Source organism: Camelus bactrianus, chromosome X, assembly GCF_048773025.1.
Source record: "Camelus bactrianus isolate YW-2024 breed Bactrian camel chromosome X, ASM4877302v1, whole genome shotgun sequence".
Classification (NCBI taxonomy): Eukaryota; Metazoa; Chordata; class Mammalia; order Artiodactyla; family Camelidae; genus Camelus; species Camelus bactrianus.
The window spans coordinates 37,538,850-37,610,938 of NC_133575.1; the positions used below are offsets into that span (position 1 = coordinate 37,538,850).

At 41.6% G+C, this 72,089-nt stretch overlaps 3 protein-coding genes and 1 pseudogene across 4 annotated transcripts in view; 2 read left to right on the plus strand and 2 right to left on the minus strand.

Moving 5' to 3' along the window:
• Positions 1-19,728: 19,728 nt before the first annotated feature.
• ZNF630 (zinc finger protein 630) lies at positions 19,729-26,593 on the minus strand. Its single transcript, XM_074359583.1, is given in 8 exon segments — positions 19,729-20,454; positions 20,456-20,918; positions 20,920-21,250; positions 21,253-21,321; positions 21,324-21,785; positions 21,984-22,079; positions 22,340-22,465; positions 26,575-26,593. Coding segments are annotated over 8 exon segments (1,869 nt in total). The 3' UTR covers positions 19,729-20,151.
• Positions 26,594-39,109: 12,516 nt separating this feature from the next.
• LOC105079431 (retinol dehydrogenase 12 pseudogene) lies at positions 39,110-39,849 on the plus strand (annotated as a pseudogene).
• A 5,528-nt stretch (positions 39,850-45,377) lies between these two features.
• LOC105079432 (putative protein SSX6) lies at positions 45,378-52,212 on the plus strand. Of its 2 annotated transcripts, none has more exons than XM_074359240.1 (7): positions 45,378-45,530; positions 45,962-46,076; positions 46,416-46,511; positions 48,049-48,095; positions 49,967-50,078; positions 50,794-50,898; positions 51,351-52,212. In XM_074359240.1, exons 1-6 carry the CDS (start codon positions 45,462-45,464, stop codon positions 50,892-50,894), a joined length of 540 nt encoding a protein of 179 aa, XP_074215341.1. In that variant the 5' UTR covers positions 45,378-45,461; the 3' UTR covers positions 50,895-50,898; positions 51,351-52,212. The 2 variants fall into 2 exon arrangements, with proteins under 2 accessions (XP_074215341.1, XP_010966472.2); XM_010968170.3 differs by having other exon boundaries at positions 48,046-48,095; positions 51,351-52,211.
• A 16,088-nt stretch (positions 52,213-68,300) lies between these two features.
• Positions 68,301-72,089, minus strand: part of SLC38A5 (solute carrier family 38 member 5) — an 8,251-nt gene continuing 4,462 nt past the window's right edge. The window contains exons 11-16 of the mRNA XM_010968104.3: positions 71,814-71,893; positions 70,843-70,943; positions 70,492-70,607; positions 69,436-69,580; positions 69,239-69,342; positions 68,301-68,755 (exon numbers count right to left, since the gene is read on the minus strand). Coding sequence (XP_010966406.2) covers positions 68,654-68,755; positions 69,239-69,342; positions 69,436-69,580; positions 70,492-70,607; positions 70,843-70,943; positions 71,814-71,893 — 648 coding nt within the window. The 3' untranslated portion in view covers positions 68,301-68,653. The remainder of the gene's footprint in view (positions 68,756-69,238; positions 69,343-69,435; positions 69,581-70,491; positions 70,608-70,842; positions 70,944-71,813; positions 71,894-72,089) is intronic.

The window sequence follows — 72,089 nt, forward strand, 5'->3', positions numbered from 1 at the left end:
ATCACCTCGACTTTCTTCTTTCCTACCTGATGTAGTGGTCCTCGGACCAGGGCTACCATGGCAGGTGCCAGAAGCAGGGATGACCCCTAAATGAGAGGTCTGTAACTGTATCTTGAAACTTTTATGCCAGAATTCCTAAGGACCTAATGGGATGGATTGTGTGCTCACCTGTTATACAGCTAGGTCAAAGATGGTCTTTGTGTTTTGGCGCCTAGGTTGTTTATTTCTTCACTGCAGGCTGAGGCGCAATAGCTCAAAAGCCAGCTGGTGCCAAACTAAATGTTTACACATCCGATTATTTTATAAATAGCCCAAACAAGCAGATTTTTCACCACCTAGAGCCTACCTGTTTTGCATACCCCATGAAACCTCACCCTACATCTGTGGGCAATCACTAAGATAAGCCCTAGGCTATGAAAGACCCAAGTTGCTGCTGCCCTTCAGAGCTCTCTGACCCAGAGACTCCCCACTTCGCTGCTGAACGACATCACCTAGATGCATAAGCTCCGTCTCTTAACTCCCTAGCCCCCAACAGTTCCTTTGCCCTCCTCCCCTTCTTAGTAGCAACCCTTGACCATAGCCTCTGTACGGGCTCTTGCTGGGAGACACTTCTGCCTGCAAACCCAATACAGCTTGTGTGCGCTACTGCCACCTTGTGGTCATACATTTTTTCTGGATTAACCCCCAAATACCTCAAACCCCTACAAGTGGCCATAAGGAGAAGGGGAGAATTTCTGGAGATGGTTAGGAAATAGATGTGGGGACCACCTAGTCAGCAGGATAATCAATCAACAAAAATCCTGGATGGCCTCAGATGATTGGGATTCAACATTTGGAATGTCATTGCAACGGTTTGGCATGGCATTGCTCTGTGCTATATCACACTCTATATTTTGGGGAGTATCCCCCTGTGCTTCAATAGCCTGGTCAAATGATAACATTGGTATTTGAGTGAACACATGTCACCAGAACTGATTCTGGGGGGGGGGGGAGGTCAGAGGGGTTGATTTGCATGGAATAGGATGTCAGCCTGCCCACCCGGATACCCGTTCAGTAGGTGGTGGACATTGTAAGACCTGTGGGCCTGAACAAAAAAGGGGAGGTAGGGGGCAGGGTACAGCTCAGTGGTAGAGCGTGTGCTTAGCATGCACAATGTCCTGGGTTCAATCCACAGTACCTCCATTAAAAAAAATTTAAAAATTAATAAATAAATAAACCTAATTACCCCCCAAAAATAAAAAGGGGAGCAGTGCACACCTCTGGGCTGAGGGAGGTTTATCCCTGACCCCATAATGGGCTATAATGGGAGGAGCTCCCTGACACTGGCCAGTGATTTGGAGGTACTCTGAGATGAGAGGATATCCTTGCGGCTGCGGACCATAATGGCAGCTAAACAAGCCTATAAGATAGAGGCATCAGGCCAAGGTTAGTCCCCTAAGTGCAGCTGAGGGAAGCACCTCTGCAAACAGCTAGCCTGACTGATGCTGTTCAGATGGCATCATTCTAGCCCCTCCCTGTAGGGGTATCTGGACCCCAACTCTTGGGCTGAGATGGCTAAAGCATTACTTAATAAGTGACAGAAACAAGGAAGTCATCTTCCTGCTCATCCCAGGACTCCTAAACAGGGGGCCATCCTATTGAACACCAGAGGCCTGTGAGAACTTTCTCTGGGCGGCTTCTCAGCAGGACATAGCCTGGAGAGGAGATAGGAGCTGATGCTCCCAGGAAGACCAGACGGAAGGAAGGGCCCTGGAGAAGAGGACTAGCGCCCTCTAGAGGCCCAGGCAGCATGATGCCAGCATGGCCTGCAGAGTAATAAAGACAGAAGAGACAGGAGGGGACAGTCAGGAAGGAGGGAGCAGTTCTCTCTCAGGGGGAGGAAACACTTTTCCTGAGGCCCAGTCCCTCCTTAAGGACAGATCCCAGAAACCAAATGAAAAAGGGGCTTCCTGAGTATATAGAATGTATCAGGCAGAGAGTGAGTTCCACCTAACAGGGGCTGGAATTCAACAACTGGCTGCCACAATACGGGATGGAAAAGTGGGTCCCTGCTAAAAGGGAGGGGGTCCCTGCACAATTAGTGAGGAAGGTGGGAAGGGCCTCCAGAGGCGGTTTTGGACCCCAGTCCACATATACCTTGTTGATGTGGATTTTTATGGCTTTGGAGGGCCACGCACCCCACATGAGGCCTCATGACCACCTGCGCAGACTGTCAACGGAAAATACCAGGTGAGGCCAAAGATCTCCTCCATCAGCTAGGGATGCTGGAGTGGGCTTATCAGGTAACAGATGGTGTGCAGCAGGATGACTGGGCATGTGCGGGGAGGCTGAATAGAGTCCTGAGTCCACAGGGTTGTTGCTCAGAGGGGCTCCGGACAAAGGTGAGTCCTGTTTATCGGCAATGATGCTTAACACTAAAACAGTTCAAAAGCCACAGTTGCCCTGGATTTCATGGAAAGTCAGGAAAGACAAACTCAGAACCAAATGTTTAGGCCACCTGGCTTTAATCAAAATCACTATCAAGAGTGAAGCCACCACCCCTCCCCATTCCTAAGCCAAACAAACCTACAGCCTGGCCTCTGCTTAAGCGTGAACCCTGAGAAAACAAAAGTTATATATTAGTCAGAATTCTCCAGTGAAGCAGAAGCAATAGGATGTACGTATACAAAGAGGTTTGTTATAAGGAATTGGCTCACAGGTTTTTCCTGGCAAGTCCCAAGGTCTACAGTCCTCAAGCTGGAGCCCCAGGAGAGCCCATGGTGTAGTTCCAGTCCAAAGACTTGCTGGCTTGAGGCTTAGGAAGAGCCAGTGTTTCAGTTTGAGTCCAAAAGCAGGAAAATACCAAAGTCCCAGCTCAAAGCTGTCAGGCAGGAAGAAATTCCCTCTTACTCCTCGGGAGGGTTGCCTTTCTGTTCTATTCAGGCCTTCAACTGGTTGGGTGAGACCCACTGACACTGGGGAGGGTGATCTTTATTCAGCCCACCAACTCAAATGTTAATCTCATCCAGAACCTCGCAGACACACGCAGCATAATGTTTGACGAGTGCGAGTGTCTTGGCACTCATGGCCCAGTCAAGTTGACACAAACTTAACCATCACAGGTTGTCTTGAACCCTAAGGGACAAGAGGGTCCCGAATTGGATGTTCTCTGATAAATCAGTGGAGTAATAGTACTACTTACTAGGGTTAGATTACAAGCTGCAGCAGGCTTCCCCTTCAGAGGCAGCCTCATCTTTGGAACCTGCCTCTGATCCCTGCCAGTGGCCACGACAGCCCCCACACAGGGATCCAGCAGCCACAGAAGTGGGGCCCCATCTGGAAGACAATTGCCCTTGTATCACATTAACTGTAGTTTGGGCTCCAAAACATAAACACACTGGCGGGCTCTGTTGGACATACTATATATAGAATAAACAACAAGGTCCTACTGTATAGCAACAAGGAACTGTATTCAATATCTTGTAATAGCCTATAATGAAAAAGAATATGAAAAGGCATATATGTATGTATATGGATGACTGAAACATGATGCTGTACACCAGAAATTGACGCAACATTGTCGACTGACTATACTTCAATAATTTAAAAATAAGTAATTTTTAAAAATTCACAACAAATGAAGAGACCACCAATAGAGATGCTGTGACCTCTGCTGGTGGATTCATCCACATTGGAACAACCCAACTACTAGTTGGACATGGCAGCCCTGACATGCTGCCCACAGCAAAGGAACATCTACCTGGTACTGTCACCTTTCCCTTCTCCCTCATAGAAAATCCCAAGTCTTGGCAGCCACTTCCTCCTTGATCCCTATGGGCGCTTACCATGGACCACCAACTCTGGGACCATACTCAGCGTGCTTCTGCTCCTCACCCAGTGTAAGCTAAGCCAACCACTCACCACTCTCTGGAGAGAGAGGTGTTCTCATCTGCTGCCCACGTACTCCACTAAATCACCATAGAACAATCTTGGACCGGCTCCCAATACCCAGGAGGTGGAACTAATTACCCCTGGGCCAGGTAACACCATTTGGACAGTATCCAAGGGACAATCAGAACTCCTCCTGCTGCCCACAGATGACCTCTGACTTTCACCCCTACTCTGTTGCTGTGGCCCTTCCATACCTGAGAAGTTCCTACCTACACCAGTGTTGACAAGATCTGGAAACATGTTCCATGCACAACACAGAAAGACACACAATATGGGTCAGAATGGGATGACAGGGAGTACATTGTTGGCTATTCAGATCAGTCAGTCCTACTAACACAACCACAGACGCCAACACTGAGGCTAGCACTCCTCCTCCTCCTCCTCCTTCTCCTCTTCCCCCCTCCGCTTCCTCCCATCTCTACTACTAACAGCAACACCCATTCTAGCTAAGCCAGATTCTAAGATACAGCTTGTGACTCACAGGTGCCTTCTAACCCTGCAGATCAACTTTTACTTCAAATATGCGGCCAATCATGGGCTGAACCTATAACCAACTGAGTTGGATCAGATACTGAGTATGAGGTGGATAACAGGCATGTGTGCTTGGCTGTAACATCATAAGCTTCTATTAACACCGCCTGGAATTGCACTAAGCCACACAACTTGCCTTCACAGGAACAAAGATTACAGGCAACAGAGGGAGCCTTGGTGGGCCTGTAATGGAATCCCTTGTAAAGGGTTTCCCTTCCCCTCATCTCACACTGGAAACTGGGTTTGACTCAAACTTTCAGCAGATTTTTACTCAGCAGCAGAACCCCTCAAGGACTTGCCCTCACCAGCCACACTAGCCACAATTCTTCAACGCCACAAACAATCTTTCAGGTCACTAATTGAATGGGGAGGGGGCAGCAGGAATAGCGTATGTGCAGGACACCACGCAGCAATGAAAGAAACACAGACAGCCATGTCCTAGGAGTTACCCACACAAATTAAATAAATTGCCCAAGGGCTAGAACACTTGGCTGTATCTCCCCATACTTTAGCAGCCATGATGTTAATAGCATAGCCCTAGATTACCTATTTCTGGGTCCTTACTAACACATCTTGTGGCAGGTTGGTTGTCAAAGAAAAACAAATCAAGACTTAGGAAGGAGAAATTTTTTTGTCCCCAAAGGATTATTATAAGGGAGGGAAAGGGACCATTGCAATGGGAGGATGTGGTGGTTGCAATAGGAAGGATGCTGTGACCATAAGTATGCAAGAGTTTCACAATCAAGCAGAAAAAGGCTTTTCTTTTATAGGGCACAGAGGAGGCGAACAGAGATAAGCAGAATCTTTGGAGGGGAAGTTGGACAAGCAAGGGGAAATGACCAGTGGGGTTTGACAGGAAGGTGTCCAACTGTTGCCAGTTGATTCCCTGGTGAAACTGAGAAGACAGGCAAATTTCTCTTTTTTGTTGTTTTTGTTGGGGCTTGAGGGCAAGCAGAGTTCGGGAACCTATAGGAAGAGAGAAGCCTGACTCATGTTTGGTCAAGACAAAGCAGACAGTAAGTAATAGGCAATTATGAACACTTACTCCTCCCTGTTGTGTAAGTCAGACAAAAATCTGTCCTTAAACACTATTAGGGATGGAATAAGAGCCTTTGGGAAGTTGAGTTAGGTCCAAATAGTTCTTGAAGGACTGATGACTGTATCATGTGTTGATTCTGCTGTCAGGCTGACAGCTGTTGGAGGGTCTTAGAGATTAGGCATTTAATAAGAGATATACCTAGGAATAAAATAAAATAATAGTTATTAAAGGTCAAGTAAGGGAGTAAAACCAAGATTTGAGGTTTAGAGAGAGCTGGTTGAGAAGATTCCTAGATATCGAGTCTGAAGGGTATTCAGATAGTGGAGTGAGGATGACAGTGGCAATCTGAAGAATGTCCTGGAATTTCTGAATATTTTTGGCAATGGCATAGACATCAGAGAGGTTTTGGGAAACACATGCACAGCAGTGGCTTCTGACCATTGCACAAGTCCCCCCTTGAGAAGCTAGGATTGTGTCCAATGCCAGGCAATTATGAAGGACCACTCATCGGAGTTCTGTAGTTCTCTGGTAATGATGTTGGTGGTTTTCGTAAGATCATCCACAGTCATGGTTATTTCCTGTAGCAGAGTATGGAAGATGCAGGTGGTCCAGTGAGCTTCTGAGTGGCCCACACAGCAGCAGCTCTAGGCATGCAGGTTGCCCACACATGACTTGCTGCAACAGGATTTTTATATTTACTCCCAGTCTCTTAGCCTCTTGTTCAAAGGCTTCTTGAGAACCTGATGAGACAGGAAGGCCACAGCCTCCTCCCAGGGCTTGGATTCTGCCTAGCCTTGTAGTTGTAACATGTTTTGGTGATTTTTTGGCTCATCTAGAGTCTGGAAAGCTTAAATCAGAGGTAATAAAGTAGTTAGGGTGAGAAAAGGCGGCAGTCTTCTTAAGCATAGGCTGCCCTTTTTGAAAAGTATTGAGATTGAAGGAGATTTCTTTTGAAGTCTATGGAGAAAAGCTACTAAAGGGACCCTGAGTGATAGCACAAAGGATGCCCTTAAATCTGAGGTGGCATAGGAATTTAAGGGAAGCTGGAGGCTTCCAAAGAGAAGGGAGAACATAACCAGCAATCTAAAGTAGGGTTGTGAAACTGTTCTGTGAGTTGAGTGAAGGAATGCCATAGATTCTGGGTCTTTGCAGGGATGGCAGAATTGTAAAGGGGAGAATAGCTCGGGTGAAGAGGAAGAGGAGATACTACAAATGAAGGCTCGTTATGGAAAGCTGCAGTTGTAATGAGGGGAGTTATGTGGATAGCAAAGACGATGCTGGAGGGACTAGAGAAAAAGGATGACACTGCACAAAAGGACAGTTTTTTTTAATGGTGAGAATCAGAAGAATGCAAGAGCATCCTTCAGGGTCTTGTTTTGGCATCTTGAGCAGACATTGACCACCTCATGATGCCATCTACTTGGTCTGAAGTTCTTGGGAAAGCAGTCTACCTTGTGGCAACGTCTGCTTCTGGGGGCTCTTGAGAGACTCTGGGTTTAGAGTCTGCAGTTAGGATGGACTTCATTTAGAGGAGACTTTAATATCTTTTCAGCTGAGAAGTACCAATCCAGGATTTGCTCCCTGGGGTTTGGCAGTAGTGTTAATGATGTAAAGAGGATGATGCAAGGGCCCTTTTAACAGGGTTCAAGATTAGTTTTCTGGTGATGTTGCCTTCAGAGAACTAAGTCTCCAGCTTCCAGGTTCTATAGTGGTTGGCATGGGAGAACTGGGGGGAAAGCAGCTTCAACCTGCTGAAGATAAGTTTGGGAATAATTAATAAATGTCTTGCCATATTTCAGAATATCTGAGTTGACCAAGTTAGGGTCTTGAAGAGCCCAAACAGAATAGAGAATGCTATGGGCCAGTCAGTTATTTTTATATGGGGACAGTGGGTATGACCCAGCAGAAAAGGACCAGAGGGCAATCAGAGATAAGGATAAAACCTTTAGGCCATAGGAGATTGAGTTCTTCCATCCATTTAGCAAGCTTTCATTTTAATAGTCCATTAGCTCCATCATTCCAGATGAGTGGGGATGATAAAGACCATGTAATTTTTGTGATAAAGGAAGATGTCGTTGGATTTCTTGGATGACTCTACTGGTGAAATGGGTCCCTCAGTCACTTGAAAGAATCAGTGGAATTCTCCATGTGTGGAACACTTGTCCCGATAAAAGTTTAGTAACCATAGTGGCAGCAGCCCTTTTACAAGGGAAAGTTTTAAGCCAGAGAGAAAACATATATATGATAGTAAGAACATATTTATTTTATAACCATGAGACTTAGGAGCTGAAGAGAAGGTCCTAAGCATCTATATATTAATAGAACTCTATAGGTAAGTGATGTAAATTTCCAGTTGGAATTTACAATCCCCAGTTAGCCTAGAATATACTGGATTTTGAAAAGTAAAATTGTGACCAAGTTAACATTTTTTAAATAATTGAAATTATGACTGGTAAAATTATATTGTTGCTGCCTAATATAAGATAAAACAGCATGAGAACTCTAATAAATAGAAAGATATCATGGACGGTGAGTGCACTGACAAATCTCTAGGAGCTTTATATAATTTTTGAAATATTTATATCAATAACATTTTACCCAGACAACTTTAATCTAGGGAAGGCTAAGTATTTTTTTGATAACACTCCCCCATGCAACTTATATAGTAATTTATATAATATTAAATAAATCTAATTATTTTTAGCACCTCTTTTTCAAGATGAAAGAACAAATCCTTTGTGATTGTTCAGTGGCCCTGTGGGAAATCTCAAAGTCAGTTTTAGGTATAAAAGGTATCAACCAGTATTAGTTATTGGGAAGGCAAAATGTCAAAGGTTGTCAGAATATTTGAACAATTTGGTAATGCCATCTGAAGGCAGGAAAATATCACACACATAACATACATACATACATAAACATGCAGACAGATACAAAGATTTTACAGCTTTTAGTCTAAAATTTTAGTCGAGTCAGGCATAAACACAGAAATACAAAGCTCCCTGGTTTATTTAACAGAGTTGGCCCTTGTCTTTGCCCCACTTTATATTTTTATCAGGATTATTCTGACAGATGGAACAAATTGAAGTTATCTGTTCAATATGAGGGCTTAAAGTCTCCCACCATCTTCCTTGACCTAATGTGTAATCTTATGGAGGCCGTGGAATAAATATGGGGTGAGGGACCAAAGAGACACCCAGCAGCTATCTGAGTGTCTCCAAAGACATCTGAGTGGATAAAATAGCCAGTCTGTTTCCAGTTAGATTTTTTCAGCCTCATGTGGTTGTTTCTGGGTTCCCTGAACCCTTCAAGAGTCTCCCAATAAATTCAGGAGGCCTAAAGCTCTAGTGAGTACAGGAAATTGAGGGGCTGGAGTGGGAAGAGAAAGATCGGCCAGGGGTGTTGAAGGGGGACAGATCAAAGGATTTAAGGGGTGAAGAGCATAGGTAGTAAATGGAGGAAGAAGGAAAAAGAAGTGGAAGTGATGGGAAGGGACAGGTGCCAGATGGTCCGTTTGGGAAGGCCTCAAGTTTCCCAAAGAGATCATTGAAGTTCCAAAATTCCTTTGATAAATTTCTGCTGTTTGTGAGACTATTAAACTAAATAAGTGCAGTAATGGCAAAGCATGTAGTAAGCAGGGAAGAAGAGAAGGAGAGACGCCTGACAGAATGAGTTACCCATGGGATTAGCAGATAGTTAAACTGAGATTGGAGAGCTCAAGGACCCCTTCATGCAGTCTTCAGGGCAGAGAGCCAAGGTAGCCCCCATGCATAATTTCTGGGGTGAATAGCCAAGTGAACCCCCAAGTGCAATCTTCAGAGATTGAGGAGCTAAGGAAAGTCCCACACCAAATCCATGGGTTTGGGAAGCTGAGGAAATTCCCATGCACAATCCCCAGTTTAGGGGAGCCAAGGGGAAACAGAAGAGGCCTTACAGAGGGGCAAAGAAACATCTCTTTGCCAGAAAGAAAAGTAACCCCTTACTACCATGCTACAAAAATGTCCAGAGTACTGGACTAAATTAGAAGGTGTTACTCACCATCATAGATCCCTATTTTTCCAACCAGAAAAGGACACAAAGGGTCCAAGAAACCAGCATAAATACCTGGGTGAAGACAGCAGGATCTGACAGTTAATACAGCTCTATTACCTATTGGTCAAAGTAGCCCACTAATTCTGTACCATGTAACACTACCCGTATGAATGGGAATGGACTGAGGGAAGATGCATTGCTAGATTGGTATTGCTGTTGGCAATCTGTACTGGCACAGCAGCTGATTTTAATATCCCTTCCAAAAGAGGAAACGTTTGGGTTAAAATCAATGACAAACAGAGACAAGGACAAATGGTAACTGAGGGGAAAGGAACAAATAAATGGTTTATGCAATGAGTGAAATTCAATATGACACTGGTGCCGTGAGAAAGGCTCAGAGCAAAAGAATGATATTGTCTCTTAGTACAATTATACCAGATGCTTGAAAAGGTGAAGCCATGTTTGCCGAGACCACCCCTATTTTGGAAACTATCAAGGTCAGAAGGAAGCCTGCAAACTGAGTGGCATCACTCTGGGTTACATTTTGGTCATACCATATGATGATGACCTGGACTAGCTGTTGATGACTGAATGGAACTCAACATGCCAGTATCTTTTGCTTCTTGTTTTTCAGGATACGTCTACTATAAAGTATATCCCTTGAGAAGGAGTATCTGGGAACTACTCCCTACTGGGCCATCAGATTGTGTAGTCTACAGCTTTCAGCAAATTGATTTCTATGTCACTATAAACCTTGATGATAGAATGCTTAGAAAGGTCCCTGGTTATAATGGACAAAATATAACAGCAGCATGCCTGACATGGCAGTGTGTTGTACACAGGTATATATCGTCCTTGTTTTTGTAGATAGAAAGCTATTAAACAAAGTAAAAAAAAAAAAAAAAGGATTTCAGATGGGATTAAAGCAGTAGGCATCACATGGTGAGTCCAAATTCTTTGGAGGACAGCCCCACCCTGAGATGAGGAAGGCTATGAGAGGCTATATGGTGTACTCCAACTAGATTACATCTAGATGTGCCTACCACTCATCTAACTCTAGTGGGGTATGAAACATGTATCCTAACTGCACTCAGGCCATTAGTACACGATGATAACAGCATGCATGGTGAATTAAACAACACTGGCCCACAAGACTGAAAAAGGCTTTAGGGGAGAAAAGTACTAGTGTAGGTGTCATGAGGCAAGTTAAATTCGTTTTTAATGAGGAGCAGCATTCAGAAGAAAAAGATTTATTATCCAGAATAAGCAGACTAGAGAGATTCTCTTCCAGGAAGAAGGCAAAGGATGAGAGTTAGCACTCTAACGAATTAGATCAGGCAGACTCAACAAATAATACTGGATGATGTTAGGATCCAGCATGGAGAAGTGCTTGAACTCTAACCCAACAGGACCACTTAACTGTTTTAATACAGATGGAGGCTGAAATGGTCATGGGGCAATAGCCCTCCACCCAGCTGCTGAGGTTCAATGGACAGACCTATGGAAATCTTATGGACCTCCAAGCCTACGGAAGGTCTCTGGGGATCCCTGTAACCTGTGTCAATGTAATATGACTACCATTGCCCCAGGAATAGATTGGAATGAGATATATCCTGTAGTATAGTTAGCAGAGACAGGAACCTATCCCTGAATACCAACTGTGTCCTCTGAGTAAGAGGGAGGTGGATCCTGCTATATCACAGAATACAAAGCAGCATATGATCCCATACAAAGGAAATCAGTCCCAGTCCCATGAATTGAAATAGGATGACTAGTTTTGTCCCCAAATGACTTGGAGCTCAGAAATGACCGAGTTATGGCAAATTGTAATGATGCCTGTCTAGAGTAATATCTGGTATATGGGCAAGAGCTGATTCTGTTGACAAGGGCTAGCAAATACCTCTGTAACTCTTACTGACTTGGAACAAACTGCACCCTGACCATACTGTGATATGGTGCAACACTGGCACTATTGGTAAGATAGTGTCACTATTGGTAGGATTACAACTGCCTTATGTAAGTAACTCATGTAATAGTACTGATATATATTGATGATCAAATGTATTGGGAGATTGAGTTAAAGCCTCTTCAGGATGGAAGACTGATGAAGAATAGCTAGCTTGAAGAAAAACTGGATTTAGCTTGCCATCAGCTAATTTCTATGCTAAATGTTGTACAGGTTTATTATAAGGTACAAATACTAAATCAAGAAGATAAATGAGTAATCAAATTAGTACAAAAGTACGATGGATTTATAGGATAGATTAGTTGTTTCTTAAAATCCACCCCTACCCCATGATGGCTCCTCCAAATGTTAGGAATAGTCATACTGATACTCCTCCTCTACCTAGTATATGCTCTGTTAAATACTACACTGAATGTGCATGCCCAGACATAGATGACCATTTTGCTGTAAGAGACCCTAGGCCAAGGGCCAGGGGGATGGACTATGCAGTAGTGGTTAATTCAGTAGGGCCTGGGCTGCCCAAACCCCGTACATTCCAAATGTCTTCAGTACTTGACCAGTTCCTGGGAGATAATCTCTGAGCTCTTGGAATATCTTGTCTGAGAAGAGTGTCTTTGTATATCTGAGATCTTGGTTCATGCCAGATCATTTATGCTAACAATGTGATTCATGTGAAAGCCTGTTTTTGTATGCTTGGAGCTTTAGGCTACACTGTATTAGTTTGACTCTCAGGAGCTGGAGACTGAGTAGCTAAGGTGAGTCATGTGGACATTCCATGCCTACATGACTGCCCCTCCAACAAAAACCCTGAGCATCAAGCCTCAGGTGAGCTTCCCTGGTTGGCTGTATTTCTTATACGTTTTCACACATCATTGCTGGGAAAATTAAGTGTTAGGTAGGTGATTCTACTCTGAGACAATAACTGGGGGCTTGCTCCTGGTTTCTCCTGGGCTCTTCCCTATGAACCTCTTTTCTTTGCTGTTTTCAACCTGTATCTTTTGCTATAATAAACTATAACCATGAGTATAACAGCTTTTCTGAATTCTGTGAGTTCTTCTAGCAAATCATCCAATATGATCGTGGTCTTGAGGGCCCCCAACACAGTATTCCCCACTTGTTGTTCCACACAACAAAATGGTAAAGGGCAAATAATTGGGGGAAAAACAGGATTAAAGAAATTTAGAGAGAATAAAGAGATGAATAGCTCATATGTCCTTACTTCTATATAAAGTGCACATTTGTGAACTTCCTGGCAGCCACAGTAAAAAGGGGAAGCATGATAAGCTACATGATTTAAATTCTCTGTACAGAGAAAACAAATCAGTTCCTAAGAAAGTAAAGATTCCAGGAACTTAGGCCTGTGAAATTTTATTGTTGGTTCTTTCTAAAGATCAGTGATTTTCAGCTCAGGATTCTCCTAGTAAGACTGTGTTTTGTTAAAAAAAAAAAAGTTTCTCACAAAAGCTTACAGGGTAGACGGTAGCCTTTCTGGGTTTTCCGTGGCTTCTTTGCTGTCATCTCTGTGAGTTCATGCCCCAACTCAAGACAGGTTCCTCCTCCTATGGTCTTTCACTAGACAAGTATTCTTATTTTTCTCCCTACAAACATAATCAATACATGGAGCAAAAAATGTAAGCAATATAAATAGGTAAACATTGAGAAAGGAAAAGCCTCTGTAAAATGAAAATGAAAATGAAAATCGTCCATAATATACTGCCTTACCCCCAACCCAGCATAACCACAGTTATCTGGTCTGAATAAAATCTAGCCAGATTTGTTTAATACACATACAATATACATACATAATATGAGTTTTAAGCCACAATGTTTGTGGTAGATTCTTACAGTAGCAATAGAAAACGCATACACCAACTACTTCTTTACTGTATTAATTTGGAAATTGTATACTCTTTCCATTATCTTAGTGGTTACCCTATAAATTTTAACATGCATTTTAACTTAGTAAAGTCTAAACTTAGTCAATATATTTCTTATTAGCTGTCATCTCCACCTTTTATTTCTATCTTGCTCGTATCCCCATGATTTATTATTCTGGATTCTTATAGTTAGTGTTCATCTAGATTTACCAACATATTTATCACTTTTTTGCTCATCATTCTGGCATCTCTGACTGTTCACTTGGGAACAGTTTCTTTCTGTTTGAGATATATCTTTTAGAATTTCCTTTAGTGAGGGCAAGTTCCCTAAATGTTGATCTGTTTGAAAATGTCTTTATTTTCACCTTGCCCTTGAAAGATTTTTATAAATATATAATTGGGTATATGATCGCATATTGAAAGTTGTTTTCCTTCAACATATTGAAGATATAAATCCACTGTCTTCTGTCTTCTGACTATTGATGCTCTTCAGAAGTCACTTTAGAGTCTAATTGTCACTGTAGACTGATCTCTTATCAATTTTGGAAAACTCTCAGCTATTACCTTTTTAGGAACGGATTTTTAGGGGGGAGGTAATTACATTTACGTATTTATTTATTTTTTAGAGGAGGTACTGGGGATTGAACTCAGGACCTCATGCATGCTAAGCATGCGCTCTACCACTTGAGCTACACCCTCCCTCCTAGCTATTACCTTTTTAAATACTGCCATTGTTCCATTTTCTCTGTCACCTTCTACTATAATTCTGCTTAAGATGTATGCTAGACCTGCTTATTCTATCACCCTACCTTTCAACCTCTTTGGAATTTCCATGACCTTGGCTTTTGGCTCTACATTCTCAATTATCTCTCAGATTAGTCTTCTAGTCTATGAATTCTATCTTAAGCCAAGTCTCATCTGCTGTTAAACTCAGTTATTAAGTATTTATTAACAATTTTTATATTTTTCATTCCTAGAAGTTCTGATAGAGTCTTTTTAAAATCTGCTTTGTCATTTTAGATTCTCCTGCTCTTTACTTATATGTTCCATCCCTCTGTTATGGGTTGAATTGTTTCCCCACAAAATTTGTATGTTGAAGTCCTAACCCCCAGTACCTCAGAACGTGATATTATTTGGAGATAGGGACTTTACAGAAGTAATCAAGTTACATAAGATCACTAGGTTGAGCCTAATCCAATATGACTAGTGTTTATATAAAAACAGGAAATTTGGACACAGAAACATGCAGAGAGGGAAGACAATGTGAAGGACACAGGGAGAAGATAGCCATCTACAAGCCAAGGAGAGAGCTCTGGAAAGAGCCTTTCCTGACAGTCCTTCAGAAGGAACCAATCTTGCAAACAACTTGATTTTGGACTTCCAGCCTCCAGAACTGTGAGACAATAAATTTCTTTTGTTTAATCCACCCAGTCTGTGGTACTTTCTTATGGCGGCCCTAGTAAACTAATATACCTTCTTTTGTTACTTTAATTAGTTATTTTATAGTCTATGTCTGATCATATTAATATAGGAAATGTTATGGGTTTGATTCTGTTTGTTGTTTCTTATGGCTCTTGCTAGTAGTGTCTTGTTTGCTTGTGTGTTCTGTGATTTTTTTCCACTGTGAGCTGTTACATCTTGGAATTTTATTTGTGGGCCAAAAGGTGGCTTACACCAGAGTGGATTTATATTCACTTCTTTTTTTTAAACATTTTTTATTGATTTATAATCATTTTACAATGTTGTGTCAAATTCCAGTGTTCAGCACAATTTTTCAGTCATTCATGGACATATACACACTCATTGGCACATTTTTTTCTCTGTGAGTTATCATAACATTTTGTGTATATTTCCCTGTGCTATACAGTGTAATCTTGTTTATCTATTCTACAATTTTGAAATCCCAGGCTATCCCTTCCCACCCTCCACCCCCCTGGTAACCACAAGTCTGTATTCTCTGTCTGTGAGTCTATTTCTGTCCTGTATTTACACTTTCTTTTTGTTTGTTTGTTTGTTTTTGTTTTTGTTTTTTAGATTCCACATATGAGCGATCTCATATGGTATTTTTCTTTCTCTTTCTGGCTTACTTCACTTAGAATGACATTCTCCAGGAGCATCCATGTTGCTGCAAATGGCATTATGTTGTTGGTTTTTATGGCTGAGTAGTATTCCATTGTATAAATATACCACCACTTCTTTATCCAGTCACCTGTTGATGGACATTTAGGCTGTTTCCATGTTTTGGCTATTGTAAACAGTCCTGCTATGAACATTGGGGTGCAGGTGTCATCCTGAAGTAGATTTCCTTCTGGATACAAGCCCAGGAGTGGGATTCCTGGGTCATATGGTAAGTCTATTCCTAGTCTTTTGAGGAATCTCCACACTGTTTTCCATAGTGGCTGCACCAAACTGCATTCCCACCAGCAGTGTAGGAGGGTTCCCCTTTCTCCACAGCCTCTCCAGCATTTGTCATTTGTGGATTTTTGAATGACGGCCATTCTGACTGGTGTGAGGTGATACCTCATTGTAGTTTTGATTTGCATTTCTCTGATAATTAGTGATATTGAGCATTTTTTCATGTGCTTTTTGATCATTTGTATGTCTTCCTTGGAGAATTGCTTGTTTAGGTCTTCTGCCCATTTTTGGATTGGGTTGTTTATTTTTTTCTTATTGAGTCGTATGAGCTGCTTATATATTCTGGAGATGAAGCCTTTGTTGGTTTCACTTGCAAAAATTTTCTCCCATTCCATAGGTTTTCTTCTTGTTTTACTTCTGGTTTCCTTTGCTGTGCAGAAGCTTGTAAGTTTCATTAGGTCCCATTTGTTTATTCTTGCTTTTATTTCTTCTAGGAGAAAATTTTTGAGATGTATGTCAGATAATGTTTTGCCTATGTTTTCCTCTAGGAGGTTTATTGTATCTTGTCTTATGTTTAAGTCTTTAATCCATTTTGAGTTGATTTTTGTATATGGTGTAAGGGAGTGTTCTAGCTTCATTGTTTTACATGCTGCTGTCCAGTTTTCCCAACACCATTTGCTGAAGAGACTGTCTTTATTCCATTGTATATTCTTGTCTCCTTTGTCGAAGATGAGTTGACCAAAAGTTTGTGGGTTCATTTCTGGGCTCTCTATTCTGTTCCATTGGTCTATATGTCTGTTTTGGTACCAATACCATGCTGTCTTGATGACTGTAGCTCTATAGTATTGTCTGAAGTCTGGGAGAGTTATTCCTCCAGCCTCTTTCTTTCTCTTCAGTAATGCTTTGGCAATTCTAGGTCTTTGATGGTTCCATATAAGTTTTATTATGATTTGTTCTAGTTCTGTGAAATATGTCCTGGGTAATTGGATAGGGATTGCATTAAATCTGTAGATTGCCTTGGGCAGTGTGACCATTTTAACAATATTGATTCTTCCAATCCAAGAGCATGGAATATCTTTCCATTTTTTAAAGTCTACTTTAATTTCCTTCATCAATGGTTTATAGTTTTCTGTGTATAATTCTTTCACCTCCTTGGTTAGATTTATTCCCAGGTATTTTATTACTTTGGGTGCTATTTTAAAGGGGATTGTTTCTTTACTTTCTTTTTCTGTTGATTTATCGTTAGTGTAAAGAAATGCAACTGATTTTTGAACGTTAATCTTGTAACCTGCTACCTTGCTGAATTCTTCAATCAGCTCTAGTAGCTTTTGTGTGGACCTTTTAGGGTTTTCTATATATAGTAACATGTCATCAGCATATAATGACACTTTTACCTCTTCTTTTCCAATTTGGATCCCTTTTATTTCTTTCTCTTGCCTGACTGCTGTGGCTAGGACTTCCAGGACTATGTTGAATAGGAGTGGTGATTATATTCACTTCTTTCAGGCACCTGGGTCACAAGAATCTGGGACCATTTAAGGTAAATCCTTGAGGTATTTTTGAAACACATTGGGGATGTGATTTCAGGCTGCATGATGGCAGGTATGCCTCTGCCTCAGGGCCTTTACACTTCCTATTCCCTCTGCCTGGCATACTGTTCTTCAAACACACTTTCACTTTCTTCATCTCTGCTTAAATGGCACCCTATCATTGAGGCCTTCCCTACTCACCCTACATCCCACACGCCACTCTCTGTTTCCTTACCCTGCTTTATTTTATCTACAGCACTTAAGCATTTATCAACAGAGGAAACAGCTATATAACTATATTTATATATACAATATATGTTATATATAGCATCATATATAACATTTTATACATTATATTTATCATATTCTATCTATCTATCTATCTCCTATCCTCCAGTGACCAGTACGTAAGTGTTGTGGGTGAAAGTAAAGCAACAAAACAGACAAAAACGTCCCCGCCTTCATGGAGAGATGGATAATAAAAAGTTACATATATTGCATTAATGTTTTTTATTTTATTTTTATTATAATCAAAATACCTACATAATATATAGTAGTATTATATGTAATATATACTTTTTTAGTATCCATCACTCCATGAAGGCAGGGATTTTTTTGTCTGCTTTATTCACTGCAGAATCCTCAAAATTGTGCCTGCCGTGTACTATTTGTTGAATAAAGATTTGCTGAATATGAAGAATTGTCTATCCACACTCTGGGACATTTTTAGGAAATTCCCCACTCTTGCTGTGTCACTGACTCCACAGGAGGCCAGACCCCAGAAGCTTGACTACAGCAATCTCAGCAAACATGGACATTCCACTATTGCCTACTCTTCACTTCAAGTGCATCTGTCAAACTCAGGTTATTCACACTGCAGTTTTAAGACATGTCCTACTCAAGGTGAGCAAAGACTGCTGACATAAACCTGGGAACAAAAAGTCTTCACTCTCATTGTAAGAATGAAGTAGAAATAAAACCACCTCTGCTCAATGGACAGTAAAGGAAATTACCTATCTTAAATCATGGTATTAGGTGGAAAGGTAAGGAAAAAAATCCTCTGAATATTTATAACCACAGGCCTGCCATCGTGTTTCTTTTCAGCCTCAAATCCATCTCCCAAGTATTACGGATTATCAACATTATGGATATCAGGATTATGCTAGCTTCCTGAAAACCCTTTGGAAGCACCCTCTCTTTGCTATGCTCTGGGACACAAGTAACACATCCAAAACAGTACAAGGCAGTCAGGGCCCCATAATGAGATATTAAAAGACATAAAAGCAATGAAAACAGGATGCACAACAGGAAATATGCTAGGATACCTAAGACTAATTAGATCTGTCATACTTACAAGCAAAATTGGGCTAAACAGTAGGATCTACCTATCAAAAAATAGAATACACTCAGATTGGACCACAAATGGCTAAGACTCTTCTCAGATTAATACATAGCCCAAAATATATCTATAAATAAACCAGGAATTGTTAGATTAATTGATTTACACATTCAACTAAAGAAGTTAGAAAAAGAAAAAACAGAAAAGTGGATGGAAGGATTTTAATGAAATAAAAGCACAAATGAATGAATCAGAAAACAGAAAAATGATATAAAGGCAAGAAATAGTCTTAGGTGAGGGACATAAAATAAATAATACATTAACTTTAGTTTATCTAATTGAGGGAAAAGAAATCATAAACACTCTATGAGAATAATACTGAAGAAATAACTACATATATAGAGAAAATTAAGTGAATCATGAGAATACTTATTCAAAATTTCACAAATTAAGAAACTTGAGGAAATTGATGATTTTTATGAAAATTACAATGTAAATAAATATATAATCTAAACAAAGAAAATATGAAGGAAGAAATAGAGAAGGATGACAAAGAGATACTCTTCAAATAATGCACCATGCCCAAATATATCCATAAGAGAATTCTACAAAATCTTTAAGGACCAAACAACACAAAAGCAGTGTTAATTGTTCCAGATATGTTTATTCTGTGTAGGGGATAAGATACCTTGAGGATGAGCAAATCCATTGCTTATTTACAGTACTGAAAACACTCTGAGGGAGGGAATCTTAATTGAAAAAGACACCTGCACCTCAATGTTCATAGTAGCACTATTTACAATAGCCAAGAAATGGAAACAACCTAAATGTCCAACAGATGACTGGATAAAGAAGTTGTGGTATATTTATACAGTGGAGTACTACTCGGCCATAGAAAATGAAAACATAACGCCATTTGCAGCAATATGGATGTCCCTGGAGAATGTCATTCTAAGTGAAGTAAGCCAGAAAGAGAAAGAAAAATACCATATGGTATCACTCATATGTGGAATCTAAAAAAAAAAGACAAAGGAATTTATATATAAAACAGAAACAGACTCACAGACATAGAATACAGATTTGTGGTTGCCAAGGGGAGGGGGGTGGGAAGGGATAAACTGGGAGTTCGAGATTTGCAGATACTGACTGGTATATGTGGAATAGATAAACAAGTTTATACTGTATAGCACAGGGAAATATATTCAATGTCTTGTAGTAGCTTACAGTGAGAAAGAATATGAAAATGAATATAAGTATATTCATGTATGACTGAAGAATTGTGCTGTATACCAGAAATTGACACAGCATCATAAACTGACTATACCTCAATTAAAAAAAAAATGATCAAGACTGGGAAAAAAAAAACACTCTGGAGGCCTGACCAGATTATTCTGTGGAGGCATAATCAGATATACTTAGGAGTATATTAGTCTCTTCTACAGTTAAGAAGGTGCCACATTTTTCATGTCCAACATACCCATAGGATTTCTGTTCAGTGTGAGTTTTCCCATGCACACTGAGGTCTGATTTCTGAGGCAGGGGGGACCTTCCTACAATCAGTACATGTATAAGGTTCCTCTCCTATGTGGATTCTGATGTCCAGTGAGGTGTATATGCTGGCAGAAGACTTTCCCACAGTCACTGCATTTGGAGGGTTTCTCCTCCATGTGTGTTCTCTGATATGTGATCATCTGTGATTTCTGGGAAAAGCTTATCCCATAATCAGCAGATTCAGGTTTCTTCTTAGTATGGGTTCTCTGATGTACAACTAGGGGGGACTTCTCACAGAAGGCCTTTCCACATTCACTACATTCATAAGGTTTCTCTCCAGTATGAGCTCTCTGATGTACAATGAGATGTGTGTGACTTGAGGGAAAAGGCCTTTCCACACTCAGTACACTCGTAGGGTTCCTCTGTATGAATTCTCTGATGAATAATGAGGGGTGATTTCTGGGAGAAAGTTTTGCCACATTCACTACACTCATATGGTTTCTGCCCTGTATGAATTCTCTGGTGTATAATAAGAGGTGATTTCTGAGAGAAGGCTTTCCCACATTCTGTACATATATAAGGTTTCTCTCCTGTATGAATTCTTTGATGTCCTATGAGGTGGGACTGCTGGCAAAAGGTTTTGCCACACTCACTACACTTATAGGGTTTCTCTCCAGTATGTGTTCTCTGATGGATGATGAGTTGTGTTTTCCGAGGGAAGGTCTTCCTATATTCAGTACACTCTTAGGGTTTCTCCCCAGTATGAGTCATCTGGTGTATAAAAAGGTGAGACTTCTCACCGAAGGCTTTCCCACATTCACTGCATTCAGAGCTTCTCTCTAGTATGAACCTGCTGATGTATAATGAGATGTGACTTTTGGGAGAAGGCTTTTTGACACTCAAAACATTCATAAGGTTTCTCTCCAGTGTGGACTCTCTGATGAACAATGAAGGGTGACTTCTGGGAGAAGGCTCTTCCATACTCGGTACATTCATAGGGTTTTTCCCCAGTATGAATCCTCTGATGCACAATGAGGTGTGATTTCTCACTGAAGGCTTTTCCACAATCTCCACCTACATACGGTATCTCTCCAGAATGAATTCTTTGATGTATAATGAGCTGTGACTTCTTAATAAAGCTCTTCCCACACACACTACAAACATGGGCTTCTCCCTAGCTTGAACTTTCTTATACTGAATATGGGCTTGCTTATGATTGAGAAATTTTTCACACTATGTCCATGTGATTTCATTCCAATGTGAATTTTCTCAGGCACAGAACAAGAAGCACTATAGTTAGGTGGTCTCCCACATCCAAATCTCTCAGTGCAGCTCTTTCTTGCATAGCTCCTATTACAAGTCAGTGAATCTAAATTAGATTTCAAGCTCTTTTCACATGAATCAAAGTGATGGAGTTTTTTACATGAAAGATCAAGATCTATACATCCACTGAGTATTCTCCCAAATGTATCTCATTTAGGGCCTCTCTTCTTGGTCATTGTTTCACGGCTGATGACAGTGAACTGCCTTAAAACTCTGTGTTGGTTTCCTTGATATTTATCCATCTGACCATCAGTATGCCAGACTTTAAAGAGAGAGTACAGTGAATTATCCTTTAGGGTTCTTTCCAATGTCTCCCTTTGAAATGAAAGTTCTCCAGAAATAATCTGCTGGGAAGAGTCAAGGCTTTCCTCTCTGTCTGAAAGAAGGAGGGAAAAAAGGTAAGATCAAATAGACACCAAAAAGAAAACAGCAATGGACAGAAGTTCTAAAAAGGTGGCTGACGTAAGATGGATGTTAAAAAAAGGAGGCTTTATGAATTTTAAAGAAGAAAGGAGGCCACTCATGTCAGGAAGAAGAAAACACCTTCTCAACCATCTCCCCAGTTCTCACTTACCTGAGTAGATCCACCTTGACAACTCACTCTCTATGATCCACTTGTCTTCTCCATGTTCCAGCTTGGAGATTATATCTGGTTTTATACCTGAACACCCTGTTAAGGGAAAATTACAATGGCCTTGGCCTTGGCAGCTGAGAAATTCATGAGGAGAAGAAGAAATTTCAGGGAACTCCCAGGAAAAATTAATCTTTAATTCACAAAAATAAATTCCAGATAAAACAAAAATATAAACATAAAAAACTGAAACTATAAAAGAAAGCATCCTTTTAATGGAAAATCACAAAGGTCATGGTCTTGACAGCGCTGAAAGATAAAGAGGATTTGATTCATTGTTACGGAGAATTTGCCCTTACCCACGGAGACTAGGTGGCTGCAGATCTCCAGCATCACATCCCTGTGTAGGGTCTTCTGAGCAAGGTCCAGCTGCTGCCACACTTCTTGGGTGAAGTCCACAGCCACATCCTCAAATGTCACTGGTTCTTATAACAGCATATTCCTGTACAATCTGCTCCTTCTGATCATTTTTACCACAGCAATACCTGTAGGAAGCCTACTTTGCACTTTGTGTAGCATACTTAATGAGAAAAACAATGTAAAATCCTGCCATTAGCAAGAACAGCTAGTGGAACAGACTAGAGAGTCTAAAAATAGATGCAAACAAAAGCGGGAAATTTAATGTATAATACAGGTGGCATTTTAAATGTGTCAAAGAGACAGATTACTCAAAACTGGGAAGTTTTCAGAAAGAAATTCAAAGTTGGATTCCCTATTCCACACCATACACAAAAATAAATTTTAGATCTAACAAAAATTTAAACAAAGAAAAAGAGAAGCCATAAAACAAAGAGAGGATAAATTTTTAAAAATAATTTTAGAGTGGAGAAGACTCTTCTATCAAATCATGCTACAAAACCCAGATGCCACAAAAGGACACACTGATAAATTTGACTACTTTATGTAATATATGGTGAAATATACCATAAACGCAAAGGACAAGCAATGAACTGGAGAGAAGATATATACACAACACATATGATGGACAAAGTGCTAATGTACTTAATAGATAGAGCTCCTACAAAGCAAAAGGAAAGAGATCAACAACTTAACTTCTCAAAAAATAATCATAGGACATGACCATCAATTCACAGAAAAGGAAAGGCAAATGGATTCTAAACATATGAAATGATGCTCAACTTCACTGACATGAAGAGCTATGCAAAGTAAACCAAGACACCATGTTTCCTTTATATATTATCAAAGATTAGCGTTTCTTAAGTCACCTAGTTGGTGAAGATGTCAAGCACACTCAAATGGTGGGTATACACTGGTACAATGTATTTTAAGAGCAATTAATTGGGCAATATGCACCAAAATTTTAAATGTACATATCTCTGACTAGCAATTCCATTTCTGGAAATTATTCTACATAAATACATATATATGTGAGCAAATCAGCAAATACGAAGATACTTCACTACAGTACTGTTTATAATAGCAAAAGAATGAAAACAGCCTCATGCGGGATTAGATGAGTATCAACTATGCTTCAATCCCCACAAGGAAATACCATACACAACCATTAAAAGCAACAAAGAAGCTCTACGTAGATTGACAGGTAACAAGTTGCTATATTGCTAAGTAAAAGAAGCATCCATCCACTCAGAAAGCAATTATTGAGCACCTGCTGAATACCAGACACTGTTCTAGGGACTGAGGACACAGAAGGAAAGAAACCCAGCCAAAATACCTTCCCTCAAGGATCTTATATTCTAGTGAGGGGAGACACAAAACAAGCTTGAGAGACAAAACATCACCTAACCAAAAGGAAAAACAAAGGTTTTAATGTGTACTTCAAAATTCATATTACTCATACACAGAAAGCCGTTAGAAAGCAGTAAGCAAAAGACAAAGAAAGAAAGGAGAGACTTAAAGAGAAATACAAAATGGCTAACAAAGGTGGGGAGGATATAGCTCAGTGGTAGAGTACATGCTTAGCATGCATGAGGTCCTGGGTTCAATCCCCAGTACCTCCATTTAAAAATGGCAAATAAATATGTGAAAAGATGCTGGTGCTCATTTAACCATTAAAGAAAAGTAAATGAAAATAAGAGAATATGCCACTGTAAAAATAGCAAGAATGAAAAACACTGATTTTATCTGGTAGTTGGGAAAATACTGGGACAAGAGCTTCCTTGTAAATGATTTGTGGCCACATGTGGAAGCTAATTACACAACATCAAATTACAATTTGAGAAATACTCTTTAGATTTTACACATGCTTGCTCTCTGACCTAAGACACCCACATCTAAGAATTTGGCCTACATAAATATTTGACAAATATACAAAGATGTATTACAGTTCTTCCCTTATTTATGACTTCACTGCTTTAGAGTCCTGGCTAGACTATGTACTAGCTATGCCTCAGTTTCCTCATCTGAAAAATGAGGATAATAATAGTACCTATTACAAAGCGTTCCTGGGTAAATCAGATGAGTTAATTATCTTAGAATTTATTATAATGGTGCATGGTACACAGTAAGCACTTAAGAAACAGTAGCTGTGATTCTTCTTATTATTATTATTGTTATACTATTATATATTAAAGAAAAATTAGAAACAATAAAAAGGCCCATTAACAAGGGGCTGGTATACTGCAAACATTAAAAGGATAATAAAAGAGTACTACGACCAATTTTATGACAAGAAATTTGACAGTGCAGATCAGGGGACAGTAAAGTATGGCCTACAAGCCAAATGTGGCCCACAAGCTAAGAATGGGTTTTATACTTTTTTTAGGGGTGGTATTTAGGTTTATTTGTTTATTTATTTTAATGACGATACTGGGGGTTGAACCCAGGACCTTGTGCATGCTAGGCATGTGCTCTACCACTGAGCTATACCCACCCTGATTTTTACACTTTTAATGGTTGGGGGGAAAAGCCAAAAGAACATTTTATGATGTGAAAATTACATAGAATTCAACTTTCAGTGTCCATAAATAAATATTATTGGATCACAGCCATGCTCATTGATTTACATATTATCTACAGCTGCTTTCAACCTACAATAGCAGATTTGAGTAGCTGCAACTGAGACCATATGGCTCACAAAACCTAAAATATTTCTATCTAGTCATCTACAGAAAAAGCTTGCTGGCCCCTAATTTAGACAAACTGGACAAATTACTTGAAAATCACAATTTACCAAACTTGACATAAAAAGAAATAATCTAAATGATACTATATCTTTGAAATAAACTGAATTCATAAATTAAAACCTACCCACAAAGAAAACTCCACACCCTGATAACTTCCCTAGGGAATTCTTCCAAACATTTAAGAAAGAAATAATACCAATAATCTTCCCAAACTTTTCCAGATAATACTTCCTAAATTGTTATGTGAGGCCAACATAATCGTGATGTCAAAACATGACAAGAATAATACAAGAAAGGAAAATTACATGCCCATGTCTCATGAACACAGTAGTAAAAATCCTAAACAAAATAACAAGGAACTGGCAAGGTGACGAGGATGGTGATAATGGTGATGGTGATGATGATGATGATGATAGGGGTGTGTGGAGATAAATGACAGAGAAAACAACACTGGCCACCAATTAATATTTGCAACTGGCTGATAAGCACAAAGGGCGTCAGTAAAATCTATTTTTGTATACATTTTAAAACTGAAATTTCTATAATAAAATATATTAAAATTACATTTATTGATATATTTTATCAACAGGTAAAAAAAGAATCTTGCAGAACAGAAGATGCAGTGTTTGTATTTTGTGTGTATGGTAAAGAAAAATACATGATTATAACAAGATCACTCACACATATTTATACATACACACCTACACACATAGATGAGGTTAAAAGTATAATAAAAAGAATATGAAAGGATCATTCCCAAATTACATACTAGTTTATGTAATTTGGGAAGGAGGTAGAAGTTAGATTACACAGATATTTCACTTTCTAATTTTTACTTTGCTATATTGTTTACAATCTTTGCCCCCACATATATGTTACCCTTACAAGGATTAAAAAAGTAATAAAGACTGAAAATGGAAGAGCAGAGATGGCCTTGAGTTAGAGCATGACTCCACAAACTCTGAGACGGCAAAGGAGCCATGGAAAATCAAGAAACCGCTCATGCTCCAAGACACCGCACATGCTCCATGCCAGAAATTTTAAACTAAAAACAGCCTCTTTGGAACAACTATTGATGATGCCACACTGACCTGAAAACCACTGGCCCTTAGGAAAACAACAATAAAATTTCTTAGGCAAAAGGCCCAGAAATCTGAGGAGCTGGACTTATGAACTGATTTCTCTTGATGGAGAATGCAAATCATCTTACTGATCATGTTTGCCCTTTTCATTGTGGCTGCCAGGAAGCTCACAGATAAAATGTTTACCTCAGTTTATATGACGCAAGGCCAGATGATCTGTGTATCTTCCCAGCAATTTTACCTATATCTTGATCTTCTATTCTCTCTAAATTTCTCTAGTTCTCAGTTTCAACTAATTGCCCTTTCCCATTTTGTTGTGGGAAGAACCAGGTGGGAAACAAATGCAACTTACCTGGGACTCAATCATTTTCTTTTTCTCTTTGGAAAGGAATTGTGGTGGAGTGGGGTACAGAGTCTTCAGAGACCAAGTTGGATTATCCAATCTTCAATGGCTGGATGTGAAATATGTTGCTTGTTCATTCATTGATAACTTGTGGTTCTCATCTGACTAGTAATTCCATTACTAGAACTTTATCCTAAGGTAATAATCATGGATGTGTGCACAGATTTAACTGTAGAAATCTTCATCACAAATTTGTCTTTAACACCATAATATTGAAAATAACCTAAATGCCCAATCACTGAGGACTGAGAAAATAAGTTATGGACCCTCCAAAGGATGGAAAGGAAGCGACCACTAAAAGCAATACTATAGATGATTAAGAGGCTCAAGAGACACAGAAACCAAAACCTTGTCTAGAATCATAATTTGAACAGACAAAAAAAAATTCTTTGAGATAATCATTAGAGTTTGAGCCCTGACTAGATATTCAATATTAAGGAATTTAACCATTGATGATCTAAAGATATTATTAATTATTTTACTTTGAATAATGGTATGGCCTTTAAGTCTTTATCTTTTACAGCTGCATAATGGAATATTTATGAATAAAACAACATATCTGAGATTTGTTTCAAAATAATAAAGGGCTACATATATAAAAATTTATTAAGCTATATATTTAATATTTGTGTATTTTCATTTGACTGTCCTTTATGATTGGATTACTAAATTCTGTTGGTTCTTATTTTGTGGTTGGCTTTATTCCTTTGATAATTATGTAAGTTTAAAAAGCTAAAGCTCTAAACTGTTCTTAGAAACAATGAACAGTAAACATATGTAAATTTTAAAATGGTTTTATCCCTCAATGAGTTGCTCTTCCTAGAATAAACTTTGTTTACCCCCCCCCCATTATTCTTACTGGCTGTGATCCAATCAAATTTCATTTATGGACAGTATAATTTGAATTTTGTATCACTTTCACATATCACAAAATATTATTCTTTTGATTTTTTCCAACCATTAAAAAAATGTGAAAAACATTCTTAGCTTATGGTTGTATAAAAACAGCAAAAAAAAAAAAAAAAAAAAAACCAGCAGCAGGCCCAATCTGGCCAACTGCCTGCAGTTTTCCATCCCCTGGTTTAGATGAAACAATGAGTTTCATGACCATGACCATGAGTTGATGACTGATGAGACTGGGTGATATGCATAATGGGGGTTCATTATATAGTTCCTTCTATTTTTGTGAATTTTTAAAAATTTCCATAGAGTAAACTAAGTAGTACTATGGAAATAAAGTTAATGGCATGGAGATAGCTATGAAATGAAGGAATGGCAGGCCACAAGAGCATGCTCCCAACTGTTTAATAAACGAACATCCGAAGGGGGTAGGATATAGCTCTGGTGGTAGAGTGCATGCCCAGCATGCAGGAAGTCCTGGGTTAAAATAAAAATTAAAAGAAAAAAGAAAAATAAATAAATAAGTAAATAGATAGATAGATAAATAAATAAATAAATAAATAGGGGGAGGGTATAGCTCAGTGGCAGAGCACATGCTTAGCGTGCACAAGGTCCTGGGTTCAATCTCCGGTACCTCCACTAAAAAAATTTTTTTAATTAATTTAAAAATATATAAATAAACCTAATTACCTCCTCCCAAAATAAATAAATAAATAAGTCTAACTGCCTCCCCTCCCTCACAAAAGAAGAAAACCAAAAATTTTTTTAAAAAAACAGACATCTGGCCCCCAGATATTACAATGGTTTGGGGCCCGCCAAGGCTCAACTCTATCTGATGCAATCTTATTCCTTGGTATTTAATTTCTTTCATTGGATTTCCTTGGATATCACATGAGCAGCTCTGACGCTGAGTTCATGGATGATCCATGAAATAAAGATCAGTACCACAAAACCATGGTGAATAGATAATAATCAGTTATTAACTCACTTAATTATCATCCTAACCCTCACAGGATAGGCCCTAGTATCCTCATTTCTTAGACAGGACACTGAGGCCTGGACAGGGACAGTGACTTGTCTGAGATCACACAGCCAGGGATTAGAGGGTGAGGTGGTGAGAAAACAAAAAGCAGAGAACTCCTCACTAGCTGATGTACCACAGTTTTCAGAGATGCAACTCTCAGCCAGCTTCTGGAGGCCCTAAAAAAATTAATCTTCCTCCTAAATTACAGAGAACATTGTCTGGCTTTTAACTCAGGAATAGCAAAACATTAAACTTACACTGCACTTTATAGTTTAAAATTAACTTAAAATCTTAATATTCAGAGCCATGAAACCAAGAATTAAGGAGATAATTGCAAAACACATGTCACTAATAAATGTTATCAGAACATAAGAAAACAATTCCTACAAATTAATAATGAAAAGGTAGACAAGGTAATAGAAAAATGAGCAAAATATCTGAACAGGCACCTCACAAGAGGCTCTCCGAGTGATCAGTACATAAATGAAAAGGTAGTCATCAGGGAAATATAAATTAAAACCTCAATGTCTGACTCCTCCACTGGAATGCTGAAACCACAAGGGCGGGGATTTTTGTTTATTCACGGATGTATGATTGACCGCAGAGAATCCCAACATGACCCTACACATTCCCATTCCTGTCCCAGTGGACCCTCATCACTCACTCTATAGACCCTCTATTGTTCACCCCACACATCCCATCATTCACTCAACAGACCCTCCATCACTCACTCCAAACCCCTTTTGTTGCGGAAAAGTGTGTTACAGCTCAGTTGTGACAGCAACCCGGATCCGGGTAACAGACCAAGCAGCACTCAGACAGCTGGAAAACTCAGATTTACCACGCCAGCCAGCCCAAAGAAATTAACACTTCAAGCTGTAGACCCCGTCAGTAAGTTTACACAGGCCTTTTAAAGGCTGCCAGTTTTACACTTTGCAACATCATATGCAAATAAAGTATAACAGAAGTTGACCAACCAGGAACAAGCTTTGTAGAAATAGACCAATCAGGAGTGAGCTCCATGCAAATGAAGTACTACAAATGGACCAATCAGAAGTTAGGGAAGTGGACCAATCAGAAGTCAGAGGAATAACCAATCAGGAGTGAGAGTAATAACCAATCAGAAGTGAGAGTAATAACCCATCAGAAGTGAAGGAAATAGCCAATCAGAAGTGAGCTCAGGGAACCAATAGAATTCTAGGTGTAAGTAAGCCGCTTTAGAGGCAAAAAGTGAGATAAGAGTCTCTGGGCCAGGGAACCGGACGGTGCTGGGAGGAGAGCAGCGGCCCTGCCTAGGGGTCCTGCCGGTCTTTTTATGGGGCTTCCCGCCTCACTTTCACTCACCTCATAGACCCCCCCCTTCACTCACCCCCTTGAAATCCCATTATTCACCCTACACACACCATTGCTCACCACACGGATCCCCCATCACTCACCCCCATAAACTCGCATACCCCACACACCATTATCTCTGACCCTCCAGACTCCCCTATCACTGTTGTCCACATCATCCAGCCCAGAGGACCCCTCACTATTCCTTCCACAGGTCCCTTTCACCGACCACACAGACCCCCCATCACTCAGCTTGGCCCCTCACTCTGGCTCTGTTCTCAGGACCCAAAAGCTCCTTCTCAAACCGGGCTTGGCTTCCCGCTTGCACAGACGGGCTCAACATCCCCCGAAATTCCCTTTTCCCTTCTAGCCCTGCTCGGTGGGTCTGCGTGATGCATTGGATTATCTTCCGCACGCTCAGGATCAGCCACGGCCCCCCAGCTCTGCCAGTAACAAAAATGGCGCCACTCGGTCTGTGCCAGCAACCCAATCACCGGCCGGGAAATGGCTAGTGCTTCTCACTGCTTCTTGAGGCTACCATTCCAGCCAGAGGAAATATGCGTTTTGGAGCCCGAGGAGTCCCCATGATATTTCCTAGGCAGGATGTTCAAAATCGGTGCTTCAAAAGCAGTGTGAGACTGGGAAGCGCCGCGAATGTCCCCGGCGGGAGAATGGGTGTTCTCGACCATCAGCGGAGGCACAGCCTGAGCAAAGGTGTGGCAACGCGGCCGGTTGCGGGGTTCGGTGGGAACCGGGTGGAGAGAGGGGGAGTACTAAGGCCGGATGGTGGAAGCACCGCCTGAGAGATTGCTCTGCGGAAGCCTTATTTCTAAAGCATCTGGAGAAAGTGGAGAGACCTTTGACATAATAATACATATTCACTTGCAGGCTCAGAACACACTTCCCGCGCACTACTCCCAGAATAGCGTCACCGCCCTCCCGCCCTTAGTCGAGTCAGGGCCCGCCCTCTCCTATCACTCACCGCCCTGGCTTCTCTGCGCTCCTGGTCTTCCATTGGCTCCTTCTAACACAGAAGGGCCCGCCCCCTTCTGTCACTCACAACCTGAACATTCTGCCCGCCTCAATTAAAGTTGGCAGAAGCGGCCTTTTGCAGCCCATTATCAAAGCTAAATGAGTTAGAGTCACATGTTCAACGCAAAGCCTAAGGGGCGCTGGTTTTAGAAAACTTAACAAGGGCTAGATTGGAGTCAGCCTAGAATGAGATTGATGAGATTGAATAGTTGACAAAGGCATATGTTCCATACCTATACAATAGAGGATTTCTGATGGTAAAGTAGTTACGAGTGACCTAGGATTCAAGACCTCTTCCAAGATGTATGGATGGAGAAAACTTAAAAACCTCGCTTGAAGGTCAAACTAGGAGGGCACTGATGGCGGAATGGTGGCCCAGTTCCAAAGTTATTCCCAAGAAGCTTTGAAAATGGTAATGTTAACTTAGGCCAAAGTCTGGGACAGACCAGAAAAGCATCAATAGTGGTATAATTAACAAAAACCCACAATTCACAACCTATTCCAAAGGGGCAATGATGGTGGAAGAGTTAACCAAGACCTGACTTCAAGGTCAGACCAAATCGAATTCCTAATAGAAGCATTAACTGAGGGCTGGGGTTGATGCCCATAGGAGAAGAGGCACTAGCGGCGGAAGAGTTAGCGCAGGTTTGATTTTCCATACACACCAAAGGATCATAGATGGGGAGGATTTAACTGAGGCCTGTAGTCAAGGTACAGACACAAGGGGCAATAATGGGGAAAGAGTTAACAGACTTGAGAAAAGATTCACGCATAAATTGCTCTGATAGTAAGAAAGTGAACAGACCTCCACGTGTAATACACAGACACAAAGGGACCGTTGACTCTGTACCCTCTAAACCCTAGATTCTATACCTAGATCAGAACCCATTAATGATGGACTAGACAACAGCTGCCTGAGTTCAAGGTAAAATCAGAGATTGATTTAGGTTGGAAAAGTTAACAGAGGCCTAGATTGGAAGATATGGGTAAGGCATTTTGATGGTGGAATGGCTAACAATGGCTGGGATTTGAGGTCACACAGAGAAGTATGGATGGTGGAGTGTTAACAAGGACATTGTTTGAATATTGACCAGATGGGCATCAATGGTGGAATATTTCAAAGATGTTTGTATTAGTTTCCTATTGCTGCTCTAACAAATTACCTCAAACTAATTGGCTTAAACCAGTACAAGTTTATTACTTTACAGTTCTGGAGGTCAGAAGTCTGAGATGGGTTTCACTGCGCTGAAATAAAGGTATTGGCAGAGCTGTACTCCCTTTGGAGGCTCTAGAAAGAACCCATTTCCTTGCTTTCTCCAGCTTCCTTGGTACCTGACCCCTTCTTCCATCTTCAAAGCCAGCAATATGGCATCTTCGAATCTCTTTTTGACCATGCCCTTCTGTTTCCATCATCATACTTCCTTCTCTGACTCCGACCCTCCTCCCTCTCTCTTATGAGGACCCCAGTGATGACATTGGACCCATCTGGATAATCCAGAATAATCTTCCCATCTCAAGATTCTTAGTTTAACCATATCTACCAAGTCCCTATTGCCATGTAAGATAACATATTCACAAGTTCCAAGGATTGGGACGTGAACATCTTTGGGAGACCATTATTTTGTCTCCCATAACGCCCAATTTTGAGGTCAACCCAGAGGGTCAATTGTGGTGGAAGATTTGATTGAAGGATAAGGTATTAATAGGGAAACACTACTGATGGTAGATCAAGCTTGAATTCAGACCAGATGGGCATCAATGAAGGGCTCAGGCTGTTACATCAAAATTATCTCAAATGCCTGGGTTTGAGATAAGATCAAAGGAAATTGACAGAAATCTCAATAAAGATTCTGGACCAAGGTCACAGGAGCATTGATGATGGAAAGGTTAACAGAGGTTCAAATTTAAGATCTAGAACATAGACACATTGATGATGGAATACAGAGCCCTGGGTTTGAAATTAAAGCTGAGAGTCACTGATGACTAAAGATTTAACAGATAGCCAGATTCAAAGTCAGAAAAGAGGGTCATTGGTGGTAAAATCTACAACTGTGATCTAGGTTTAATATGTAGATCAGAGCAGGGAACTGATAGTGTCAAGAGGCTTGGATTTGATTCACAGATCAGAGGAGGCATTGATGAAGGAAGAAACAAAAAGAGAACTCAGGCTTGGTTTTCATGCCAGACTGAATTAATGATGGAATAGTTACTTAATAGAGACTTAAGTTAGATGCCCCAACAAGTGGCGCATTAGTGGCAGAAGTATTCATAGAAGCTTGTGTAGAGAGGAAATTGAACAGAGAACCAGATGCAAGGTCAGACCTGAGTGGCAGTGAAAGTATAAGCGTTCACAGAGGACCAGGATCAAGGTTCAAATCTGAGGGACGTAGATGGTAGAAGTGTGACCCAAGACCCAGATTCAGTGTGGGCAACAGGGACACATAATCTTCAGTGTGGTCCTGACAAAAGCCACAATCACAACACCAATACTTCTGCAAGCCAGGAAGAGAGCTCTCACCAGAAGCCAAACCCTGCCAGAACCTTGATCTTGGACTTTCTGGCCTCCAGAATTGTGAGAAAATAAATTTCTGTTGTTTGAGCCATCCAGTCTGGGGTGTTTTGTTATGGCAGCCCTCACAGACTAATACAAAGCTATGTATATCTTTAAGAATTCCCTCAAATATATGGGGAACTAAGTATGACAGGACCCCTTGGAATCAAAAATTTTCATCAAGTTAAAGTTAAAGCCCTTCTCAAGAATTTTTTGACTCAGTGTGTAATGCCTTTCATTCATATTCCTGGGCATCAGACCCAGAATTTCTGATCCAACAGATCAAAGGTGAGGTCCAATAATCTGCATATTTATTTTAACTTTTTATTTACAATAATTTCACACTTACGGAAAAAGTTTCAAGAGTAGTAGTAGTAATAGTAATAATACACATAATGGGGTAAAATACTAACACTTGGACATTTGGGTGATCTGGATGAAGGACATATATATTCATTTTATATATATATGTATATTTTTCTGAAAGATTTGAAAGGAAATGCCTCTAAATACTAGTGTATTTTTCCTAAAAAGCAAATCATCATCTTATGTAACTACAGGACAGTAATCATCAAAGTCAGGAAACTAACATCAATACACTATTATCTAATCTGCAGACCTTTTTCAAAATGTGCCAATAGTCCCAATAATGCCCTTATTGGCAAAAGAAAGCAATTTTTCTTCTGTTCCCAGATCCAGTCCAGGATTGTGTGTTGCATTTACTTGTCACATCTTTCAATCTCTTTTAATCTAAACTTTCTTCATCTTGTATGACATTGACATATTTGTAGAACATAGGCAGGCTGTTTTGTAGACAGTCCTGTGGAGTCATACTGATATCTCTGATTCCTATCCAAGACCTCAGGGTTTATTGTAGCCTTATCTCCTTTCCATATTTGAAATGCCTTTCTCTGACAATGAGAAACAGGACTCGTTATCTGTGATATATTTATTTGCTCAGATCTTCATTTACACATAAAGTAGTTTCAGAATTCCTAACCATACCCCTGTGTAAAACCAAATTTACTAACTAAAGTACAATATTTGTGTACAGTTCTTTTTGCTTTGAGCCTTATAGTATCTGGCCAAAATAAATCTTGTTTCCCAAAACTACTAAGGTTAGTTATTTTCTTCCCCATGCCCTTTGGTGTGGTTATATGATTCATTTGAAATACAGTTCGGTTCCATTGTTCCTGTTTACATTCCACTGGGGGCTCCCCTCTCATCCTAGTGTTTTTTTTTTTTCCTCAGGTTTATTATTTTTAGTGGAGGTAGTGGGGATTGAACCCAGGACCTCATGCATGCTAAGCACATGCTCTACCACTGAGCTATACCCTGCCCCCCTCATCCTAGTTTATTTTTTTCAACCACTTTCTTACTTCCTTTATTCTTTTTCTGGAGTATGTGAAACATCACTATGGTTCTAAGAGTCAAAGCTCTGCAAAAAGATAGAGAAGTGTTGCTTCCCAATTATCCCTAGTTCCCATCCCCTCCGTCTTTCTACCACGTTCCCACCCATACCCTTTAGATAACAATTCATTCATTATTATCCCATGTGCAGGCTCAGGGTAAAACTGTTGGGCCCTGGAAGAGGGGTTCCCCATGATTCTATGCTCCAGTTCCCTTCTGCAATAAATGTCTCCAAAGTCCTGGTTGCAAATGTCCCTGCCTTCTAGATTCCCTGGGTGGGGTGTGTTGAAGGATGAGGGGATTCACCTAAACTTTTGGTTGTGGGGTTATTCTGTCTAAAGACTCAGGGGCAGGGGAGCATAGCTCAGTGGTAGAGTGCATGCTTAGCGTGCATGAGGTCATGGGTTCAATCCCAAGTACCTCCATTAAAAAAAAATCAGACAGAGAGTGGGCGACTTGGGGAGGCAGGAATAGAGGGTCTTCTGCCCAAGGAACGGCCACCCAACTCACAGGCGAAACTGGAGGGGAATCAATGAGAATCCAAGTCAGGATCAGGCTACCCCTGCCTCTCTCTGGAGGAGCCGTTGCCCTGTCATCTGTCTTACTGAGTGCCCACTGTCACCCCTCCAGGATGTATTCACGTGCCAGCAAAATCTGTGGAGAACACTCTCAAGGAAAAAATTCAGAATGTGGGCTGATGCCTCCATCTCACTGGACAGGCCTGGGGAGGGGGTTGGGAGGGACTGAGGGAAGCAGAGAAACTGTCTCTCTGCCCTGGAGCAGCTGGGGTATCCTCAGGGCAGGAGTGAGGAACCCACATCTGACACCCTTGGGACTGGGCTACAGAAAGTATCCCCTCTCTGTGCTGTCTATGCCCCAGCAGGTCATTTTGTCCAAACTTCTGCCTCCAGGTAGCCAGGTATCAGGACATACCAGCTGCACCAGCAGATTTAAAAGCCTTAGGGGAGAATGTTGTGTCCCAGGCTTCTTGGCAGATGGCCTAAGTTGCTTTGCTTTGCAGCCCTGAAGATTGAAAGGAATGAGGGTCCAACTGGGCCATGGGAATTCCTGGGCCAGAGAAAGAATACCTGATGGATTTGATGGATTTGATGATCAACACTTGGATTTTGCTACCAAGAGGCAGTGTGAAACTCAACGTCCACCTGAAAGGGGTGCTGAGCTTGGGCGTCACCACCACCCGTCAAGGATATTGGACTTAGTGATCCAGCTGGCTTGGGCTGCTGTTTTAGGGACCAAGGTTATACAGCTCCATTAATACATCAGTTTCACTGCTAGGAAGCTCAGACCACAGGGCACAGTAGACACTCCAGACATAAACCCACACATAAATAGACAACTGAGTTTTTTTTAAAGGTACAAAGGCATCATGGTGGAGAAAGTATAGCCTTTTCAACAAATGGTGCTGGAGCAATTGGATATCCATATGCAAAAGAATGTACTTGGATCCATACTTTGCAATATATTTTCAAATTAACTCAAAATGGATCATAGACCTATATGTAAAACCTAAAAGTATAAAACTTCTAGAAGAAATAACAGGAAAAAATTTTAACATTGGATTAGGAAATACTTGTTTTGACAACAAAGGCACAGTTCATAAAAGAAAAATTGATAAATTAGATCTCACCAAACTGAAAAATCCATTCTTTAAAGGACACGGTTAAGATCTTTACAAAATAAGCCACAGGCTAAGAAAAGTCTTTGCAAAAACATATGTCTGAGTGTAAAATACACTCACAAAACTCAACAATGAGAAGATAGCCCAACAAAAAATAGGCAAAAGATTTGAGGAGAAGATACACAGGTGACAAATAAATATATGAAAAGGTGCTCAGCACCACTATCATTAGGGGACTATAAATTTAAAACATAAAAACATACCACTACACACTTATTAGAATGGCTGATTTTAAAATGATTGACCATAGCAAGTGTTGGCAGAGATGTGGAAGAGCTGAAACTCCCATACACTGCTGATGGGAATGTAAAATGGTACAACCAATCTGGAAAACAGTTTGGTAGCTTCTTTAAAATCTAACAACGCACTTACCATATAAACACAGTTGGGGGGCTTAATAGCGATTTAACTTCTAGGTTTTTACCCAGGAGAAAAGAAAAGATATGTCCATATGAAGACGTGTACAGGATTTGCATGGCAGTTTTATTTGTAACAGTCAAAAATTGAAAGCAGTTTAATGTCCATCAACAGGTGAATGAATAAACAAATTGGAGATAATTTCAAGATAATTATACTTTCAAGATAATTATACCGAGTGAAGAAAGCCATACAAACAGGGGTACATAGGGTATGTTTTCATTTACATAAAACTTTGTAAAATGCAAATCTTTATAGTGACAGAAAGCAGGTGTGTGCTTAGGTGTGTGCAAGTGGGGATGAGAGAGTGATGAATGTGTTTACTATCTTGTATGGTGAATATATTTATATGTAATACAAACTTACCAAATTGTACACTTTTAATATGTGCAATTTATTGTATGGCAGTGATTTCTCAATAAAGCAGTTTTTCTTAATGTCATTGATAGCAACATCTGTATGGTCAGTCATGCCAGAAATACATGCAGGAAAATCTAAGACGTTGAAATATGAAACTGATAGATATATTTTTCTGATCTTATACTGAGCAGCAATAACTTATCTTGAGAAAAATAACACTAACTCTCAAATCCTGAGTTCCCCAACTTCTCTCAAGTGGGACAGTTATGATTTGTGCAAAATTCCATCTTTATGTCATTCTTCAATATAAAGTTTACCCTTTTAAAAAAGAAGTGGAAAAAATTTAAAAATAAAAAAGAGGTGGAAATATACTATAGAGCAAAAGAATATTGGGATCAATGAACAATATTCTTAGGGAGTCATAGGAAACTCCCAGAGCCACATAATGCTGGCTTTTTTATTCATCCACCCTGGAGTCAGAAGGTCCACAGCATCCTGGGTCCTGGTGCAGGCTTCGCCCTCACACAGAGGTCTGTCACCACCACCAGTGCAGAGTTTTTCCTGTTCCCTTTGTGGAAAAGTGCTGAGCACGGAGACCTCCACCATCCTGGTTTCCCACACCATAGCCTGTAGCCCTGACAGTCAGCAAGTCCTTCCAAACAACTGGCCACAGAATTCCCTACTTGTAGATGTGTCCATGATTTACATATGCTCTCTGCAGCTGCTGGCGTTTACAAATCTCCCTCCCACAGTGGGGACTAGCACTGTGGTAAAGAATTAGCCAGACATGGTCTTCATTCCTTCCTCTACTATTTGTTAACTGTCTGAACTTAGGCAAATACTGACCTCTTAAATCTACATCTGTGACATAGGACAATAAGACCATCTCTATCACATGCTCCTGGGAGCATATGTTAAGATTCCTTGTGAACCCAGAATAGATGCATAGTATTATTATCACCATGTTCATGAGCTAACAATAACAACGTCTAATGTTTCCTGATTATTCACAATGCGCCTAGCCCTATGCTATGTGCTTTACAAGCACAAGTTACAACTGCCCTGTGAAGGAGGTGTGGTTATTACCCCATTTCACAGAGGAGGAAAAGAGGATCAGGGGGTTGAGTGACTTGCCTAAGGTCACTCAGTCGTCAGATGTTGGGGCTGGGAAGTAAACTCAGGTCTGTCTGACTACAGAGCCCACCTCCCTTCCACCAGGCTGTACTACCTTCCATCCTATTGGTCCTCAAAGAACTCTATTCACTCCTTTTCAAACCCAGGGACCTCAGAACTTCAGAACAAGGTATCTGACTTACTCTTGGCAGCAGGCAGAATAATGGCCCCCAAAGATATTGGGTCATAATCCCTGGATGCTATAAATGCTACCTTATTTGGAAAATAATTCTTTGCAACTATGATTAAATTAAGGCTGTTGAGATATGGAGATTATCCTGGATTACCTGGGTGGGCCCTAAATGCAACCACATGTGTCCTTACGCAAGAGAGGCAAGCCAAGCTGTTGTGGAGATCCCGGGAGAGAGAGGAACTAGAGGAGTGGGAGGGAGAAGCAGAGAGAAGCAGCCAAGAATTAGAGCCAGACCAGAAGCCAGAGCCAGAGTTGGAGTAGAAGCTGCTTTTGCTAAAGCAGCAGCAACTAAAGAAGTTGAAAATATGCTGGTTATCTTAGGAGTGCTCATCTCCTCGCTTTGTGATAGTCCCATCCATTAGAAGTTCTTTGCTGGTGGGGTTTGGAGAATGAATGCGAAGCTTCCAGGGAAGGTAGTGGTGATCACGGGCATCAGCAAGGAGACTGCCAGAAAGCTCCCCAGCAGAGAGGCATTGCCTGCTGATACGTACTGAAGTGGGAGTTGGCCATCAGTGAAACCTGAGCTTATACAAAGAACTCCCAGGTGCTTGTGTGGAAACTGGACCTATCCAATACCAAATCCATCCCAGCTTTTAATGAGGGCTTTCTGGCATTGCAAAAGCAGCTCCACATTCTGATCAACAATACAGGAGTGATGATGTGTTCATATTCCCAAGGCAACCGATGGCTTTGAAACTCACTTGGGAACCAACCACCTGAGCCACTTCCTTCTCACCTGCTCGCTGCTGGAGCTGCTGAAGGAATCCACTCCTGGTGAGCCTGTCACTGGTGGCTCACCATGCTGGCAAGATTCCCTTCCACGACTTCAGAGTAAGAAGTACTACAGGTGGAGTTTTTCATACTGCCACAGCAAGCTAGCCAATGTACTTGTTACTTGGGAGCTGGCCAAGAAGCTCCAAAGCATGAGGCCACCCCTATGCGGTGCAGCCAGGCATAGTCCACTCTGCGCTGGTCCAGCAATCATCCCTGCTTTGCCTGCTCTGGCGGCTCTTCTCACCCCTTTGTCAAATTGGTGTGAGAGTGGGTGCAGACCAAACTGTGCTGTTCCCTGGCTGAAGGCCTGGAGCCCCTGAGTGCCAAGTATTTCAATGACCACAAGAGGACCTAGGTGTCTCCAAGGGTCTGAAGTAACAAATAGCTGAGTGACTGTGGAACATAAGCTGTGATCTCCTAGGAATCCAGCTGGGGCAGAGCTGATGGAAGAGCCACAGCTTTATCAGACCGGGTCCATATCATAATGAAAGGAGACTAAGGAGAAGGCCCACCCTGAAGGATTGTCCTTCTGGCTGACTACTGTTGCAAAGCCTGTGCTGCTCTGATTCTGCTGACCCTTCTGGAAACCTTTGCACACCCAACTCTCTTGTGAAGCTGGCTCATGGCATGAGATGCTCACATCTGCGGAGCATTCTTCTTGAATACTTGCAAGAGTCCACTGCCCTCGTGGAGCAAGAGGTCTGGGCATATCTCAGGTGGGCACAGGGAAGGCAGAAGAGCCTGGGAAATTGAGAGCAATGACCTCACCATTAGCAGAAACTCCAGCCAACATGCTCAGCTGAGGTGACAGGAGGGTTACATATTATCAGGTGCTATATGCCTCAAACTTTTGACTGATCTCTTTTCTCTTTGAAATACCAGTCACAACTCTGGAGTCTGGGCAACTCAGAAAAATCTTGGCTAACCTTGGCCAATGTTAGTTCCTTCCTCTGAGCATCCTAGAGTCACTATATGAAGTTGTGCCTTCCCATTTTCTTTTTCCAGTTCTTTTTTTAGGATTAAAAAAAATGCCAGCTTTACTGAGATATAATTGACATATAGCATTGTGTAAGTTAGACCCTTCCCATTTTCAATCATGTAGATGGTTTCTTTTTCTAAAGAGTTCTCTTTAGCTCAAATTTTAGAGAAAATAAAGACTGCACAAGAAAGAAAGAAAGAAAGAAAGAAAGAAAGAAAGAAAGAAAGAAAGAAAGAAAGAAAGAAAGAAAGAAAGAAAGAAAGAAAGAAAGGAAGGAAGGAAGGAAGGAAGGAAGGAAGGAAGGAAGGAAGGAAGGAAAGAGAGAGAGGGAGGGAGGGAGGGAGGAAAGGAAAGGAAAGGAAAGAAAGAAGAAAGGGAGGGAGGAAGAAGTAGAGGGAGATTTGAAGAGATACACAGAGGAGAAGGCAATGTGAAGATAGAACAGAGAGAGATAAGAGGATGCTGGCCTTCAAGATTAGAGTAATGCCACCAGGAGCCAAGGAATGATGACAGCAACCAGAAGCTAGAAGAGGCAAAGAATGGATTCTTCTTAGAGCCTATGGATAGAGCACAGCCCTTCTGATACCTTGATTTTGACCAGTAATACTGATTTCAGATTTATGGCCTCCAGAACTGTTAGAAAATAAATTTCTGTCGTTTTATGTCAACAAGCATGTGGTAATTTGTTACAGCAGCCACAAGAAACTAATACAGATTTTTGTACCTAGAAGTTGAATTCTGCTTTCACAAATATCTAAAAATATGAAAGTGACTTTGGAAATGGATAATGGACAGAAGCTGAAAGAATGTTGAGAAGCTTGATGGAAAAGCCCTAGACTGAATTGAAAAGACTGTCAGTAGAAATTAAAACATTAACGGTGATTCTGATGAGACCTCAGAAGGAAGTAAGAAGCACGGAAGAGAAAACCTATATCATCTTAGAGGATACACACGTTGTCACAAGCAAAATGTTGGTAGAAATATGAATATTAAAGGTGCTGTTGATATGGGCTCTGAAGGAAATAAGGAACATGTTATTGGAAACTAGAGGAAAGACAATCCTTGTTATATACTGGCAGAAAACTTAGCTGAATTGTTTCCTACAGTAATGTGGACAGCAGAGCTCACAAGCAATGAACTTATATATTTAGCTAATCAGCTTTCCAAGCAAACTGTTGAAGGTATGGTCTGATTTATTCTTGCTGCATATAGTAAAATGTCAAAGGAATAATATAAATTGAGGAAAAGGCTATTAAGCAAAGGGATCCAGGACTTAATTTGGGGAATTCTCAGTCTATTAGGTTGCAAAAGAGATTAAGTAAAGAGATTCACTCTCAGGAAGATGTGCTCTGGAGAGAAAGTCAAGAGTATGGCTCTGTTTGCTGGTACTGAAGAGATTAGATATGTGACTCATGAATCCCTTCAACCATCTCAGCCATGCCCGGAAATAGAGATGAGATAATATAGGAAAGATACGTGGAGGACCCTCTGGTCTAATGGCATGAATCTCTAGACACACTTGGGAGGCCCACACAGCTTTTGAGAATGTTATATCATCAGAAACATTGCCAGATTGAACTGAACAATACAGAGGCAAGACAAAATTGGAGAAGGTTGCCAGACTCCCAAAATACTATAGGCATGAAAAAGGTAAACTCCTGATAAAACTCCTCAATTGCAAACATATGCCGCACTTCAAGAGAAAGGAACCTGAAACTAACACAACATTGTAGATCAACTATACTTCAATTTAAAAAAAGAAGAGAGAAAGGAAGAATGACTCTGAGGGCAGAGGTGTAGGCCAAAGGGCAGAGCCTCAAGCCACAGAGGATTATTCCCAGGACTTGAAAACCAGTGGAATTTGCCCTGCTAGATTTCAAAATTGCTTAGGACCAGCGACTCCTTCCTTTCTTCCATTTTCTCCTATCTATAGTTACTATCCTATGCCTGTCCCACAACTGTATTTTGGGAACAGATAAATTGTTTTCTAGTGTCCAAGTCCAAATTTTGCCGCAAGAGAGATCACACCCAGAGTTCCACCCATACCTAAGATACTTAGTTGATGAGATTTGGTACTCTTAAGCTAATGATATTTAAATGAGGTTTGGGGCTTGAGTTGATTGATACTGCAGTGGATTGAGAAATTTGGGGATTTGGCGATGGAGTGCGTGTATTTTACATGCAGGATGGACGTGAATTTTTGAGGACCAGAGAGCAGACGGAATAACAGCCTTCCAAAAGATAACCACTTCCCAGTTCCTGGAACCTATAAGTATTACCTTTTAACAACAACAAAAGAGACTCTGCAGGTGTGATTACATTAAAAATCTTGAGATAGGGAGATCATCCTGGATTATCTGGGTGGGCCCTAAATGTATCACAAGTGTCCTTATCAGAGGGAAGCAGAGGAGGATTTGACAGACAGAAGAGAATAAGGCAATATGATCACAGAGGCAGAGATTAGAATGATGCAGCCACAAGCCAGGGAATGCTGGCGGCCACCAGAAACTGGAAGAGGTAAGGAAAAGATTCTCTCCTAAAGCCTCTGGAAGGAGTGCAGCCCCTCCGACACCTTGATTTCAGCTCAGAGAAACTAATTCAGATTTCTGGCCTCCAGAACTGTGATAAATAAAGATCAGGATATTTCACTTAAACATTTAAAAACATACATACGTACATAAATTTCTGTTGTTTTCTGCCACAAAGTTTTTGATAATTTGTTACAGCAGCCACATAAAGTTATGAGTGATTATAGAAGATTATGTAAATATATGTTAAATATCCTTTGTAGCTTTAAGATTCATTCATTCATTCATTCATTCAACCTGCCAAGAAATATTTGGGGCAAAATCGAAGAGTAATTAGAAGCACAGACCTTGGACTCAATTCAACTTGAGGGTAAATTCCAGCTCTGCTACCCACTGATTGTGTACTGGGGACCTATTGGAGAAGAGGTTGGGGGGAGTAGGAAAGACTTCCTAGAAAAAGTGACTTCTGACTCCGCTGAGGAACACCGCAAGCCCTAATTACATGGCCATTCTTTTTAATACTATCGTTGTAACTATTAGTATGAAGGGGTAAAACATGTTTCTGGTTATTGGATCTTATAGAAAAAGCACGTATCAAAAAAGCACATATCCAAAACTGTGGGGTTTTTTAAGTTAGTAATTCTTAAGTTATTAGAGAGGTCCTACAGGGCCCTAGGAAAGACATCATATCTGAGTAAGTTGGAGACTGATGGGGAGAATTTGAGATGGCTGCTCGCCTCAGCTATACCATTTATTAAAACTAAAGCAAAAAACACACAGCCAGACAGTAAGAAGATGTAGGCTGAATGGAAAGGGAACATCTGAGCATGCGTGCAGACGGGCCTACGGAACCTGGAGTGGCCAATTCTGGTGGAAGGCAAACTTGCGTCAAACGGAAAAATCGAAGTCTCCACCCACTTTGAAGAGGCCCTCCTGCCTGTGGAGCCTGGACTGAGAGACCCACTCACTTGCGTCCCCCCTCCCCACGCGTGCCTATTTTCCTGATCTCTGATTGGCCAGATGAAGTTCACTGCCTGTTCTGATTGGTTTACTGTCCTTGGGCCACGGAACTGTGGGATTTCATCTCATCGTGAAGCGGCCATTCGCCACCGCTCACCGCTGAGGTAGGTTCTCTCTCAGGGACACTCTGGATAGGTTAAGGGAGGAAAGCAGAAAATGGGAGCTTCTGTCAGTAACTTAAGTGGTTGGGTATTTTCTGTACTTCCCAACATCCTCAAGATCGTTAGGACTGAGGGACGACTTTATAAAGCCTTTCGGCAATCTCCGTCAGGCAGTCGTAAAACCAAAAATATCTTCGGTCTGTGAGTCTCCCTAATTGCTCTTCCTGAGGGAAGGAAAACTCCCCTCAGCCCGAGAAACCCCCAAATCAACCCAATACCCCTATATCTCCTTAACCGGATATAATATAGCCTCTGCCTAAGGGACTTTTTTATTTCTTCCTGTGAGATAAAGAAGCGGCGTTCTTTGCATCAGACCCTCGTCTCCCTCAGAGATTCCCAATGCCGTCAGTTTGGGGAGCACCAGATTGTTCACTGAAACTTCCCACATTCTCAGCCTGAGTGATGGCTAATCCGATAGTATCAGAGATTCCAGCTCTCCTCCCTCTAATAATTTTCAAATAACCTAGAAATAGCCTTTTTAAAAATTGAGGTATAGTTGATTTACAATATTGTATTAATTTCAGGTGTACCACATCATGATTTAATATTTTTATTATTATACTCTATTTAAAGTTATTACAAAGTAATGGCTATATTTCTCTATGCTGTGCAATATATCCTTATTGCTTATTTATTTTATGCATACTAGTTTGTGCTACTTAATCGCCTACCCCTAACTTTCCCCTCCCCCCTTTTTTCTCCCCACTGGTAACCATTAGTTTTTCTCTATATATGTACATCTGTTTCTTTTTTGTTATATTCATCGCTTTGTTTCATTTTTTAGATTCTACATGTAAGTGATAACATACGATACTTATCTTCCTCTGATTTTTTTCACTAAGCATTAAACAGTCCAGGCCCATCCATGCAGCAAATGACAAAATTTCATTCTTTTTCATGACTGAGTAGTATTCTGTTATTTATTTATTTGTTTGTTTATTTATTTATTTAACTCTAGCCAAACCCTAGGGAAACTACTAACAACAGTAACCAACCTCCCTCAGAGACTCAATGTTGCTTTGATCATGCTCACAGAAAACCTGTCATCCCTAACCAATACTTCTCCCAGAGACCTCCAGCCCCCTATTCTCATCTGACTTCCCTCTGTGTCCTTCCTCAGGGACAGACAAGACAAGGACGGAGAAAAGTAGAACTTTAATTCCGGGTGACTAACTGACTGTGGCCTCCCCTCAGCTCTTTCTCCCCCCACAGAACCTTTGACCTTGTGGACAGAGAGATTCAGGTTGTGTTCCTTCGAGATCAGACCAATCCCAGCACCATGAATAGAGGCAGCTCCTTTGTAAAGAACTCCTGTGATGATACCCAGAAATTAGAGAAGAAATCCAAGGTGAGGTGATCTGGAGGGGGCAGAGGAGTGGCCCAGGGGACAGTGTAGGGTGACTAGATGTCTGAAAAGGTGGGGTAAGAGGCACTGGGAAAAAAGGAGCAGGGTGTCAGAGGGAGATCCATAGCTTCCCACTGTCACTCTGTCCTTGCCTAGCATCTCTGGATACGAGATCTGTGTCCTTGCACCGCTCTGGGTGGCTCTCAGTCCATTCTGGAAGGTGAGCAGAGCACATTAAGCACCTACTGCACACCAGGGGAGAGGCCGGGGAATGTTACTCATGTTCTCTCAGTTAGCCATGACATCAACCAGGAGGGTTATTATCTCCAGTTTACAGATCCAATGTGGAGGTCCTGCAGCCAAGGAAGAGTACCTGGCTGAACGTCAGACATGTGTAGCTGATTTGCTGCCGGGATTTCTTTTTCTTTTTCTAGGCTTTCAAGGATATTTCCAAGTACTTCTCTAAGGAAGAGTGGGCAAATCTGGCATACTCACAGAAAATCACCTACGTGTATATGAAGAGAAACTATGAAACCATGACTGGTCTAGGTAACAAAGTTCTGGGTCCAGACAAGGCTGGAAACAAATGACCATCCCTCTTTACATGCCGTGGCTTCTTCTCAAACTGCAGCAAGTGGCCTACACTTCCCTTTTGTGAGGGAAGAAATCCCAAGGCAGCTTTCAGGAGTTATGCTCTTATAGTGCAGGGCTAAGGACTGGGAGTGACCACAGAGATGCTCAGACCTGGATCCCACGCATTTTCTCTCCCGCTGGCCCTGGTTCAGATCCCCTTCCCAACTGCTGAGCTTTACTGTTAGGGGTGTATCCCAGCATTCCACCCTCCTTTCAGGCTGTCTCTTAAGGAACAAATATTTTGTATCTTTCTAGGTCTCAAGGCCAGCATGCCAAATTTCATGTGTCCTAGAAGGCCAACCATAAAATTCCGTGAGCATGATTCTGAGGATAAGAACCCTGGGAATCAGAGTAAGTGACAAGGGTCTCCTGAAGCCCACCTACTTTGGGGTGCAGCTGGGGAAATATTCTTAGGAGTTTGTTTCCTCATAAGCATCATGGTTGAATGGGAAAAGTTGGATGCAGAAAGTTAAGTACAATCAGAGGCCATTCATATAAAATCTTAAAACATTGAAAACAAGAATTTTATGGATAGTAAGTACATAGTAAATGTATTTTTTTAAAAAGCCTGAGTTAGAATAAAACCCATCAAATTCTGGAATGAAGAAGTAAAAAAGGAGGGAGGGCAGGGATCAGTGAGGGCTACACAGATGGCTTTAGCTGTGACTTGTTCATAGTGTTTTGTTATATTTTGGATAAAGAACTCAGAGTGATCTGAAGTAGCTACGAGGTAATGTTGAAATCCAACTAGACTCAGTGGTAGATGCATACGTTTCCAATATTTTTCTCCATGATTTTCTGTATGTTTGAAACATTTCTCTTTTTAAAAGGAATTATTGTTCTTATTAAACACCATTAATGAATCATAGGATGATTAAGAAAAATGTAAAGTGTAAATCCACCCAAAACTCCCAGAGTGAATTTCATAGTGCATAGGTATTGGATAAATATCTTGAGAGAAAGTGATCAATGCATTGTAATGGTATGTATGGTTATTTCCCTTTGTTTTACCAAAACCAAATAGCTGTGTCACTCCTAATTGAACCTGACTCTCTTTGTTGAGCGTAGGAGAGTGTTTGAGAAAGCAGTCCTCCACACGTTGAGTTTCCCTACTTGTCAGTGAGCAGAGGCAATGCAGGGTAAAAATACGTGACAGATTCTAGAAATCTTTGTTCATTTCAGCAGTGTATGTACTCACTTAAAAAGGGGGGTGGGATGCGTTCACTTGGTCTTCAGCTCCGACAGCACAGTTGTAAGAAGACAGGGTCAGAATGTTCAAACTGTCTCCAATAGACCTATATGACTCTCCAGCTAAACAGGCCAGATTCCACAAGCTCCCAAAATTACTGCAAGAGGGCTGAAAATCCAGTGCTTGATTATCTACAAAGCTTTTGATATGAAAGGGCAGTCTTTATGCTGGAAACATTCCAGAACCGCTGGACTAAATCATCCATAGTTCATCATACACTTAATAGCTTCATTGAGGTGTAATTGACATACTGTAAAATTCACCATTTTAATTATACAGTGATTTTTAGTTAAGGATGCCACACATCTTTACACAGTTCAGATACCCAACCAATCAATTTAATTCTTTGGGGACAAAAATAAGAAATATGTAATGAAATAGGACGAGACAATGATGGTGTTTAGTTCGCATTTTATAAACCATCCTTTTTTTAGAAGGAAAACTGTGAATTGATGCCACACATAAATGCATAAACTGTTATTAAAGATAGTCCAGAGGCCAGTCTCCAAATAACTCCTTGACAGCGAGTGGATTCAAAGCCCTCTGCTGCAGAATACCTTGATACTACAAGAGTCTCTCTGCAGTTTGGGAATATTTACCAACAAAGAAAAATTCTAATTTGTCACCTCCTTTCAGAAGAGTTTCCTCAGGAGGTTTTCAACATGCAAGAGAGAAAACAACTGAAGGTGAGTACCTCCCAAGTAGAAAGGACCGGAGACCATTTCTCTCTCCGTGGATGTGAATATTAGTAAAAGTGGGAAAACACTGAAAATGACCTGGTCCTCACTGCCTCCCTGTCCTGATCACTTTATCACAATGCCTGATGTAGTAGCAATAGCTTAGTAGTAATCAACAACAATTATGATAGCTGATAATTCTTTTGTTTTCATAGTGATGCCAGATATTATTTTAGGCAATTCACATGGATTAATTTTGTCCTTAAGGAAAAACCTCTAGGATGTTGCTACTATTATTGTCCCCAAATAATGAGGATGTTATTATAATTGTATTTAATATTTACTTACTTTCTTTTATGATAATTATTATTGTTATTAAATAATATTAAATAAGTATGTATTATTTAATTTATTATTATTGAGTTAATTTAATTTTTATTATTACCATATATAATTTATAATTTATGGTTATAATTATAAATTTAATAATAATAAAGATGCAGAAATTGTGGTACAGAGACGTTAAATAATTTGCTTGAGACCACAGTGGCAGTGGTAGTAGTCTAATCCTCCAAGCCATTTCCAATTTCATGAGCTTTTCCTTATGTTTATGAAACTCAGGCGTTTGGCTTAGGGTTTTACTCCGCAGTTGCTACCGTCACTTCTGTTAAGACTCCCACTGTCACTACAGGAGGTACCAGCTCCCCTCTGCTCAGTCAAAGGGCCCCTTTTGGATCGCTGGGACTGCCGGCCCTTCCCTGCCGTCAACTCCTTTGGGGCCTTATCTGTACCTAAGGCATCTCTGAAGCCTCAGTCCCAGCCCAGGGGGACTCTCAGAGGTTTATTGAATAAGTTATTTCATGATTGCAGATTAAACTCTAGCTTAATGAAGGGATCTGGGGTGGGATTTCCAGGATGGACACAGTCGAGAGAATTCAGAGGATCGTAAAAGGAGGCATTCATTGTTCTTATTACCACATTTAAAGTCTTTACAAGCTCAGAAAGTGCTTTCCTGTAGCTCGTTTTACATTTTGTGTTTACTGTTTCATGAAAACGAAGGCGCTGAATGAAAGATGGCTTAAGACTGTTGGTCGATGACAAACCCTGACACAAGTAGAGTTGATACAGGAACCACCTCTCCTAATTCTCTCTCCCTTTTTTTTTCTTTGTTTTTGGGGGGTTTGGGGGGATAACTAGGTTTATGTATTTATATATTTATTTTTAATGGCGGTACTAGGGATTGAATCCAGGACCTCATGCATGTTAAGCATTCGCTCTACCACTGAGCTATACCCTCCCCCACCTCGCCTAATTCCACATTAAGTGTGCTTGCCGGGGTAGGACGCTAGGTCACATCTGGCACTACTTTCCCTGCTGTCTGCACTAATTCCTGTAAACCATTCCTTTCTTCTCCTTTCCCTATATTCATCTCCCCCACACCATTTTCCAGCAGTCTTTTGTCCCCTCTGTACATTTTTCATTTACTCTCAACTGTTCACTAGCTTATATTCGATCCCTTATATTTTATAGAAGCCTCGTCTTGCTTTCGCAGACCTCGTGGGTTCTTAAAATGGTCTACTTCCCCAAATCTTCCGTATACCACACTCTTGCTTATGTGGAGACTTCTGCTGTTTGCGAGAGAGTCAGTCTGGAAAGAGCTGGAAGACAAGATTTCTAGTCCTAGAAACCCCCTTCATTTAGACCTTTCCCTTTCCTTCTAACTTCCCAGTTCCTCATAATGTAGGTACAGATAATAGAACGATCTTCCAGAGTTGCTGAGAATTTTAATTAAAGCACTGAATGTGAAGACATTTTGTAAGCTCTAAAGCGCTAGAGAAATGCCATTGATACTGTTTATATGTGACCTTCACATTAATAAGGTGATACCTGAGAAGCGTGAAAAGGAAACATCTGGCTCAGAACAGGCTCCGAAACAGCTGTGCCCCCTGCAAAAAGAAGTTAGCTCTGATCAGCAGATTAAGGAGATACCAGGTAAGAGGAAACTGTTTGGAAACACCTCCCCTGGCTTCCCTGGCCATGTTCAAGTGTGTGGTGTAGGCGTGGGAGATGGATCCTGGACAGGCTTGGGTCCAGGCTGGACTGGCAAACTCGCCCAGCTCCCGCTGAGACATTAGAACATGACTTCCAGAGTCAGAGACTTGAGTTGTCATCAACATGAAATCAGGTAACCGAGGGGGAAGTCTTCCAAATTCTCTGAGCTCCAAATTCCCAGTCCATAAAACGAAAGTAAAGCATCATAGTTCACAGATTGTTCAGAGGTGTCCAATTACATCTAGAAGGCTCGGTGCTCAGGTCATTCCGTCTGGGATACCCTGGGAACATATCTTACTCAGAATTTTATGCCTACCCTCAGCTCAATGCCTGACACTCAATATGCCCTTAACAAATAAATGCAGAATGAAAGAAGGTCTGAATGAATGTTCTGGTAAATAAAGCGGTTGAGAACCTAAACCTGACAATGGGAGGAGCTGGAAGCGAAAACCCTGACTGGCGAACGGTGTGTATCGGGTGTGTGTTGGTGCGGGTCTAACATCTCAGCCTCCCTGAGCCAGAAGGTATAGAAAACAGACTATGGAGAAAGCCTGTGGCCACTTGGGCGGGAGGAGGCATCTCCTTATCTGACAGAACAGGGCCCAACCCTCCCCCACTCACCTGACCCTCGTTTACCAGTTCTTCTTCACCATAGGACCCAAGATAGAGAGAGTTAAAGTCTGGGCCAACAGACTGCGTGAAAGAAAGCACCGCGTGATCTATGAGGAGATCAGCGACCCCGAGGAAGATGACTAATTCTGTAAGTTACCCTCCAGTCCATCCTCGTATCCCTGCAAAATGTCCTGTACCGATAGCCCATCTTGTCGCTGGCTCCACACATCATTCCTCTCTCCTGGTCCCTTGTGTTGTAGCTCTGAGGCTAAATGAGGAGGTTTCCCAGGCTTTTTCTACCCCCTTGCTCTGAATTGCCAGAGATCTTCCCTGCCCAGGAGGCTGTGGGCTCCCAAAGCCCAGGTCAGCTCCTGATGTGTAAGCCATGCCTTCCTCTAGCCTAGAAACTCGGAGAACAGGTAAGGGAGTCACTGAACAGAAGGTTTGCCCCCAGGAGCGGTGGGGGATGCGTGTGGATCATGAGGGAGGGTAGCATCAGAGTGCGCAGGGCCATGTAGTTCCCAAGGAGAAGATGAGTAGTAATTTCTCAGTCAATTGGAGCTCACCGCCACTTACTTTCCTTTTCTTTCCTTGCCTCAGCCCCAGGGATGTGACAAGTGCCCATGATAAGAAGCAGAACCTGGTGGCCTTTCATGAACATGGGCATGGCTGTGAACTCCTGGCCATCAGGTCTAGAAAGTGAAAGAAGGAGTTCACAACAATGACAAGTTAAACCTGATTTTTTATTACTATGTTAAGCATTCTGTTAGATGTTAAAATTTCGTTGATAAGCAAGATAAATACCTAATACCTAATGCCTATTTCTGTGTATTCATGCATCTATACCTTTAAAAAAAAAAAAAGCAAGTATTGTTAAGTAGTCTTTGCACAGAACAGCATTAACCTCTCACTCTCCAGCTGCGACAGTTACTGAGGACAGTTCTGGGTGTTTGATTCCAAATGTTTTTCTCTACATTCACACACACACACGGTACCACAGTGAGCATCTCCTACCTGCTTTTCCCCATTAGCAGTGTGTCCTGAACAAGTCTCTCTCACTGTTCAGTGGATGCTCCAGGCTACAAACTTTTGCTGTTCATTTACCCTGCATCAGTCACTGACAAAGAATAAACATTTACAAAATTTCCCTGGCTGTTTGTTCCTCTCGTTCTTGTGCACGCAACCCTGTGCACGTGTGTGAGTGTTTCTTTAATGCACACATTTTTCGATGGAGAATTGCTGTGTCAAAGGGTTCATTCATCCAACACCTGATGGGTTTGTACTGTGTGCTGAGTCCCGTTCTAGGTGCTAGAGAGACATCACGGAACAAGATAAAAAACTCTCCACACACGTGGAGCTGACATTCTAGGTGGGGGTTGTTTCTAGTTTTTATTTTGATGGATACTGTACACCCCGATCCTGGGGCAGGATTCTGCAGGTGGATGGATGCCTTGGCCTTTGTTCTCCATAAGCTTCCAGGGTCAGGGGCTGGGACAGTCCATTTGGGAGTCTGCAGGAGAAGACAGAGATGAAACTGTCAATCGGAGAACGTGGAGGACTAGGGAAGGAGAGGTCTGCTGTGGGGCACATGGTGGACAGGAATGGAAGAGTCCACTTAGCCATGATGCAAGGGAGCAACAGATGGAAAAGTCTCCTGGACAGAGGCATGAAATTTCCCATCAAGGGTTTTACAACCAAGGGCTTGGGGGCTGGGTGGGGATGAGGTGTTAAGAATGGGACAGTCCTCTCCCAGACGTCCCATTGCGGGCCACAGGATGGAACAGTCAGCTCTGGGGAAGGGAAGAGAGGAATCTCTTCTAGAACAAACCACCGTGTGTGTTGGGGAACGTTAAGGCCGCCCATGGAGATTCAAGGTGACTTGCATGGGACGTCAAACACCAGCCCCAGATGGAGGCAGTATTGCACTGTTTTGACCATCCACAGCCCATTTCTTTCACCTCCAGGCTCTCTCCTCCAGCCTTGGAAGGGCTCCACTCTCCTGCCAAAGCCTCCAACTCCCCTACCTCTGTCTTCATCCCACCTCTGGACCTGTCCCCTCACTCCAGTAGATTTGAATCAAAGGCAGGAGGAACCATAAACCAGCAGATGATTGGTTCCTGGTGAAGGGCGAGAATCAAGTCTTTCCTTAGACTCTGACCAGTCACTGTGGCTCCAGCCTGGAGCTGCGGTTCCTGGGCCAGAATTGGGTCTACCCCCTCCCACGGACACCCAATGACAGCTGCAGGGTCGTAGGATCACTGTCCACACGGCAGCCCTGGGGCCTGGCCTGGGCTCGGGTCCCCTAAAGCCCTCGGGGGCAGGAGACCCCACCAAAGAGGACCTTCCTATGGTACCATATGATATCACTTATATGTGAAATCTTTAAAAAAAAAAAAAAAGACACAAATGAACTTATTTACAAAATAGAGACAGACCCGCAAACATAGAAAACAAACTTATGGTTACCAGGGTGGGAAAGGAGGGGGAGGGATAAATTGAGAGTTGGGGATTTGCAAATACTAACTACTATATATAAAATAAACAACAAAGACTACTGTATAGCATAGGGGACTATATTTAATAGCTCATAATAATCTATTATGAAAAATAATACACACATATATATATATATATATAAAAAACTGAATCACTATACTGTACACCAGAGACTAACACACCCTTGTGTATCAACTCTACTTCAATAAAAAAAAATTTTTTAAAGAGGACTTTGCTATGGGAGGATGATGAGTAATGCCTGAGAGAATCACCGCTCTGTGGAACTCTAGACCTGGGAATTGACGCGGGCAATGACAGACAGGTGGGGAAGGCGGCATGGCCGGGCGTACGGACAGATGTGCACACCCACCTAAACCCTCTCTCACTGGTATGTTCCCTGAAGCAGAGCCTTCCTCATAGGGGTGACCCTCCCTCCACAGCCAGTTCCTAAGGGACTGTGGAGCAAAGGCATCCCCAATTTACCTGAGCCCTCACCTGATCCTCTGGGACAAATAACATCTTATCACTTGAGCTCATACCTTTGTGGGACACAGGTCCCGGGCCCAGGAGTCTGCATCCCAGGCCAAGAACGTCTGCAGGACCAGGATGAGGGAGGTCTGATCCACTGGGGTCTCGCCCTCTCAGCCCACCTTCCATAATAACCATAGAAAGTGTAATTAATATTCATCTTGTGTTTGCCAAGTGCCTGGGCTGATGCTAAGCATCTCGTATGGATTCTCCCTTTTATCTTCACAACCAACCTTTGAGTGTAGACACTACCATCATTATGCTATTATAGATGTTACATATAGCTATGGAGAGGTCTTATAGATGAGAGGCGGAGACACAGACAGATGTCAAGCTTCTCGCCAGAGTTCTTGCACCTGGCATGTGCAGGAAGGGCTGGGCTTGGAACTCACTGTGTCTTCAGAGACACCAAGGACGGTAGGCATGTATTTGGGAGGGATGAGGAGAGATTTGAATAAGCTCTGAGTTCTGCCCCAAATCTCAGGGTAGACAATGTGAAGTCATTTTTCCAAGACAGGGAACCCCAGAGAAGGAGCGTGCAGGGAGGGAGAAGCAGGGTCTGGTGGTAGTGGGGAAAGAAGAAGACAGAGAGACAGGTTAGGGAGAAGAGACACTGGCAGGGAGGCAAGGGAGACCTGGGCCATGTTTGGGCTATCCCAGCTATCGGAGGGACAGGGTGCCAGGAAGGAGGGTATGAGGGGTCAGCTGGTCTGGGGTCAGAGATTCCCAAGAACTGTGAGCACACCCTGCCTGGTGCTTCAGGGAGAGGTGGGTGCTGCCCAGGTCAGTGAGGCTCCACCTGTGCTTCAGAGGAAACAAATTCTATTTTACCCCAATACTGTACTCCATCACTCAAATTTAATATTCTGCTCATAGACATTGTGTACCTTTATTCTCCATGCAAATACAGAAGAGGACACCCAAAATTTGATTTTTCTTTCTCCTGAGGAAGATGGGCTCCACTGGCTGGATTCCCCAGGACAGGAGACAGATGTAGGAAAGTGTGGCTTGAAAACACTCTGGAGTCATGACAAGCAGCATTTTCCCTTAGGTTCCTTGGGTAGCTAGAGCTCCTTTCTTCCTTCCCTCCCTTCCTTCCTTCCTTCCTTCCTTCCTTCCTTCCTTCCTTCCTTCCTTCCTTCCTTCCTTCTCTTCCTCCTCCTTCTTCTCTTCCTCCTCCTCCTTCTCCATGTGACAGATCCAAATTTTGAGCTTTAGGGTGAGTATGGTTTTGCCTGACCCTAGAAGTCAGCCTGTATGTGGTCCTCCCCCCACCAAGCCTGGGACTCAACGTGGATGCACGTGCTCTTCTGATGAGGATCCAAAATGATTTTTTTAACCTTCCAGTCCCTGTTTTGTTTCTCTTTCAATATTTTAAAAAAACAATTATAAAGCAAATCCCTATTCCTCGCAGAGAATCAGAGAAAATGCAAGGACATGTGAGAGAGAACAGTACATCCATCACAAGAAAACAGTTCTGAGCTTTATTCACCAAGATCCATGGTAAAGAACACATTTTGCAAGTGACTCTAAAACAAATGCTAGGGGAAGGGTAATAGCTCAGTGGTAGAGCATATGCTTAGCATGCAGGAGGTCCTGGATTCTATCCCCAGTACCTCCATTTTTTTTTATAGGGAAAAAAAGAAAGAAAGAAGATTCTTAAAAAGTTAATAAATAAATAAATAAAACAAATGCTTCACAAAATAATACTGACCCTTACACACGTGATATTCCTCTGATATCTTCTATTCTGTTCTGGGATGTGCTGTTATTTCATTCTAATTCATTAAAAACATACAATCCTGTTCGGGATCCATAAAATAGTCTATTGACCATGAGTCACAACCTGCAGTTTGGAAAGCCCTTCTCCAGGGTCCCAGTGTGCGTCCACCAGGTGACTTGCTGTTCCGAGTCCTGCAGGGAAGATTCAGGGAAGCCTTGAGATGTCCTCTCTGAGCCAGGGTCCTCTGGAAGATGGTGACCTGGAAGCTTTCTGCTCGTCTGGCCTGGGCCTGACCAGAGGAGGGGTGTATGGACAGCTGGGCCATCCCAGATGCCTGGGAAAAGCACTCCTTTGTCTCTCCTTTACTCTTGCACGCCTACCACACTCACAAGAATTCTAGGATGTGTGAGTTTTTTCCCCCCACACCAAAGCAATTCTCTGCATCACCAGCTGGGCGTTGTACAATTCAGTTCAAGCTTGACACTAATGGGAGTTAGCACAGACCCCCACAGGTTAAGGGTTCAGTCTCATAAGACTGCCTCTTCCACCTCAGCTGCCAGTTGATAGTCCCAAGTTGTCACCTGTACCTCTGACCAACCGGCTGGAAACCAGAGGTTCCCATGACCCTCTTCTCAAATTCAGTCATTTGTTAGAATAGCTCACAGAGCTTAGGGAAACACTTACTTACATTTACTGGTTGATCATATAATAAAGGATATGATAAAGGATACAGATGAACAGCCAGATGAAGAGATGCCTGGGTTGAGGTCCAGAAGGGTGGGGGGCACGAAAGCATCTGTTCCAGTGGCATTGGGGTGCCCACTCTGCCAGCATGGATGTGTGCACCCACCCGGAAGCTCCAAGAAACCCATGCTATCAGGATTTTATGGAGGCTTCCTCACATAAGCACGATCAATGATTAACTCCATTTCCAGCCCTCTCCTTTCTCTGGAGGATGGGGGTGGGGCTGAAAATTCCAAGCTTCTAACCATGGCTTGGTCTTCTTAGTGACCAATCCCCATTTCAAGAACCACCCAGAGTCACCTCGTTAGAACAAAAGATGCTGCTGGTGCTCTCATCGCATAGGAAATTACACAAGTTTTAGGAGCTCTGTGTCAGGAATCAGGAGCAAAGACCAATACATTTTTTTTTCTGTTACTTCATCCTTTTGGTGGGGAGGGATATTAGCTCAGAGTAGATTGGGTTATACAGAAATGACAGACAACCAGAGCTTATTTCTAACTCATGCTGCTTGTCCCCATTATCAACACCCTCCTGCCAGGACCCAGGGACAACAGAGCAGCCACACGGGTGACCTGGCAGAGAGAAAAGAGTGTGGCTAAGCACGAGATGCCTCATCAAATGGCCAAGTCTGACCTTCGAAGGGGTGAGAGAGTGCGGTCCTCTGGGAGCAGAGAGAGTTAGGATATTTGTGAACATTCCAAAGTCAGCCACAAGGAAAGTGTGGCATCATAAAAGAGAACATGGTGTGGGGGAACTGCTCAACCCCGTGATTCTCAATAGGAGAGGAGGGTGTGGATTTTGTCCTCCAGGGGACAACGGACAATGTCCGAAAACATTTTTGGTTGTCATGACTTGATGGGGGGAAGGTTACTGGCATCTAGTGGGGTAGAGGTCAAGAATGCTGCTAAACACCTTCTAATGCAAAGGACAGTGCCCACGCCAACAAAAAATTATCCAGCCCCAGATGTCAGTGGTGCCAAGGTTGAAATCCCTGGCTAAAGGAATGGTATTTAAACAGAGAGATGTCAAGCATCAGACAGAGGCGATCTCTCAGCAAGGACAGGCAAGTAGAAGGGTGGTACAGTTTCTAAGTCAGTCAGTTTATCACAAGGCACTTATTAAGCCTTGACTGTGTACAGCACTCCATGGGAAAAGTTGACAGGGTGAGAGACTGGGTTCCTGTCTTCATCATAAGGGAGGAAGTAGACCGTGAATGTGCCCACTTGTCCCCACAGCTCTGAGGACCACCTCAACTTAATGTCCTGGTTTTCTCCTCATCCCATGGTTAATCTGCAGATCCCTGTGCCATAGCTCCACAATATGACTGGCTTTCCAGAAGGCAAGTCCTCCCTCTGTGTCTTTTTTTACATCCTTTGCACATCCAGATACATTTTAGAATCTGCTTGTCAAGTTCCATGATTTAAAAAAAAAAAAAAAAAGGTCTCTGTTGGGATTCTGATTGGAATTTCATTGAATTCATAGATCAGTTGAGGGGGGAGCCGGTAATGACATCTTTATGCTGTGGAGTCTTCCTGTCTAAGAACTTGGGCTATGTCTCCATTTTTAAGATTTTTAAAAAAAAAAATTTTGGTAAGGGGAGGTAATTAGGTTTATTTATATTTATTCTTAGAGGAGGTACTGGGGATTGAACCCAGGACCTCATGTATGCTAAGCATGTGCTCTACCACTTGAGCTCTATCCTCCTCCCTTAAGATCTTTTTTATGTCTTCTATCAAGCTTTATAATTTATTGAATCCACAGTTCGCACCCTTTTGTTAGGTTTATTTTATGTGTCTGTTATTGCCTCTATTTCTCACAAGAACCTGTGAGTGTGGTGGGGGCTTGAGGCTCAGAGAGGTGGCCAGACCCACTTTTCAGTTCACACCTAAGGCAACTGGAAAAGGGGGCAAATTTACTCATCCATTAGAGACAGAGAGTTTGAGGTGCAATGCTGGGGGCAAATGCTATTTGCACTGAAAGTCAGCCAATCAACCACACTGTAGAAGAAATTATATGGGAGCCACAGTCATCATAACATTTCTACTTTTGATGGGAACTTTAGACTTTAGAAATCAGGAAGGCGCTGGCAGAGGACCAAGGCAAAAAGAAGACTGGGTGACAGTGAGAAAACTACACTGGCTCCCCAGTATTGCTTGGATTTAGTCCAGCTCACTTTCCTCTGTTGGCTCTATTAAGATTTATTCTCCCTTAGGGAGACACGTGTGCTATGGGAACACAGCTTTTGAGTCTGTGAAATAGACCAATGATGCTTCAAACAACATTTTGTGTGGTTTATGGTTTTATCTGAATATTGTACTCACAAAATGCATGAATCAAGGTATCATTGGTTCAGACTCTCCATAAGTGGGTAGGACATCTGAGTATCCTGTTTGCTTTGCCTATGGAGCAGGCATGCTGGAAGTGGTCCCCTCTCTACAAATGTGTTTCTCTCCCTCATTATATTTGAGGCTTGGGGATAGAGGGAAGCAATAGAAGAACCAGAAGTAGAATAGATTAAGGGTGATATTTTTGGAGGATAAAAAGGCAGTTTGGGTGATTTTTGCAGTGAACTGCTTAGCTCTGAAAAATATATGCTTCCTTCACCTCCTAGGGGAGACTGGTTTTAAGTGAAGGGCGTGTATATTGCTTCCCTCTATCCCCAGTCCTCAAATTTTCCATTTTCTTATTGGGACAATTTTCCTCTGCCCAGACCTAGGTCCTCCACAGTCAACACTTAACATCACCTTAAAGGGTTTAACTGCCCTTGTTTTAGCTCAGGTTCCCAAGGAAACAGCCTTTGGACCATATAGGATATCTCCAGACAGACTACACAGGGAAACCATCCTTGGAACAGTGCATGAGAGGGAAGAAGGAAGAATGTGACTGCCTGGCTTACTCTGTTTCTCTTCTTATAGATCAAAATGTACCCCCACAGGCATTAACACCCCCACAGCTTCTACACTGCATCATCTGGCCCCTTGGGCAGCTGTTGGGAAGCCAGATTCCACACTTTGAGGTGTAGTGTTTCATACGATCCAGAAATGGTGGGAGGGGCCAGAAAGTCCAGGTGTGCAGTTCATTGGCCTGGCTTTACAGTGGCATCCAAGTGTGAGAGCTAAGCACCCCCGGGCAAGTCCTAAATTCACCTGCTAGTTGGAGTAGCCACCTGTGTGAGCTAATTGCCTTTATCCGGAGGAAAACTTAAGCGACTATCTCTATGACTAGCAGGTGCTTACAGCCTGGAGCCAGGCGCCTAGGCTAAGCTCCCAGGTAACAGGGAGACAAGGTGCTTATCTTCCTTGCCATCCACATTTCAAAGAGATGGCTCCAAGGCTCTTAAAGAAAGACATTCCTGGGTTTAAGGGCTGGCAAGAGGCTTATTTAGCTTTTTAAAATATGTACATACATATCAAAGAGGACGAGGAAAGCCTAGGTTTCTCAAGGAAATGCTTGGGAAAAGAAGTGAAGGAGCGGAAGTCTCTTTCCCTTTTGACAACAGGGAAAATGCAATTTTGTGTCTATTTGCCCTGACAATTTTCCCCTTTGGTTACTCTTTTATAGTTATATTCCCATTCTTTAATTATCTCCACTGCCATTTCTGCCTTTCTCTGGGTAGTTTGTAGCTGTCTAAACATCCAGGTAAGTCCATAGTAAAGCAATCACCAGAATTAGAATAAAATGAATTTTAAAATTTAATATAATACTCACCTGGGGAGAAAAAAAAAAACCTTAAATGTCATACCAATAGTGAATGGTTAAAACTTAGTCTTGATTCATTGAGCAAGTGCCCCCAAATTCTCCTTCATCATTTATTAATTGTGCTGCTGTCCCGTCTTTTAATGTTTGTGTTTTTTTCTGTCTTAAACCTTCTGAGACCCTGCTTGCCTGAGACTATCTTTATTCCACCCTAGAAAAGGCCCTTTCTTTCAACGCTTTGGAGATGTGACACCACTGTCCCCTTGCCTCTATGGTGGTGTTTGAGAGATCTGATGTCAGTTTAATTATTCTTCCTTTGTAGGTAAACTGCTATTTCTCTCTGGACATCTTCAACATGATTTTTGCTTATCTTTCATAATCTTATATTTCACTGTGTCTAGAGGTTGTGTAGAGGAGGGTAGAGGGATCGGAGATGTAATTTGTTGTAATTGCCTAGCCCAGCAGGTGGAGGGGAGGGCTAGGAGGAATGGATAGTTACTAGCCAGCCTGACCGCACTTTTTCTTTTTTTGTTGTTTTTGGTTTTTTATTTCATGGGGTTTTTTTTGTTGTTGTTGTTGTTGTTTATTTCTTCTTCCATTTTTTTGGTATATATATATTTTTTTATTGAAGTGTAGTCAGTTTACAATGTTGTGTCAATTTCTGGTATACAATATAATGTTTCAGTCATACATGAACATACATATACTCATATTCTTTTTCATTATAGTTTACTATAAGATATTGAATATAGTTCCCTGTGCCATACAGTAGGACCTTGTTGTTTATTTTATATATAATAGTTAGTATCTGCAAATCTCAAACTCCCAGTTTATATCTTCCCACCCACCATGCCCCTGGCAACCATAAATTTGTTTTCTATGTCTGTCTATGTCTGAGTCTATGTCTATGTTCTATGCTTGAGTCTGTCTCTGTTTTGTAAATAAGTTCATTTGTGTCTTTTTTTTTTTAGATTCTACATATAAGTGATATCATATGGCATTTTTCTTTCTCTTTCTGGCTTACTTCATTTAGAATTATGATCTCCAGTTCCATCCATGTTGCTGCAAGTGGCATTATTTCATTCTTTTTTATGGCTGAGTAGGATTCCATTACATAAATATACCACAGCTTCTTTATCCATTCATCTCTGATTGCACTTTTTAGATGAGCTTTCCAACCTCACTATGCCTTGATGTGACCAGGCCACTTCAGACTGGTACTGGGTCAGCCCTGCCACTTTTCTGCTCTGTGGTGTCTACAGGACAGGTAATGAGCCTTCTAGAAAATCAGAGGAGAGAAAGAGATGCAATTAGAAAGATGAAGAGTTTTATTGCTGGGAATTATTCTGAGGTCCAGTCCCCTTCTCACCTCTTCTGTGGAGTCTGCAGGGTTAGGTTGGGGGAAGGAAGCCAACAGCTAGTGCTGGTTCACCGTCTTCATCTAGAAGCAGATATGCCTTTGCACTTTAGCAGACATTTTAAATCATGACTAACAACAGCAATAATAACTAAAATAAATACAGCACTTACCACATGACAGGTGCTGTTCCAACTGTTTCTAATATACTAACCCATTTAATCATCATAGCAATCCAATGAGTTAGATACCCTAGTTATCCCCAGTTTACTGTTGGGTAGACAGGCACAGAAAGGTTATGTGACTTATATAAGGCCACACAGCCAATAAATTGAGAAGCCGGAATTTGAACCCATGCCTTCTGACTCCAGAATTTGCACTCTAAAATCGAGTGCTCTTAATTACTCTATAATCTACCATTAATTAGCATCTATATCCATCCCTTAAACATCACAAAAACTTCTCTTCTCTTTTCTGTCCCTTCCCTCATCTTCCCTGTTTATATTACCTGAAATTTTAGATCAAGATTGTAATTTTTAAAATTTATGATCAAACTTATTTAGATTTTAAATTTTACTGTTCTTCCACTCACCACTGCTTTGTTGGAACTCCATCCTTCCTCCTAAATCCATTTTCCCCCTTCTTGCTGGATCACACTCCCTTATCATCCTTTCAGAAAGTGTACATGTATGATGAACTTTCTGAAATATACAGAAATCTAGGAATCTAGGTTCAAAGTAATTTCTCATCAGCTCTTCGAAGATCTTCTCCATTGTATTCTTTCTGCTCTCTTTTCACTCTGGAACTACTCAAGATTTTCTCTTTATCCTTTAAGATTTTATCTTTAACATAAAAATTTTATTTCTAGGATATGTGTGTGTGTTTGAATCATGTCCAGAACTTAGTGTCTTATTTCAGTTTGAAGATTCATGTCTCTCTTTAGCTCAGAAAATTCTAGAACATTATTTCTTCACATATTGCCTTCTTTCCAATCTTTCTATTCTCTGCCTGGAACTCCTATTAGATGACCGCTGAAAATTCTGGGATCTATTCTCCATTTCCTTTATTTTTGTTTTCCTTTCAGACTTTCTACTTCTTGATCCCTTTGTGCTATACTGTGAAGTAATGCCATTGCCTGAACACATTTTTTTTTTATTGAGTCGCTCCAGCTTCTCTTACTGATTTGCAAAAGCTTTGTTATATATTAAAGGATAGTTACTTTTAATTTGTTGCATGTGGTAGGAGACCAGAATATGCAACCACCAAATATGCTTCTTTGGCATAAAGATTACTTGAAGCTGATTATTCTGAGAAACAGCAGACACAGGAGAAGCTCTGGAAAAAGAGTAAAAGCTACTGTTTCGTAAGGGAAATTTACATTTATAAAGGAAATCTCCATTTGTAAGAGTGTCAGAGTATCACTCTCTCTGTACTCGGAAGAGAAGGATGACTCTAAATCACAAGAAACTCTGATCAATGGAGAAAGCCCAGACTTAAATCTGCATAACAAACCTTATCCTTGTTTACCAAACTTGCCCTGGTCACCTTCCCGTACCTTGCCTCCCAATCAGAAGCCCAAAACTCCTTTTTCCTTTGTTTTAGCCCAAATTGCTATATAAATTTGTGCTCTGGCCATCCCTTTGACTTATCACCCCTAAGTCTCTCCCATCTGTATATGAGATACACATATTAATAAACTTCTGTTTGTTCTTCTCTTATTAATCTGTCTTTTGTTACAGAACCCCAGCCAAGAACCTAGAATGGTAGAAAGAAAATATTTTTTTCCTTCCCTGCAGCATATTTCAACATTTTCCCTCAAATTTGCCCTTTCAAATGGTTGTCAGTGATGTCTTTTGACTTGGATAACATTTTAATTTTTATGTCTTAAATAGATCAGATTTATTGCTCTTAACCTTGGTGTAATGCCAAGAAATGCCACACCATCTACTATTTTCCTAAATTTTCTTCTAGTTCCTTTGTTTATTCTTATTTTGTATTGAAGTGTAGTCGATTTACAGTGTTAGTTTCATGTGTGCAGCAAAGTGAATCAGTTATACATATATATACATATTTTTTCAGATTCTTTTCCATTACAGCTTATTACAAGAAATTGAATATAATTCTCCATGCTATACAGTAGGCCATTGCTGTTTATCTATTTTATATACAGTAGTGTGTGTTTATTAATCTCAAATTCCTACTATCCCTCCCCTCCTTTCCTCCCTGGTAACCAGTTTGTTTTCTACTCTTCTAGTTCTTTATGACTTCAAATCTCACATTTCAACCTCACATTTTTCTTGAATGTATTATTTTATGTGGTAAAGGTAAGAATTTTAATCCTTATGTTTTCCAAATGGATGGACACTTGTCAAACTATCATTTACTCTACAATCCATCTTTTGCCCACTGTTTGGAAATGGATGCTAAAGTTTTGTGTATAAGTCAGCTTGTTTCTCATCTTTCTGTTTTGTTTCACTAATTGACTATTTCTGTGTGTATTAGTTTTCTATTGCTGTTATAACAAATTACCATATACTTAGTGGCTTAAAACAACACAAATTTATTATCTTATAGCTCTGTGGGTCGGAAATCCAAAACGAGTTTCACTAGACTAAAAATCAAGATGTTCCCAGGGCTATTTTCCTTCTTGGAGTCTCCAGAGGAGAAACCATTTCCCAGCTTCTAGAGGCGCCCACATTCCTGGGCTCATGGCCCCTTTTCCTCACTCCTCAAAGCTAACACTCAACAACTTTCTGACCCTGCTTCTGTTGTCACATCTCTTTGACTCCTTCTGCTTCCTTCTTTTACTTATAAAGGCCCTTGTAATTACTTTGGACCCACTCAGATAATCCAGAATAATCTATTCTAAAGCTTAGCAACCTTAATTCCATCTGCAATTTTAATTCCCCTATAACATATATAACAACATAGTCACAGGTTCTGGGGACAGGGATATGGACACACTATTCCAGCCCCTTTACTGAGTACATATCAGCATTTGTTAGAGCAAAGCCACCCTATTCTTTAGTTTTCAAAAAAATCTTAGTTATAAAATAAATAAATCCTCTGGGGTGGGGAATAGCTTAGTGGTAGAGTACGTGTTTAGCATGCACAAGGTCCTGGGTTCAATCCCCAGTGCCTCCATTATAAATAAATAAATAAATAAATAAATAAATAAATAAATAAATATCCCAGTGATGTAATGTATGCTATAGTGACTCTAGGTAACAATACTGTATTGCATATTTGAACATTGTTAGGAGAATTGATCTTAAAAGTTCTCATCATAAGAAAAAGATGTGTAAATATGTGTGGTGACTGTAGTGATCATCTCACAATATAAACAAACATTGAATCATTATGTTGTACACCTGAAACTAATGTTCTATGTCAATTATAATTTAAAAAGGATTCAGGCTTGTACATCTGAGTATTCTCTCAAAAGAATAAAATGTTTGATAATTGTCTAAACTTCAAACGATGCATGAAACTAAAAATAATTTGGCTATTTTCATATATTTATTTTGCTGCCACTTAGTTTTCCACTGGCAAACTTTAGAATCAATGTGTCATAATCCAAAGAAAAATCTCACCTGGATTTTGTTTAGAAATTGCATTAAGTAGGAAATTGCAGTACATAGAAATTGTATAAAAAAGATTTGCAGAAATGACATCTGTAAAAATATTAAGTCTTCTCATCTAGGAATAAAATGCTTCTGCAAATTTACTCCCATTTTTCTTTCTAGAGTTCAGTTTTATAAGTGTTGATACTGTAGTCATGCATATTTCTGGTTCAGTTTATTCTTAGCGTGTGTTTTTTTTACAATTTTATTGTTGTCATAAATGGGATATTTTCCCTCATTATAATTTCTATCTAATTATTGCCAAGATGTAGGAGTTAAAATTGCTTTTTGGATATTTATTTTGTGTCCATGCCAACTACTGAATTCTCTTTCTAATTCTGATACTTTTTGTTGATTTTCTTGAACCTCCTAAGTAGATAATCCCATAGTCTGAAAAAATATAATGTTTACCATCATTTAAAAATACTTATCCCTTCTACTGCATTGGGCATCATGTCGATATCAATATTGATTAATAGTGGGAATAGTGGGCAATGAAAACATGGGAACTGAGGTTAGAAAAACAATGCTATTTATACTTGCTGCAAAGAAAATGAAATACCTAGGTATAAATCTAGTAAAACATGTATAGAACTTGTATGCTGAAAACTTCAAAACACTGAGGAAAAGAAACAGAGAAGACTCAACATAGTAAAGGTGTCAGTTTTCCACACTTTGATATACAGATTTAATGCAATTCTTATCAAAATCCCAGCAATATTGTACAGATAAAATTATTCTAAAATTTATATGGAAAATCAAAGGAACTAGAATACCAGAAACAATTTTGAAAAAGAAGAAGCAAGTGAGAGGACTGACTCTGTCAAATTTTAATAATTATTATATAGCTATAGGAATCAAAACTGTAAATGTCCATCGACAGATGACTGGATAAAGAAGTTGTGGTATGTGTACACAATGGAATACTACTCAGCCATAAAAAATAAAATAATGCCATTTGCAGCAACATGGATGGACCTGGAGATCATCATTCTAAGTGAAGTAAGCCAGAAAGAGAAAGAAAAATGCCATATGATATCACTCATATGTGGAATCTAAAGAAAATGACAAAATGAACTTATTTACAAAACAGAACCAGACTCACAGACAACAAACAAACTTATGACTACCAGGGTGTAAAGGGGGTGGGAAGGGACAAATTGGGAGTTCGAGATTTGCAGACACTAAATACTATATATAAAAAGCAGATAAACAAGTTTCTTCTGTATAGCACAGGGAACTATATTCAGTATCTTGTAGTAACCTATAATGAAAAAGAATATGAGAAGGAATATATGTATGTATATGTATGACTGAAACATTATGCTGGACACTGGAAAGTGACACAACATTGGAAACTGATTATACTTCAATCAAAAAACAACTGTGATATTGGGGAGAAAATAAACACATAGATCCATGGAACAAAATAGAAAACTCCAAAAGAGTCCCAAATTGATTATTTTTTTTCCAAAATTACAAAAGTAATTTAGTGGAACAAGGATTGTCTTCTTAAGAAATGCTGCTGGAGCAATTGCCTATCCATAGGCTCCCCCAAAAGAACATTGACCTAAACCTCATACCTAATGCAAAATTTAACTCAAATGTGTCATAGATTTTAAATGGAAAACAAACATTTAAAACTTGGGTACTGTGAAGAGTTCTTAAACAGGATCCCAAAAGCACAATCCATTAAAAAAAAAAAAAAAAGATAAATTAGACTTCATGAAAATTTAAGTTTTGCTCTGCAGGAGACCCTACTGAGGGGATGATATCTTTGGGTGGTGTTCAAGATGAAGATTTGCATTTTTAAGGTCAGGCTCTGGAATTTCAAGTTAGCATTATTATCAAAAAGCAAACGTAGTGGGAGGGTATAGCTCAGTGGTAGAGTGCATGTCTAGCATGCACGGGGTTCTGGGTTCAATCCCCAGTACCTCCATTAAATAAATAAATACATAAGTAAATAAATAAACTTAATTACCTCCCCCCCACAAAAAAATAAAAAAATCAAAAACAAGCCTGTTGAGTTTAAATTTGGTGTTAGTAAGGAATGAGTTAAGGGAGCAACAGTGAAATAAGGAGCATACAGAACAGATCGACTTTAGTCAACTGCCCCTATTTCTAAATATGGAGCAGAGGAAAAAAGGTTATATAACTCTAGTGGCTTGTCTAGGCATAAAAATGATCCAAAAAAGACCAATGAATGTGTCTGAAACATCTGAAAACTTTGCAATACCACTTTTACTATTTTATTTTATTAGGGAGGCAAAAGTCCATGTTTCATAACTTAGGCTGTTGGCAAGGCTGTGGTGCAATTGGCTGGTGGGAGAGCAAAATGGCCACCCTGGCTCCTCCTTGCTCTTCCTTTGGACCTGCCGTGCTTCTTCCTACCTCAGGCCTCTGCACTTGCTGCTGCTGCTGCCTCTGCCTGGAACTGTGCCTAAATAACCACGAGACTTGCTCTTTCCAGCCAATCAAGGACCCAGCTCCTGGTAAGGTCTCCCTGAATGGCCCCTTACTGCCTCCGGCGTCACACTCACATCACTCATTTTCCTCCTAGTGCTCATCTTTATCAGAAATGATTATCTCTTTTCCTCTCTTCTGCTAGATCAGGGATCAGCGATTTTTTTTTTCCTGAAAAGGGCCAGATAATAAATAGCTTAGGCTTTGGGAGCCAGATGGTCTGTGTCGCAACTCCTCAGCTCTGCGGTTGTAGCACTAAGGAACCATCAACAAGGTGTCAGTGAACGAGTGTGACTGTGTTTTAATAAAATGTTATTGGCAGACACTGAAATTGGAATTTCATATGGTTGTTCAAGTGTCACAAATGATTCTTTTTTTAATTTTGGGGGGAGGTAATTGGGTCTATTTATTTGTTTGTTTATTTTAATTTCTTTTAAATGGAAGTACTGGAGATTGAACCCAGGACCTCATGCAGGCTAAGCATGGGCTTTACCACTGAGCCACACCCTCCCCTACAAATGATTCTTCTTTTGATTTTTTTTCCAGTTATTGAGAAATGTGCAAGCCATTCTTAGCTCGGTGGATCTACAAAAATAGGCAGTGGGGCTAAATACAGTCTGAAGGCCAGTTTGCCCTTTCTTGTGCTAGAACATTACCAATTCCAGGGACTGTTGTCTGCTTGACCCACTACTGTATCTCTAGCATGTAGAACAGTGCCCGGCAGCCAGTGGGCTCTCAATAGATGTTTCCTGAGTGAGCAAGTGAACCGATCTGAATTGTGTAGCAAGTTAGTGAAGTGTGGAGAAATGAATGAACAGATGAGTTCAGCACAGTCCTACTCTTAGGGCTTCAGTTCACCCCTGTCTGAAGGTAGGGAGGCTCCCCTAAGAAGTCCTAGAAAGAGATCAGAAGGCTGAGGCCAAAGTTGCAATTCAGCATCTTTATTCTCCCCCTTTAGGGTGATCCTGACAAACAGCTTCTGCCCAATAGAGGCAGAAAAGACTGGTCTGGGCAGGGGCTCCCCGAGGACCTGGACTCCCCCTCCTCCCATGGGGTTGGGGTTGGGGTTTGGGCCATGATCCAAGCTCGGCATCCCTGGGGAGGAGGGAAGCGGACCACTCTGCAGCCTCTGCAGCCCCCTACCTCCGACAGCCATGTTGATGGGAACCAGCCACCTCCACACCTCAGGCAGGAGGGACCCAGGAGAGCGGCCCCATCTTCCTCCACATGCAAAGGTGCATGCGCATGGGGGCCCAGGTGGAGCAGGGCTTGGTCAATGTCCCGATACATGGCTCTGGCCCGTGGCCCAGTTGGCAAACATGAAACCTAGACTGATCGCCATGAAGAGGACACCCAGGACACCAAAACACAGAGCCTGTAGATGAGAGAGAGAAAAGATGGGGCTGACTGGGTCTCGACACCTGAGCTCCTCCAGAGAAATATACCTCAAGCCCCATTCAACCCCGACCCTCCTTTTCTGTTCCCTCTCCTTCCTTAAAACCATCCCCTTCCTGTGAATCCTCCCTCCATCTTCCTAGAAGCCTTCAAGGAGTACTCTCCTCCATCCTCCTTGGAAACGTTCCAACACTCTTCTAACAGTGCTCCTTCTGTCTGTCTATTGAAGGCTTCCTTGAAGCCAGCCCCTTTTTGAATAGTCCTGCCTCCTCAGACCCTCCTGATGCTCTGTCTGCTCAGCCCCTTGCTAAGACAGTCAGCTTCATTCTTTCACACCATCTGCCCCCTCCCTGGATAGATGTTCCCTCTTCCCCCAGCCCTCTCTTGAAAATGTTCCTTCAATCCCTAGCCATCCTGGAGTGTCCCCTCCTCAGGAGGCTCAGTCTTCCCCTAGAATGCTCACCTGGATCTTGGGCCAGGAGTAGAGAGGCTCCACATCAGAGGGTATGATGCGGAGGTAGAAGATGCTGGGAAGGATGAAAATGAGGCTGGGGGCTGAGGTGGAGCCTGGAGGACAAGCAGGAGGGACAGAGTCTATGTAAGTCTGGGGTACCAGGTCCATACTAGGTGGGATCCAGGACTGGAGCTGGGGGTACTGACCGATAACCCCAAAGATATCCCGGATGGTCGGCACGCAGATGACAAGGACATTGACCAAGACAAGCAGGATCAGGGCTATGGCCACGTGGCGTGGCCAGCTGAAAGCCTTGCTTGGGAAGAGCAGCTGCTGCAGGGCCCGGCGGATCTGTCACCAGGGTAGGGTAGGACACGGTCAGGGCTCAAGGGCTGCCTCCCCTTCCATGTAGTCATCTGTCTGACTCCACCCTCTGTCTGAGATCCCTGATTTCCCCTCCATCTGACTTTACCTCCACGCTGTCTGACGACCCATCTATGCCTCCACCTTCTGAATGAGCATCCTGCCTCCCTTTTGACAATCCATGACTCTTCCCTCTGTCTGATCATCCATCTATGCCTCCGCCCACTGTCTGAAATCTCTTCCTCCTCCTCCATCCAACTATCTCTGCCTCTTCCATCTGACCACCCACTTGTCCTTCCACCCTGAGATCGCTGCCTCTCTTTCCATCTGACTATCTCCATCTACTTCCTCTGTCTTGTCATCTCACCTCTCCACCTGAGAGCCATGTCCCTCCTACACCTCACCCTTTTTCTGTCCATCCCTGTTTCTTCATCCTCTATGTCCATCTATCTATGCCTCTACTATCTGCCTGACCATCCCTCCCTCCCTCTTCTGTCTAGCCAGACATCTGGGCCTCTTCTCTCCGACTACCCTCTCCCCTTGACTGTTCTGCCATCTATATCCCCCTTCTGTCTGACCTTTTTTTTGTGTGGAGGGAGGTAATTAGGTTTATTTACTTATTTTTTTAATGCAAGTACTAGGGATTGAACCCAGGACCTTGTGCATGCTAGGCATGCACTCTACCACTGAACTATAACCTCCCCATTTTGACCATCTATTTTTGACTTCTCTGTCCATCTGACAACTCTGCCTTCCCTGTCTGTGCATCCCAGCCTCCTCAATTCATTCAGCCATCCATCCATTCCCATCTCCACCCTCCATCCAAGCATCCATGCCTATGCCCTCTACCCGTCCATCCATGTCCCTCCTTTCCATGGGCACCCTTGCCACCAACGCACAGGGAACAGCACAACTGGCACAGTGAGAGTCACCGCGAGCAGCACGGCTAGGCGCACACAGAGGATGAGCAGGTCCTGCTGGCTGTACATGTGCAGCATCTCCGCCTCCACGCTGCCTGGGCCACGAGACATGGGACGTGGGATACAGGATGTGGTTGGAGCACCGGGACCAGTGTCCCAGAAACACACATGTGCACATGCACATAACACAAATGGTGACAAAATCTACATGTGTGATGTGTACCCTCCCTTTGGAAACTGATGGGTCTGAGGGCATGGCAGGAAAGCTCTCAGGCTCCTGCCCAGTCCCCACCCCAGCTGCCACCCAACCCTGGCCCCCGCCCCACTTACTGTAGAAGGTGAGGTATCCAAAGGTCGCTGTCAGCCCATACATGCAGAACATGGCCCCAATGGACACGTTGGCCACAGCCTGCATTCTGCGCTTGGAGGGCCTGAGGTATAGAGGTCATGGATCTGTCATGCCCTGACCCCTGGACTTGGTCCAGGCCCCTCAAAACCAGCCCCCACCATCCAGAGTCCCCTCCTCCCAGAGCTGACGCTCAGCTAGTACACACTGAGAGACCCATCTCTGCCTCCCCTGTGTGACTAGCCAAGCCTCCCCTCTCTGTCCATCCATATTTCATCCCATATGACCATCTTTGCCTCTCTGTCTGACCATCTCTTCCTCTCCCTTCCATTTGACTGCCACTGCCTCTCCCTTCCATCCGATCATCCACACCATCCCCTTGACTGATCATCTACACATCCCTCTATCATATCATCCCAGCCCCCTCTTTGTCCATCCATACCTTACTCCATCTGACCATCCCCGTCTCCCCATCCCCATCCACGCATGCCACCCCTCCACTTGATCATCTCTGCCTCCCCACTCTGCCCATTCGCACTTGTACTGGATGATAAAAGAGTAGAATACTCAAGCCCCAAGTAGTAAACAGTCACTGCCCTACATCCCTCAAGGTTTCCTGGCCACCTTAAGCCCTTCCCTTGGCACAATCTAGACACAATCAAGCTACAATACCAGCATATATAAAAATAGATAAGGAACAAATTTCTTCTGTATAGCACAAGGAGTTATATGCAATATCTTGTAGTAACCTTTAATGAAAAAGAATGTGAAAACGAATATAAGTATGTATATGCATGACTGGGACATTGTGCTGTACACCAGAAATTGACACATTGTAACTGACTGTACTTCAATTAAAAAAAAAAAAAAAGCTGCAGTACCAGGACTGCTGTAAGGATTCTCAGACATTATGACTATCACCCCACCTGCTGCCCTGTCATGCACTCCCACTCACCGGTAGAGTTCTGTGTAGATGGGCAGCACCTCTGGGTGGCAGACGAAGGCAAAAGCCATAATGGGCACTGTGTAGAACATCTGGGGGAATGGCCCAAGTACAAGAGATCAGAGCCTACAGGGTTTCATCCTCTCCTCCTCATTCCCCTGGCCCCATCATTGCCCTCCCTATCAGACACCTGGAAGCCCCCGATGTCCGATCCCTGGCTCCACTCTGAGCAGAGTGCAGCGTGTGACAGAACCAGAGGACTGGAGTGCAGCGCAAGGCATCGACATC

Excerpts from the sequence above, each read along its gene's own strand:
- LOC105079432 (XM_010968170.3), top strand. The coding sequence starts at position 45,462 with ATGAATAGAGGCAGCTCCTTTGTAAAGAACTCCTGTGATGATACCCAG. Across the intron at positions 45,531-45,961 it reads AATTAGAGAAGAAATCCAAG|GCTTTCAAGGATATTTCCAA; the intron begins GTGAGGTGATCT and ends TTCTTTTTCTAG. Across the intron at positions 46,077-46,415 it reads TGAAACCATGACTGGTCTAG|GTCTCAAGGCCAGCATGCCA; the intron begins GTAACAAAGTTC and ends GTATCTTTCTAG.